Source organism: Eucyclogobius newberryi, unplaced genomic scaffold (genome assembly GCF_026437365.1).
Source record: "Eucyclogobius newberryi isolate DKJ021-1_F unplaced genomic scaffold, fEucNew1.0.hap1 SCAF_12, whole genome shotgun sequence".
NCBI lineage: Eukaryota > Metazoa > Chordata > Actinopteri > Gobiiformes > Gobiidae > Eucyclogobius > Eucyclogobius newberryi.
In genome coordinates, this window is record NW_027315746.1 from 23968713 (window position 1) to 24040801 (window position 72089).

The 72089-nt window shown below is 39.6% G+C and overlaps 2 protein-coding genes across 2 annotated transcripts in view; both read left to right on the forward strand.

Annotated features, from left to right (window-relative positions):
- Positions 1-14848, forward strand: part of dspa (desmoplakin a) — a 23104-nt gene extending 8256 nt beyond the window's left edge. The window contains exons 9-24 of the mRNA XM_072441582.1: positions 1033-1128; positions 1203-1328; positions 1906-2058; positions 2138-2292; positions 2370-2496; positions 3314-3500; positions 4247-4548; positions 5624-5805; positions 5879-6017; positions 6487-6680; positions 6783-6945; positions 7616-7699; positions 7775-7882; positions 7974-8072; positions 8424-10238; positions 11096-14848. Coding sequence (XP_072297683.1) covers positions 1033-1128; positions 1203-1328; positions 1906-2058; positions 2138-2292; positions 2370-2496; positions 3314-3500; positions 4247-4548; positions 5624-5805; positions 5879-6017; positions 6487-6680; positions 6783-6945; positions 7616-7699; positions 7775-7882; positions 7974-8072; positions 8424-10238; positions 11096-14311 — 7146 coding nt within the window. The 3' untranslated portion in view covers positions 14312-14848. The remainder of the gene's footprint in view (positions 1-1032; positions 1129-1202; positions 1329-1905; positions 2059-2137; positions 2293-2369; positions 2497-3313; positions 3501-4246; positions 4549-5623; positions 5806-5878; positions 6018-6486; positions 6681-6782; positions 6946-7615; positions 7700-7774; positions 7883-7973; positions 8073-8423; positions 10239-11095) is intronic.
- An 11794-nt stretch (positions 14849-26642) lies between these two features.
- LOC140356544 (tensin-3-like) lies at positions 26643-59770 on the forward strand. Its single transcript, XM_072441568.1, has 26 exons — positions 26643-26818; positions 26929-26979; positions 27885-28007; positions 28117-28181; positions 30067-30150; positions 31243-31355; positions 31771-31831; positions 32133-32208; positions 32280-32409; positions 33083-33148; positions 34398-34499; positions 40638-41753; positions 45196-45362; positions 50708-50828; positions 50899-50976; positions 53065-53173; positions 54165-54694; positions 54774-54860; positions 55367-55498; positions 57050-57145; positions 57328-57405; positions 57488-57565; positions 58017-58185; positions 58256-58324; positions 58410-58439; positions 58570-59770. The coding sequence occupies exons 1-26, from the start codon at positions 26669-26671 to the stop codon at positions 58712-58714; spliced, it is 4026 nt and encodes a 1341-aa protein (XP_072297669.1). The 5' UTR covers positions 26643-26668; the 3' UTR covers positions 58715-59770.
- Positions 59771-72089: the final 12319 nt, after the last annotated feature.

The window sequence follows — 72089 nt, forward strand, 5'->3', positions numbered from 1 at the left end:
TCAATCATAAAACGCACCTATCGCTCACCTGCAGCCGCGTCAGGCTCTTCCCCACGTTTCTGCGTGCCTAAGCGCATGGATCTATCATAATATAGTTCCCTCAGTGTACGGGGCAAAATGAAGACGGAGAAAGACAGTTCGAGCTGACGCAGAAGTGGACAGAAATCTACGGGAGACGAGAGATGCGATGTGATCCGTTGTGCTAATAAACAAACGCACGTGTGTGTTGTATCAGTCCGCACGGGGGAGTGCGCATGCGCACTTCCACCTGCGTTCTCAAATCGCCGAAAAATCGTCCATACCGCCTTTAAGGGAGTGTTACGCAGAGACCGTAAAGAATATCAACATTTTTTTGAATATTTATTAAATTTCAATGTCTCTGGATGCGGAAAGTGTTCTTTGAGCTCGATCGGACGAAAAAACCTAGTACAATTTTGAAAATTCAACATGGCAGACTTCCTGTTTATCATAGAGCGATGCTGCCAGGTGTGTACTCATCAAAGGTCAGAGGTCAAAGGTAGCTCTATCACTGTCCCAAGTCTCATGTGCCTAAGCGTTTCATGTTTTTTCTTTTTTGAACTAGTCACTGTTGCAAGGCAAGGCTAGGCAAGGCAAGTTTATTTGTAGAGCACATTTCATACACAAGGCAGTTCAAAGTGCTTCACACAGCAGGAAAAATGCATTCAAATCACGGGCGTTCTCGCAACCTCCATCGAGTTCGGGCCGATCGCGTCTATGTCCCCATGTGTGACATTCATCAATGTTCAGGGGGTCAAAAATGCCCGAGTTGTGGCAAAATGACCACGAAAGAACAATAATAATAATAAGAAACCTGGCAAGAACAAAGACTCGTTCCATTCCATGAAATGGCTCAAGCCAATTATAAAAAAAATAAAAAATAATTTGAGCATATTAATTTCAGAATAGTTGTCCCATGATTATAAGTGTGTTTTGTCCCATCTCAGTTCATCTCAATAATACACCTTTTGAAAGATCCACAAATGAATGGCTGAAGCTCTGTCTGTGCCGTAGGCCTACATGGACACGCTGCAGACTCAGTGGAGCTGGCTTTTGCAAATCACCAAGTGCATCCATGTGCATCTGAAGGAGAACGCCGCCTACAGCCAGGTAACGCTGTTGACCTTTAACCTCTGAACATGTTACACTCTTGAGATGTTCCTAAACCTGGCTCTTCTTTACAGTTCTTCAAAGAGGCCAATGAGACGTACACCAAACTGCAAAAGGAACACGAGACCATCCGGAGCAAGTTCAAGTGCGACAAAAACACCCCGATAGAGAACCTCGTCGAACTGCTGAAAAACCTGGAGGTACTGCTCAATATTTACTGGGCAAATATCCAAGAGCACCGCAGTACAAACAAATAGATCTGACACACGCGCGCTGTTGAGGTCGCACCCAAAACCTTTTGGGAATTAACTATTAATGGCAAAACTTGGTAAAATTAATGATATATTTTCTGATTTTTTTAATGAATATTTTACTACTGAAAAATATGTTTTAGTTGATATTTTTGTCACAGCAAAATTATTCTAAATTATATTGTAATATTTTTATGTATTTCTTTTTTGCAATTGGGCTTCTGATTTACTTTGAAGTAAAACGAAACTCAAATCCAAAGTTTTTCGATGCTTTGTAATAACAGAGCATGCTGGATTGCTTTTATTGTTAAATATAATCAAATTTAGCACTTTTTTGTTGTTTTGTGTTCGTGCAGCACTTTGGAAACGGTTTGGTTCATAAAATGTGCTGTGTACATCTAAAAAAGTGGATTTCAACAAAAGAAAAAGGGGGAAATTGTAATTGTAGAGTTGTAATTGAAGTGTTTTAAGTTAGAATCACCTTAAATGTTTTCTTTCCCAGTTCTAATTCCTGTTTATTCTACAGAGAGAGAAAGAGCATATAATGGAGAACAGGAGGCAGGTCCAAAGCCTGGTCAGCAAAGCCAAGCAAATCGTCCGTCTGAAACCTCGTAACCCTGAGGAAAAGAGCAGCAGTCCGGTTCTTGTCCAGGCCCTGTGCGACTTCAAGCAAGACCAGGTCACAAAATGTCCAACACCAATTCGAAGTAGAAAGTAGAATCCCGTGTTTATTTAGCAGTTTTTGTTTTGCGTTGTAGAAGGGCATTTTGAAAGGGAACGAGGGAATCCTGAAAGACAACTCGCAGCGCAGTAAGTGGCTGGTGACTGGACCTGGAGGCTTGGATATGCTGATTCCATCTGTGTGTTTGCTCATCCCGCCTCCCAATCCACTCAGCATCGGACTGGCCAACAAGTGAGGGCAATGCTGCATAGCTATACTGTTGTTTTTTAAATTATATTGGTTGTAAAATGTTTTGTTTCTTTGCTAAGGAATGAGCAGTACTACGAAGCCATCATGGGCATTTGGAACCAGCTCTTCATCAACATCAAGAGCCTGATTTCATGGCAGTATTGTGTGAAAGACATCAATTACATCAACTCCCTAACAATGAGTATGGTAAGAGCATAAAAGTACAACTGTCTGAACCGGTAACTGTGTTTTCCCCCCAGGTTAAAATACATACTACATGCATTTTTATTAAGTTTGGTTAAAGGGCCCTTTTACTGTAGATACTATTTGCACTTCTTGTATAACAGAAGTGAATATTTAGTCATTTTAAGCAGTTATAATTGAGTACACAGTCTCCATACACCCAATCTGTAAAAGATATTCACTCTAGGGCTGCAACTAATGAGGATAACTACCGGTAATTATTTTTGTCCATTAGTCGACATTTAAAGTCTATTTAGTCCAAGTAATGATAATCAAATACAACCATGGTTATTGTTTATAATTGATTCATTGTTGCATCCCTTTATCACTCAAGCTGTTTAAAGGTTTATTTTATTTTATTTATTTTATTTATTTTATTTATTTTATTTATTTTATTTATTTTATTTATTTTATTTATTTTATTTATTTTATTTTATAAATATATATTTTACAAATATTTTATACATATTTTATAAATATTTTATTTATATTCATTTTATAAATATTTTATTTATATTCATTTCATAAATATTTTATATTTTATAAATATTTTATATTTTATAAATAATTATTTTATTTATTTTATTTATTTTATTTATTTTATTTATTTTATTTATTTTATTTATTTTATTTGTTATTGTCTGTACATTTTAATTGTGTTTTTCTTGAATAGAAAAAATAAAAATGAATAAATAAATACAGTGACAAGTTAAAATATGTGATAACCCCAAGTATTGCTTCAAAAGGCCCACATTTACATGATTTCTTCTTTTCTTTGCAGTTGTCTAAGATGCGTCCCGAGGAGTACCGGAGCGTCATCAAAAGACTGGAGACCCACTACCAGGAGTTCCTGCGCTCCAGCCAGGGCTCCGAGCTCATTGGGGAGGACGACAAGAAGAACATCCAGGGTCACTTCGACAAGGCCCAGAACCACTACGACACACTCATCATTCAGCTGCCCACTTACAGTAAGCTCAGCCTGAGGGCGACGCTCACAAGAACTGTCACGCACTTCTTCTGAACGTGTACAGTTTTCTGACACCATACTTTTACTTCAGTTTTTTAAATTTAGAAACTACTAAAACATTTGCACACTTTTCCCACTGGAATCAATAGACTTTGGGATTGAATCATCACAACTCAGAGTATTATATTATGGAGATTTGAACATGCAACATACTAAACTTGGTCACTAGTGTAAATACATGAACCACTCTATATAGTCTCAGAATACTTTGAATGAACACCAAGTTGCTCTCCCAGTTATTACTCTTTTGTTTACCTTTTATGCTGTTTTTAGCTCACATAAACAGTAGCATAAAGCAACAGTAAGTTTTTGTGGTCAATTTTATTAAAATACCAAAATCTCAGATGTTTTGTCTACTCAAATCCATAAATTAAAAGCTCTAAATCATAATTAAATGTTACATGAAAACAGTAACAACACTTTTATTCACAAATGTAGTAAGTATTAAAATCACTACTTTTTACTTTCATAACATGATAAATTAAAGTGATGGTGCTCAGAAACAGAACCAAGCAGTATTGCCTTTGTCAGTGAACAAAATCCATAAACTAGGAGCTTTCTTCCACAATGATTAGTAATAATAAAAATGAACCAATGATAAAATAAAAGGCATGAATAAAAAAGGCACAAAAAATACAAAATACTCCCACCCACTTCTGCAACTTACTAAATGTTTTCTTTTTGCAGATGGAGGGATCACAAACAAAGTTGTAGAGGTTGAAGAAATTAAAGAAACTAAACAAGTTACAGAAGTGAAGCAAGAACCCCCCAAAAATACTTCAGACACAACAGAAGAAGTGAAGGTCACCACTGTCACTGTGACCAAGGCTCCTCCTCCTACGTCCAAGCTGAGTGTGGCCCTTCTCAGCAGCCTCCACGACCTGAGGTACAGGCTGCAGCAGGCCGAGACCGACCTGACCCGCCACCTGCACGTGCCCATGGGGGAGAACAGCCTCCACGAGTGCTCCCTGCACATCCAGAGGCTACAGGTGCGTTCACATGAGTACAACATGTGTGGTGGTGAGCTGAACGTAAAGACTACGGTTTAACACAACGTTTAACTGTCTTAGTCGGTCTGTTATGATTCCTCCTTTATTTTTATTTGGGTTGTTGTCGGACTAAAGACATGCCCTGTTGAGCGTTTAGTTGACTAAAGGGTGTGGGGAAAAGCTGTCAAAACAGTTAAGTAGCTCCATGTATCTAACCCAAACTGCTCTCAAAAGACTACAACTGCACAGGAGTTTATGCAAAAACTATTTACATAGAAAAGTACCAATAAACAATGTATGTATATGTTAGAGATATATAAACTGGATTAAACTCATGATTCACTCCAAAAACTTAAGCTAATTCACTTCATATCTTCTCCTTTTTGCCGTTGTCCCATAGAAATCCTTCGACTCATAAAAAATGCTGTTCGATTAAGACACTGCCAACCAATTAATCGACAAAACGACTAAATGGACATGACATAAAGGAGCTGCGGCACTCAAAATATGATTATGAGCAGATTTTTTTAATTAAAAGATAATTAAAATGATATGTAAACAACAAAATCATCTGATTTCCTTTCAATCACGATCTCTCTTATTACTCACATCAGATAGAGTGATTTGCATGTCATTTAAATAAGCTCCGGAAATCAGATAATGTGAATATAGCCACTGATATATATTTATCTCTCCCCCCCCAACCTTTATTTATAGAGCTCTTTACAACACTTAAATTGACCAAAGTGCTTAACAATGCAATCAAGGAGATACAAAACATAAAACTAAATAAGAAAACAAACTGTACAAAATAAAGTGCCCTTACATTACATAGTGTTAAAAGCCGGTCTGAATAAATATGTTTTTAGCCTAGATTTAAAAAGGTTAAAATCTGTGATGGTGCGCACGTCGGGGGGCAGTTTGTTCCAGTTGTTTTGTATGTACTATTCAAAACACAAGGCAAACTTCTGAATAATTATTGTATCTCTGCTTTCCCCAATTGCCAAAGCAATTCTCTGTAAAGTAAAGACCCATTTTGTACCTGCTCATAGTCTATATATCTCTTATTTTCCAGCTGGTGCACCAGGATCTGGACACGATGCACGATGAGTACCTGCGCCTTCGGGAGAGCATCATGAAGCAGCTGGAGGGAATCCCGCTGGACTCTGAGCAGGCCAAGTTCCTCCGGGCCGAACTGGAATTCATCAACCAACAACTGGGCGGACTGCAGGGACTCTACTCGGCCTATCTGCAAAGGTAAAGAGGAGCGGACTGAGCTGTGTTTCGGGTTGTGTTTTGGACCCACTGTCATTGATGTTTGTCCTGACAGGCTGACGGCGGTCAAGGCCCTGATGCAGAGTCTTCTTCAGGCTGAGGACGTGATCAAAGTCCACGAAGCTCGTCTGACAGAAAAGGAAACCTCCTCTTTGGATCTGAATGAGATTGAACACCATCGCAGCACTCTGAAGGTAACTTGCGTTTATTTTGACGTGATATTTTCATAATTATGTGGTAAGAAGACAATTAGTATTTTCATAACCTTTTTCCAGGGTTCCTTTAACTTCTGACTGTTGTTTTAACTGTAAATAGTCTTGGTTTTCTTTGTAACGTCTCAGATTTGTTACTATTTGTCTGTTGTCTATTAGGTTTAATGTCTCTATTTTAATGTTTAATGTTTTTACCTGCCTTAGGACAACAGATGGAATTTAGATATAGTTTTAACTATACTTAAATCAAATATTAAATCAAATGTATATAAATAAAATAAATAAAATAAATAAAATAAATAAAATAAATAAAATAAATAAAATAAATAAAATAAATAAAATAAATAAAATAAATTAGACACTCTCGATATGTGAAAAATTAAAGATGCCAATCCAGACACATATAAGTTCCATGCGTTTATTGTGAATTAATGTTTTTTGGTATCTGCAGCAAATGAAGGCCGAACTGGAGCAAAAGAGAGACCTTCTGAATTCTCTCGAGTCCAACCTGTCCACAGCCGTCCACTGGAATGGACAGATCTCAGACTCCTACCACAAGTGCGACGTTGATCTGTCCAAGTACTCCGACCTGGTCAACCAGATGATCGACCGCTGGCGCCGCATCCACACCCAGCTTGACAGCAGGTAAAATCGTTATTCTTCTGTATTTGTGACCACAGTAAGGGTCACTTATGATAAACCCCAAGAATAACCTGGAATGTTTTCCTCTTCCGTCTTCCTATTTAGAGTGTGGGACTTGGAAAAGCAGGAGAAGCAGCTGAAGCATTATCAGCAGACGAGCACTTCCCTGGACCAGTGGGTAGACAATGCCAGGAAGCGCCAGGACAACCTGCAGCTGTTCAAGCTCAACGACATCCAGACCTTGACCGACCACCTCAACCAGCAGAAGGCACGTCCGCTATGGCTTACCTCAATAAACAAAACATGGAGGAATTGTTTGAAAGATGCATAACAATACACTGATAAATGACGAGGATGAATTGCACTAGATTCTATTTTCATTGTGGCAAAAGCATATTGATAGTGAGGGAAGATTTTGTGTTAAAATGTGACTCACATTTCCATAAGTTCATTGGACAGATATATATCAGGCAGGTTTCAAATAGCATTATCACTACAGAGTGGGCCATAAGTTTCCATACATAGAATTGGCCTCCCAGATCCCCATATCTTTTCCCTCTTGATTTTATCTTTAGTGGCACTTGAAGGCCATGGTGTATCAGGTAAAGATCAGACGAGACATAAATCATCTCAAGCAATCATCATTCATTAACGCCATTACATGCATAACTTCAGCTGTGCTTATGAATGTTCATCAGAGGTGGAAAACATGTATTGTGTTTCGAAACAATGGTTATCATGTAGAGCACATTATATAAATAAATACGGTTGTAACATTTTTATTTTTCCTGTTAATGGAAATGTATGGCCAACCCTGTATAATTGGTGAAATCATGCTGGTTCAGTTTGCATACTCACTCTCATATTTCCCTGGTATTATAACTTTTCATCAGTAAATAATATATTTTAAACGTATGTTGAATTATTTCCTTCCACAGTTGTTGCACACTGAGATCAAAGGCAAGAAGGATAAAGTGGAAGATCTGCAGAAAAATGCTGACACTTGCGCTGCCTCTATTAAGGTTAGTAGACAAGAGAACACACATAGTCTCTATATATGTGGGATAAAAACTAAAACAGACTATATTATACTCTAGGACTATGAGCTGCAGCTTGCGTCCTACAGCGCTGGACTGGAAACTCTGCTTAACATTCCCATCAAGAAGACAATGATCCAGTCCCCAGCATCTACTGTGAGAACAGAGGTATGGCATTTCAGCATCTTCTGTCAATAATGTTGTGAAGTGCTTGAATTTAAGGCCTGCAACTGTTAACACGATATCTGTGCTTCATTAGGCTAATGACCTCCAGTCTCGCTACATAGAGCTACTGACCCGCTCCGGAGACTACTACAGGTTCCTGGGGGAGATGCTTAAAACCATGGAAGAGCTAAAGGTAAGTGCACTATGGAGCTCAACAGTCCAATACACTTAAAACAGTCAATTTCACCTTTATTTTCCCCATAAACTTTCCCAAAAAACTATAAACTATAATACAAACTGGTGGGTGGTCACTGTTGAGCTCAATATATATTTAACCAAAATATAAAGAGAATATACATACAGTAGTTATTATATAGACTTGAATTGTATTATGTCTCTATAATTTACTCACTGTATAAACTTATTCTATGTAATTATATAGGATAATATGTTATATAATGTACCCACACATATTTACATAAATATTTTTAACATTCCAACACAAAATTTCAAGTAGTAAAATCTTTTTTTTTTCTCTCCACAGATCAGAAACACAAAAATTGAAATGCTTGAGGAAGAACTAAGACGTTTGAAAGATGAGCTGCAAGACCGCAATGGAAAAAATACACACCTAGAGAGTGAATTGGCACGTTTAAAGTTGGAGCTCAGCGGATACAAAGATCAGCTTATTTCTGTGGAAGAAGTCAAGCGAACCACGGTGGCGCAAGTTAACGCTACAAGGGAGAGTCTCGACAGCACCCACACGCAACTTCAAGATCTAAATAACCAACTTTCCACCCTGAAATACCAGCTGGATGAAGAAAAGAGAAAGAGAAGATTGGCTGAGGAGCGCTATACCAGCCAGCAAGAGGAATATGAGGCTGCGGTACGGCGTAGACAGAAAGAGCTGGAAGAACTGAATTGGGCCAAGATTGATCTGGAAAAGACAGTGAAAGACAAGGAACGTGAACTGGAGAGGATGAAAAACCTACTTGATGAAGAAGCAGCAAGACGCAGGACAGCCGAATCGGAAACGTCAAAGGTAAGATCACAGTGCAGCCAGGAACTTAACCAACTCAAACAGACTTACGAGACACAAATCCACGTGACCAAGACGACCATCCTGAAGGAGTCCAAGCAGCTGGAGGAGAGCACCACAGACTTGAAGCTGCAATGTGACCAACTGGCTGCGGAGAAGAGAGATCTGGAGGAGGAGCTGAGGAGGTTGAGGCTGTCCATTGCCCACAGCGAAGAGCAGAAAAACAGAGCAGAGATGGAGGCCGACCAGCAGAGGGCGGCAGTGACTCAGGAGACGAGAGTCCGCAGTGAGCTGGAGGTGCAGATCAGAAGTCTGTTGCAGCAAAAGGAAGAGGAGGAATTGAAGTTAAAGGAGGCCATGAAAAGCAATCAGGATAAAAACAGACAAATTAGCCTTCTCACGTTTAACCTGGAGGAAGAGGGCAAAAAGAGAAGATCGATGGAGTTAGAATTGAATCACTTGAAACAGTCGGAAGCAGAGCTGAAAACAAAGAACGCTTCCTACACCGACACCATCAACAGGATGAAAGTTACGGAACAGGAGATTCGTATCACCAAAGTTGAGCTGGAGAAACAGAGCAGCGAGAAGGCCAAAGCTGAACAGAATTCCACCAAGCTTCAAAGTCGTATCCGGGAACTTCAGTGCTCGCTTACCAGAGTGGAAGACGAGCTGGAAAGACAGAAAAAGTCAACGCAAGAAGAATTTACGAGAAGGAAAAGAATGGAGTCTGAGCTAGAGAGAATGAATCAAGTTTGCAGAGAGCACACTACAACCATCACGTCACTCAAATCTGTTCAAATAGAGTCGACCAGTGTTGGGAAGAAGTATGAGCAGGAGTTGAAAAACGTGAAGCAGGATCTAGAGAGAAGTCTGAGGGAGTATAAAAAAACAAAGGATGAGCTGGTGGCCGCACTGGCAGAGATAAAGGCACTGAAAAGCAAGCTGCAGCAGGAGCAAGTGAAAATTCAGGAGCTAAACCAGCGCAATGAGAGCCTATACAAAACCATTGAGGAGAAGAGCCGCCAGCTGAACGAGTACACCACCGAGATTGAGAAGCTGAAAAGTATGACCCAAACTCTGACCAAGGAAAGGTTGAGGTTAGAAGAAGAATTGAGAGTGGTGAAGCAGGAGAGAGATGAGATAAAGACTAGAAAGGACGCAGTTGATGGGGAAAGTGTGGCCCAGATCTCCGCGATGCATGTCCAGCTTCAGACTAGCACCAAGAGAACTGCAGAGCTCCAGACCCTCATCAATGACCTGAACAAGGAGAGAGAAAAGCTAAAAATGGAACTAGACAAAATCCAAAAGCAGTCAATTGAGGTACTTGTAAAATGCATGGACGGCTCACCTCCATGGCTCATTTCCGCTGCTGCTTGGCATGACTGTAGAAGATCACTCTTAACTTACTTTTTAATGACACACTGTGGATGGCCAATGCATGTTTTTGCATGTGTAAACACTGAAACTAACTCACCTAAAAATCAAATTCTAAATATAGTTGATACGTTTATTTGTGTATCTGCCCATTTGGCTAAAATCAAATACAGTGGTTCATTAATTGTTACATATAATGTCATAATCATTTAGATTTGTATATACGGTATATACTTAAAGATGAATAACACATATACAAATAGGTTGCGTTCACGTTCACAACATTATAAAATCCATTTGGATTCAAATTGAGCGGGAGGACAGGTCAGAATTCTTTGGTGCAATTTGCTGTTCAACTGTCAAATGGCAGATTTGTTGACCGATGACCAGGGGCACAAAGTGTATTTTCTGTTGGCATGAATAAATAAAAGTGAAATTATTTTTTCACAATATTTCCAGAAAGTCTTCTTCAACATCAAATATGTGATTGTTGTCCGTTAAAAGTACTTAACATAACATTAATATGGCAAGTTTGTGAAGTAAATTTCCAAAATATATGATAAAGTTCAATATTTTGTGAATCATACTTTGGCTATTTCTTTAAAAAACAGTGAATCTCCCATAGAGTTATATAGATCCCAGGCCTCATCTAAGATTGTGACATGAAATTCTTGAATATGAACGCAACATATTAACATACTTCATCTTTATAGTTTTGCTTTGCACATTTGCTAGATGTAGTATGACTTTTTATTTGAATACATTTTATAATTTAACTGACTTATTCAATTGTTTTGTTGCAGACAACCATCCTGATTCATGAATCCCAAAGCCAGTACACTGAAATTCTACGGGAGAAGGACAGCCTGCTGGCAAAGATTAAACTCCTCGAACAAGAGAAAAACCGCGGCCATCGGTCCGAAGACGAACTCAACCGCATCAAGGTCACACTAGAAACAGAACTACGCAACAAGCAAAGACTCCAGGATGAAAAGAACAACATTTTCAAGGAACTAACTCAAATTAAGAGCCAGTATGAGCTAAGAGACAGTCAGATTAAGCAGCTAAACACTGACAGAGAAAGAGGAGATCGCGAGAGGCAGTCCCTGAAGACTCAGATTGAGAAGCTGATGATGGAGCTGAGGACTGTGGAGGAGAGATACAAGAGCCGGCTGGTGAGCTCTGAGAAGGAGATGTCCGAGCTGAACATTAGGAGAGAGGCCCTGGAAAGAGAAATCAAAAGGCTTCAGCAAAGACCTGACTCTTTGACCAGACAAACACAAACAGATGAGAAGACCTCAACGGTCGATCCATCCAAGTTACTATTTGACGGGGTCCGCCGCAAAGTCACAGCCCACCAGCTCCACGACTGTGGCATCATCAGCAAACACACCCTTGACTTGCTCTTAAAAGGCAAGAAGACAGTGGAGGAGGTCGCAGTGGACATTCAAGTCAATCTTAAAGGTACTGGTGTAATCGCCGGCATGACATCTGGCTCTCAAGGAAAAATGCCATTTACAGAAGCAAAAAATAAGAAACTCCTAAGTCCTGAGAGTGCACTCCTGCTTTTGGAAGCTCAAGCAGCAACAGGCTACATGCTGGACCCAACATTTAGTGACAGGATGCCAGTTGATACAGCTTGTTCTAGAGGCATTGTTGACACAGATGACAGAGACACCTTGTTAACAGCTGAAGCTGCAAGCACTGGTTTCAAAGATCCATACTCTGGAAAAATGCTTTCAGTGGGCCAGGCTTGCAAACAGGGACGGATAAACAAAGATCTCACGCTCCGCTTGCTCCAAGCTCAAGAGGCTGTTGGAGGTATCATAGACCCAGTTTTAGGTGTCTTCCTTCCAAAAGATGTAGCCTTGGATCGCAATCTGATTGACGAAGATCTATACAGGGCTTTGAACAAGAAGCCAGCCTGCTACATTGACCCTTCTTCAGGGGGGAAGATCAGCTATGTTGACCTGAGAAAGAAGTGCATTGTGGAACCAGTTTCTGGCTTGCTTCTGTTGCGTGGCCCAGACAAACCTTTGACTGTAAAAGGTTTGAGAGGTGAGGTCACTGTTGATGAGCTGATCAGATCTGAACTGCTGGATGAAACCGACTTGCAGAAGTTAAACGCGGGCAAACTCACTAGCAAAGACCTCGAAGACAAACTCAAGAACTATCTGTATGGTTCTACTTGCATTGCCGGTATTTACGATGAGGCCAACGACAGGATTATGCCGTTCTATCAGGCTATGAAAGAAGGTCTGCTCATGAGAGGAACCACCTTGGAACTCCTTGAAGCTCAAGCAGCATCTGGCTTCATAGTTGATCCAATCAACAACCTCTTCTTACCCGTGGAAGAGGCTGCAAAGAGGGGTCTGATTGGAAAAGAATTCAAAAATAAGTTATTGTCTGCAGAGAAGGCAGTAGTCGGTTACGTTGACCCACACACTGGAAAGACAGTCTCCCTTTTCGAAGCAATCGAGAAAGAACTAATTGAAAAAGGTCATGGAATCCGTTTACTGGAGGCCCAAATAGCCAGCGGTGGCATTATTGACCCCAAAGAGAGCCACAGGATTGACGTTGATGTAGCCTATAAAAGAGGATATTTTGATAAAGAGATGAATGAGATCTTGACTTATGAGGGCGATGACACAAAAGGTTTCTTCGACCCCAACACTAAAGAAAACTTGACATATCTTCAACTGAAAGATAGGTGCATCACAGATCAAAAAACTGATCTAATTTTGTTGCCACTAAAAGATAAGAACAAAGTTCAGAAAACAGAGACCAGCCGTACCAATGTACTCCGCAAAAGGCGTGTGGTGATTGTGGACCCAGACACAGGGTTGGAGATGTCAGTGAGGGAAGCTTATCACAAAGAGCTTATCGACTATGACACCTTCCTTGACCTGTCCGAGCAAGAGTGTGAATGGGAAGAAATTACCATCAAGGGGTCCGATGGCTCAAATCGCCTGGTGATAGTGGACCGGAAAACAGGAACACAGTATGACATCCAAGACTGTATGGCGCGTGGCATCATTGAAAAATCATCCTTGGAGGACTACCGCAAAGGAACGCTAACACTAACCCAGTTTGCTGATCTGATCACAAGCAAAACTAGTGGAACAGGGATGGCCATTTCTTCCAGCAATGTAGAGGACATGGTTACCTGTAGCAGTCCCACTCAACTTGCCGCTCCATCTTCCCCCACTGTACGCAAACGCTTCAACAGCATATCCATCACTGTTTCTCCACCTCCCATTTTCGATGACCAGAGCCCAGTAGCAGCTATTTTTGACACAGAGACCTTAGAGAAAATAACAATTCCAGAAGCACGTCGTCGGGGTATTGTTGATACGATTACAGCCCAGAGAATGCTCGAAGCTCAAGCATGCACTGGTGGCATCATCAACCCTTCTACTGCTGAAAGGCTTTCCTTGCAAGACGCTGTTCATCAAGGCATCATTGAGGAAAGCATGGCCCCCAAGCTAAAAGCAGCCCAGAAAGCATACATTGGATTTGAAGATGTGAAATCTAAGAGAAAGATGTCTGCGGCAGAAGCCGTTAAAGAAACGTGGCTGCCCTATGAAGCTGGTCAAAGATTCCTGGAGTTCCAGTACCTCACTGGAGGGTTAATCGAACCTGGCACTGGAAGGCGCATTTCTATTGAGGAAGCCATTCATAGAGGCTGGATAGATGGAAAAGGTGCCCAAAAGCTCCAAGATACAAAGAACCATCAAAAGAACCTGACTTGCCCCAAAACCAAGCTCAAGATCTCCTACAAAGATGCCATGGATAACTGCATGGTTGAGGAAAGCAACGGAATGAAGATGTTGCAGGCTTCATCCGTGTCAACCAAAGGGATAAGCAGCCCGTATAATGTCTCCAACCCAGGATCAAAGTCTGGTTCCAGGGCTGGTTCTCGCACTGGCTCCAGAAGTGGATCTCGCAGAGGGAGTGTGGATTACTCTTCATACAGCTATAGTTTCACTAGCACCACAAGCACTAATTCTTTATCTTAATGCACTTTTAATACAACATCAACGACAGTATCTAAGATGTCTTCGTGCTATGCCGTTTGAATTCACTTTTTGTAACAAACTTGATATGATGTAAAAACAGCTCTTTCATATCCATTGTCATTGTAATTAACACTTTAAAACTAAAATTTACATCATTTTAATGGTGAAAAGGCCTCAAAATGATGCAGGTGGAAGAAACCCATGAATACTAATGTGTAATTGTTTCTTATGTGGGTGATTTGTTGTTAAAAATTTTCAGACACCTTTTTGTAGCATTGCTGTTTAACAATATATTACTGATTTTTTGTATTGCTTAGAATGTAATTTTTTGAAAGGGGCTTGTTTTGACAGACAAAGAGCGTTCTACTAACCATTTGTGCCTTTTTGTGTTTTGTATTTTATCATATCACGGCTTTGCAATATTTGACAATATATAATGAAAATGTAAGGTCAATACTTAATGTTAAGTATGGATCAAGTTAAATGAAAAATAAATGCTGTTTTATGATTTGGAAAATAAAGCTTTGCATTCTAAAAGTGCGTGTAAATCTTTTATCTGCTTTATACAAACTGACAGAATAAGTAAGATGATATAACATTTATGAAATGTAGGTTCATGTAGGGGTAATGCATTAAGGATCAAATTAATATTTTACTTTACTTTATAGACTCATCGACTGGGAGATCTTAAATTCGATTAGACATATGCTTTTTTTCTGATACAAATGATTAAACTACAACATAAGTAGATTGCCATTTTACATTTTGTTCATTGTAATATGCACTAGGCCTATTGATCTAAAATGGCTTAGAAATTAGCTTTTATTTTTGATGAACATTAAAACCCTATGCGTATGACTTGGAAGAATGAATCTTTCAAATAATCACAATTAAAGTTGTGGGTGGGAATAGGGGGTAGGTGAAAACAGGAATTTTCTGAGCACTTGAGCCTCAAATGCAAGACAATAAAAAATATTCAAATATGCATCAAAATAGTCACAACTCCAAGTAAGCTAATGAGAACTCTAGGACTTAAAAACTTTTCAATTTTGCACAATGTCCCCTTTATTTTTTGGAGTAATTTTCCTTCTAAACTCAAACCATGTGACTTTGTATTACCATAAATGTGACTAATAAATAAATAAGACATAATTTGGTGATTTAGAAGTTAACATATTGGAAGTAGTACAAGTGCAGTTGCAGTAGTTATTAAAAGTTCATGCAACTAGGCCTATTTCTATTCAACTATAAAGATAAGATAAGATATTTACCTTTACTTGTCCCACAATGAGGAAATTCCATTGTTGCAACACAGATTAGGCACAGAACTTACAAAAAACACTCTTAATACACTTAATAAGAATAATAATAACACCCTTATTTACAGTTGTCATATGGACAGAAAATATTGCACCAGGATGATTGACATTGAGGTAACAACTCGAGCCATCACATTTTGAGAACACGTCCAGTGCTTTTGTGAACAACTGTACCACCACCACCACCACCACTACTACTTACATATTTAGTTTGAATGAAGTATAATCCAGATAATACTGCAGGTTTACAAGGGTTTACTCTGGTCTGAGGGCTCCAAAAGGTGGCGACAGCAGGAAGTCCCGTCTGCGTGATAAGGATAAAGGGTGAGAACAAATGGGGAGCGATGGAGAGAGGGGGGAGAGAGAGAGAGAGAGGGAGGGGAAAGGTCCCGGGACAGCAGCAGCAGCAAAGGGGGTAAGTCTATAACGGAAGGGGGGAGGGACCTGGGAGACAGACGGGCCCCAGCAGCAGCGGCGCAGGGGGAGGACCATATCCCATGCCAGGACCTGCGGTGGCTACGGCGGCTTGGACTGGAGGAAGTGCGCGGGCAGAGCAGTTAGTTACGCGCAGACAACACCAGCACTTCCAAACAGAACAAGGAAAAAACACACACACATTTTGGAACACAAATTTAAAAACCGTCGGACAAACGGCAACAGCAGTGACGCGTCTCATCAACATCATCATCATCATCAAGAAGAAGAAGAAGAAGTTAGAAAACACAAGGAGCATTTCTGCAGACGACTATGAACGGTTGAGGACTTTTTTGTTGTTGTTGCTTCCATCTATTCCATTCAGCTTTTGCAAAACGGACTCCAGATCATAAGGTAAGCGCAAGTTAAATCACGCAACGTTTGCGCAAGAAACGCGGGCGACAAACGCGGCGACTTTTACGCACGAACGTGAAGCATTTTGCGCGTCTGCCTCAACCACCGCGTTTAGTTTGATCTCGTTCTCTCGTTTGTTTTTTCTCCAAAAGTTGCGTAGTGTGGCATTGCTCTGAGTATTTGTCTTGGCTCGCCTCGCAGTGCTACTTAACCCAGGAGTGTGTGAGAAGTCAGGACTTTGCTTTACTGTTGTGCCAGGCTTTTTCAGCAGTTTTCCCAGGACAGAGGACACAGTCATTGAAGCAGCCCCTAGCAGTGATCTCCTGGTATTTCTAAATGCTACAAGAGTATCATTGTAAGCTTGAGTTACTTCAATCTGACCTCCTTTCTTCACTTTTTTTTTTTAAATGCCTCACTTCAGTTGTGTGTGACTATGATTTGGGGGGTTTATTCTGGAGAGACCTTTTTTATAATAATGTGAAACATATGCAGCCGCGCTTTGGAAAGTCTTCTCCTGGTTTGTGGACGTCCAACAGCAACGTTCCTTGTTTGGAGATGGATAAAATGTGGAGACAGGCAAACAGGCAAAGGGATACAGGCTGTTTTCTTTGTGGCGCAGCTGGTGTGTGGTATTTCTGGGCCCTGGGGCTGTGTTTTCTTGCTTTTTAGGCAGCCATTATAGTGGATGACATGTACAAGTGGCTTTACACCACAGTTACCTGGATAAATCTCCCTCCCATTCACTTCTAAGTAAAAGAAAAAAAGACCCACACCTGCATTTACACCCTCTTCCATCTTCTCTTTCAAGCAACTCTAGTCGTGCAGGTTGTGCTGGACATTTTGCAGAGTGGCGGCTTTCAAGATTGGCTCTAATTACAGACTTGGAAAGTTAGGAAAACAGTCCAAAACTTGCAATTAGGGCTTTGTTGGTGTAAAGAGGTCAGGATATATATCTACGCCTTAATGTGAGCTCGATGTGGAGTGTTTGTTGATTCAAAGTGCTTCTTTCCAGAGATATGGCAGTGGCAGGTGGAGCAACATATGAATGGAGGTGGTGATAACGCGGTGTGGACAGGTGGGCAGGTGTGGTGTACTGTAAGAAATGTAGTGTACGCACACATTGGGTTTGATTGTAGGACTTTTATGGCGTATTTCCTCCCACTGAACAACTTGACCCATTTTAACCTTGTGGCTTGTGTATCTTATCTAACCTTTGGAACATGTACAAGGTTATAGGGCAGCAAGATTAATCGCACTGAAATAGAAATCACACTTTTGAATGGACGCGATTAAAATGGTTAAAAAAAAGTACAAAAGATCCGGTCTAATTCTGTATAAAAACTGCCAATTATAGTTTATGTCTGTACAAACATGTTCTGAAATACATGCACGTTTTTTTCTCTCTAGTTTTTCAATTCATAGGCCTATTTAAGTCTTTTTGTATTTAAATGTGAACTTTGAACAGAATCCTATTATTAAAACACAAATCGCAATTGTCTTTTTTTTTTTTCTTTTTCAAGTTCAGACATAAAATACTGGGACATTTTAATTGTACACAGAGCAGCACTTTGACAAAGATGGGATTTTTTTTTGACAGTTGGCCTCAATTATTCGTAATGGATTCACTGCATTTTTGAATTATCGGATATTTAACGCAACGATGAATTACAGCTTTAAATGATTATGTACAGAAAATTGCTGCTTGGATCAGGAACAGTTCAGTAAGTCAATTTAGCCTTCAAATGGATTTTTGGTCTCGATCCATCCTTTGGAAACCACTGTTGTCAAGCGCAGACAGGAAGCATGTACAGTTGAACGTGTCCCTTGACTGCCACTTGGGCCAACATGTGTAAGCCATTATCCAGGGATGAACACATAGAAAGAAAGGAAGTCAAAGCAGTTAAACATACAAAAGTGAATACAACAAGTTCAAAGCAGACACTGCCCAGTCCAATATGGGACAGCAAAATGACCATATTATTCCTCACATTTTTCATAATCCTGGTCAACATATTTACTCCAGTATCTTATAAAACATGCTAGTTGTGGCTTTTCCAATGGAACTGGCCGGTTTGTTTATTCCAGCTCTTGTGCAGTGAATGGGTGTCAAAGCCACAGCGTAAACATATGGCGCCCCAGACAGGAAAGGACTAGAACAAACTGTGGCCTTGTCTCCCTGCAGGCCCTGTTAACCGGAGCCTGTTATGTCACCGTGGACATGCTATTCCAGACCAGTATGGGGCTCGCACGATTGCCAGAACCGAGCGCAATTTGGAACGGCAATTTGGGACAGCCGCCCTGATGGTATCTGGGTGATTACGAGGCCATTAGACGTGAAAGCGAAATACCAACTGGACGAGTGTTTTCCAGACGTGAAGCTATCTCTAGACTTCCTGGAGAATTTATGGCACTCGAGGCGTTTCTCAGGTTCACTGGCAAACCGTTTAAAAGGAGGTTTTGAGTTACTCGGAGGGAAATTTGTCATCTGCATTTGACCCATTCCTAAATGCCAGCGACCACCAGCGTTTTTGTAACCCTTCTCCAGATACTGAGCCGTGATTAAGAGTTTAGCTGGAAGATGGTGGTTTGGCCATTATATGCGGCGAGCTATTAAAAAGTAATAATAAACTATAGCTATAAACTTCATTGAATTACTTGTCAACACTGATTCAAAAATGTTATCCTGACTGAGTTTTTGTAGGTCAACCAAGCAAACTAGAGCATCAAAAAGAAGGTTACCCACTGAGGGGAACAATCCAGGGATCTAACTAGGGATGACAAGATCATTCGGTTAATCGATAATCGTGATTATTCAGGTCACAATATAATCATAGCGACTAACAAAGTAATAATCGTGACAATTTAAGAAGCAAAATCTTTTTAAATCCTATCTGTTGTCCGAAAATGACTAAATGACTAAATCTAAATGCAAATCACTTTTTTTATCTTAACTTTTTTAATTCAGTTTAGTTCCGTTAAGCTGGTCACAAACTTGAGGAGTTGTAATGTATTTGACGATGTTTGGTCATGATCTCGTCAATAATTGTTAGATTGTGGCGTTTTTTCTCACAATAAATGTAGACTAAAATTTGATATCATGACAAGAAAGTACAGAATTGAATGAATGTCCAAAAAGGCACACTATTATTGTGATGGTGGACATTGGCATCACGTTCAAATTTGCACACTATATGTATATTGTATAATAAATAATCATAAAGTGGAGCTGAACGGCATTTTGTACCAGATATAAAGGTTTATTTAGACATATTACAAAGGGATCTATTGTTTCTAGTTAATGAAGTATACACACACATATATATATATATATATATATATATATATATATATATATATATATATATATATATATATATATATATATTGGCATAGCTCCTTTCATTTCAAACACACATTTTAACTTTATTGGGCAGTAAAAATATCAAAGCTGTCCCAGGCTGGCGATTGTTGCCTCAGCATGTCAATCATAAACTCAAAAGTTAGAGCCTTGAAGCAATTTTGGTGCAGTTTTGCTGTGTTTTTGCAATATTAACATGGCAGGAATAGGTTTCTTGGTTTCATATGGGCTTTTTTTTAGTGTACCTAAGCAAATACAAGTGTAAGCTATAATTATGGTATGATGTCAAAATATGCTACAATAAAACAAAAACATATGTTATACTGGACATTGAGGCACATTGGTATACACTTTCTGACTGCTACTTAAACCAATTACCTAAATTCTTCTCAGGTCTTATTCCTTCTTTGAATGTTTCCAGTATGTAAAAGTAATCAGTGTGGTGAAGATGACAAAAACCCAAATTGACTTATGGAGAATACAGTCGTGAACATGTAGCAACCGTCCCATCCACACACACAAACAAACCCACACAAGGAGAGCGTTGGTTGCCGTGGCGTGTCCAAAACGTAGGGAGAACTTTATTATTTGCGAAAGACAAAGTATGCAACGTTTTGCCAACTACGTCTACCACAATGGGCTCCGAAAATGAAAACAAGCATGAGCTCACCGCTGACATGATGAGGCTGGGACTTAACCCTTTAGCGTTCTGTGATTTGCAGTCGCTTTATCTTTTTCCAGACCGTGCAACTCCGCGGTACCTCCTCCTCCTTTCATCTCCACCTGCGCGTGCATAATGGAAGATTCCACACGGCCAGGGCCAGGTGGAGGAGGGTGTGGCTCCCAAAATAGAAGCAAGGAACATCAATGGCTCAACATTTTGGTCGGGGACTCAGACTAGCCCACGTTTATGGAGAAACCATCACCAATAGCTACCAAAGAAAGTATAAATGGTCTTGGTGATCATAATTCTAGTTGACAACATTTTACAATTAGTTTTGGCTTTGCAACTCATTCAAAAAAACACAAAAATAAAAAAAACTCAAATATTTAAACAATTATTCTACTGCAATTACCACTTTGTTCTCGGCTTAATTTAAAACAAGCAATTTAGCAACATTAATGCTTTGTGTCTTGTGATATTCTTTCCCCTTTCCTTTTTCCTTGTGAGCAGACATATTTGTTTTGATACGGCGGATAATGTGTGTCCCTGATTGGCTAATCCACTTCAGTCACACCCATCTGAAAGGGAAATTAAACTAGTCCAGAGTCCAGACTGAGTCCAGACTGAGTCCAGACTGAGTCCAGACTAGGGATGTCACAATATAACATTTTAGTGTAACATTTATTGTGAGAAGAAATATCACAAATGTACGATTATTAAACTATTATTCACACCAAGACCAAACAGTAAGATACAACATTTTCTTATCAATTCCACTAGTCTGTGACCAAAAATCAAGCTTTCTGAATGATAAAGTGACATTAATATATGCATAATACACTAATAATAAAAGTTAGCATTTAAACAGACAGATATCATACTGGTTTACATTCAGATTAACCTTTTTTCAGAGCTAAGATGGAACTGAAATAGCTTATTTTTGTTTCTAAAATATTCATAATCAAAACTGATCCGTTTAAAAAAAATACAAAAAAATATAATCATGGACTTTCCAGACAAGTCCTTCACAACATTAGATACGAGAATTTCCTGTAAAATGTTAAATTAAACGTTAACAAATGGATGAATAATTATATCGTACTTTCACTATTGCGCTAACAAAAATCCCCCGAAAAGAAACCTAATGCAAAAAGTTCTTGTCTGATCTTGCCTTGGATCGCTCTGCGCTGCAATGGCTGATAAGTTCTTGTACATTAGATATGTTCTGGGTAATTGAACATCAGGGATTTGAAGTGGGTGGACAGTGGCGGGCGGCTGACTGACGGCGCCCGTCCATGAAGCCCTGTTACCTGCAGGGCTCGCAGCTGTAATCCCCCCACATCCTGACCTTAACAAACCTGCCCACACTTGTTTCCAGACTCGGCAACAACATTTTGGCCTTTTACCCGCCTCGCCAGCCCCAGCTCTCGACGTGCCATGGGTGGGCTGTCGGGATTTGGGTTGTGTGGCACTGCTTAGGACGCGTTTGTGAGCGCTGCCTCGGTCCAGGAACAAAAGCAGTCGATGCAAATTAAAGGCCAATTATCTTTTGTGCGTGCTGGGGCAAGCCGCTCGTTTGAAGAGAAGTGAGAGGTGCTCAGAAGGAGCTAGAAGGATGTTTGTTACCGCGGTGCTAAAAATAGGCTAAGCTTTTTTTTTTTAATTCACATTTTTGAATGAAATGAATGGTTCGACTTATTATAAATTCTGCAATGTGCTCTATTTTTTTCAACTAGATATTGCGTAATAGAAGGACATCTTGTGTATGCAATTGCAAATGGAGCTTATTAACAACAAAGCGCAAGTTGGTCCAAGGAAGGAAAGTCTGAATTACTTAAACTGACATTAATTTTCGGTAGTTAAACAAGCTGTTCTGTTCCTTTGGTAGATTAAATATAGTTTTTTTTTAGGTTTGATGTATTGTGGCCTTGAACAAGATAATCAGTGATAAAAGCAATTTTGTTTGCTTTACTGTAACTTTTATGGTAGTAATAGCCAAATTATTTGTAGTATATTTAACATATGAATTAACCTACATCCAGTTGGTTTTAGAAATAGATCTTCTTGTTCTTGAAAATGTATGATCTGTGCCATACTATATCAAAAATCCACAATTGTTGCCAAATAATATGATCAATATAAACACATTTTTACATGAAGTGTTGCTTGTACTCCAGTAGAAGTGTTGATTATATCATTTAAAATATTCATGAGCTGCCATTCATTTCTGACTTGATTGGAGCAAGAGAGGGCGTAATTCCCTGATTTGTAACTTTCCTCCACTTTAACTGTTGAATCGAACATATATTTTAAATTTACACTTATTCACTGGTAAACAGTTGGTTAAAACCCACAGATCATGCTCATTTCACAGATCCTCTTGAACCTCCAGCTTACTGAATTCCAGAGGTAAGAAATTGATTAACACCTCCAGGTCACTCAGGGGTCAAAAGTTAGGCGTCCTCCCGTTTAATAATGAGTTTGCACAGTACTTTGACACTTCCACAACATCAGCAAAGGTCTTTCCTCGTGCCTCAGCCTCGAGCCTGGAGATGCACGCGAGGCCAGGCCATCAAAAGCACTGACCAATCTGTTCATTCATTCCCCATTAGCCACCATGCCATTTTTCTCCTCTGTCTCTCCAGGGAAATGGACTAACCCCACCATTAGTTTGAATAAAGCCCCAGGACCAGGACCACCCCCCGTTCTGCTCCCAGAGAGGGTTTTCTGAGCTGTGGCCACATTTCACCCACTTTTATGGCTTTGGGTCTTTCTTCCTCTAAAGTGCTGGCTCCATAGCCTGCAGTTATCTTAGTCTTAATTGACACAGACATTCTTAACTGAGGAGCGTTTAATCATAACAAACATTTGGGGTCATTCCGGGAGGAGGAGGAGGATGATACTGTATCTTTGGCTGCAGTTAGAATGTGTTGGTTAAAATCATTTTTGTAACCGCGTATTATCTATGCAAAGCTATCGGTTTGTTACTGTTCCTTGGATAATATTTTATGTATTCATATAAATGAGTGGTACATGGTAAAAAAAAATAAAGTAAAATTGAGATATTTCAATGGTCAGCCAGAGATCCTTTTCAATCTAAAGGTTCTAGTCTGACGAGTACAATTATATACAAATCTTCCAGATGGCAGTCAAAATGTCTCAGATTCAAAGAATTTGTCCTTTGAATCTTTTGGATTATTGTCCAGTATTTGAAAAATACAATATCATATTTTTGCAGCACCAAACATCATGCAGTGATACTATATTTACACAGGCAACATGTTACATGGGTGAGGTGTCCAAAAAGCACAGCAACGGAATTCAGTGTCTTTGGCAGGAATGGAACCGCTTATCTTTGGCTTGGAGAGGCTAAATATGGAGCTACTACCAGCAGCTAGTAACGGGCAATTATCTGTATAATTAACATCAGAGAAAATGACTTGGACAAAAAGTGCATCATATTGTTTCTCATATTGAACAATCTTTATTTCTTCTTTTAATTGGATTTTGTCAAATTAAAAACAAATAAAATAGATTCTTGAGCTTAAAACAAGACGGAAACAAAGTCTGAACCCTGCTCCAAACAACATGCTAACATGCGACTAATGTGGCTGTGAGCTCCTCTAATAAGAAGACCCACGCATAATTAATAATGATAATAATAATGCCTTTCACTTTAAAGGCATGTCACCTCAAAGGGCTACACTGTTGTCATGGCAATCTACGCCGTCGGCCCCTTGACCCCCACCAACCATTCACACACACAACACTTTCATACTAGGCATTGTGGGTGAAGTGTCTTGCCTAAGGACACAGCGACAGAAATTGGCCTTTGACCTACTGATTGGTGGATGAGTGCTCGAACCACTGAGCTATGAAGGAATGATTTCATTTAGATCTTGATTCAATTTGATTAATTGCACAGCATTGGCATTAAGTTTTTTCCCCCCTTTACATTACTTGCAAGGCACTGCAGCTATAAACAGGCAGAATGTTTCAAGACCTGACTCATTCTGTTTGTGACTCTTTGGGCCAGTCCCAAGCCTGGTTTTATTAAGAGATCTCTCATCAATATGATTATTTCTTCATACTAGATTTGAAATTCAGATTTACTCTTCAAAAATACATTGTATATAGATGCGAGGACCGTTTTCCCATCTCTTAAAACGCATCATTACACATGGTTTCCTAAATATAACATTAGAAAACACCCATGCATTGATTTATAACCGCGAGCTGTCTGCACCCACTCTTCTCTCATAAAAGCAGCAGCAGTGAACATTTCCTTCCATCTGCCTAATCCAGAATACAAAATAGCCGAGCCCTGGCAAACTTTCACATTCTTTTCACTGACACATTACTCCGACCGAAGCAGAAACTAGAAACTTAAGATGGCATAGTTTCTTTCTGTTAAAGCGCGTCTGATTACGGCTCGTGTTGTTTTTCCGGGATGCATTAGTGGAGTGCAGAGGTCAGCCAGAGATGACTGGATAAGACTGAAGGGGTTGTGTCTGTGTGTGGGTGTGGTGCTGTGGCCTGGATACACAGACTCTCTGGGCTTCACCACGCTCAGGACTATGCCAACACTCAGGGCGGTTCAGCTACTGGTTTGATCCGGATTGTTTGTCTGTGTTGTTTATAGATTAAGCTTGTTCATGAAGTGTTTTTGTTATGTGTAAAAATATGAATTGTGTGCAGTTTTGCTTTAAAGTGCCTATGACAGGTTTTTAAGATGATCTAAATTGGATTTTGTTTAGTGTATTTATACTTGTTGTACATATAAATAATAGTTTTACACCAATCGAGTGGCTATTTGTGGAGAAAAGTAGAAAAATCTGTTGAAAATGACAGGAAGTGACATCATTCCAGTCAACGTTTATGCAGAACTTACACCTAGAAACTACTTTTCTGACCCTCAAAATATTAATTCAACAAAATAAATATGTTCTCATATATTTTTATTGGTCATATAAAATTAATTGTGACAAGAGATGAGTTTTTGCCCAGTGTTTGCTGGGTAATTTCCTACTGTGATGTCATCAATTACAAACAGGAAGTAAAACTATAAACATGTCGGTGTAATCCCTCATTCGTAATCCCTCATTTTTTCTACAATAAAACTATAAACCTAAAAAACAAGCTACTCTGGGCCAACTTTTTTTTAATCATTTTAAGCCAAATTTTAAATATTTAAATCTTAACTGCATTTTGTTATAGGCACTTTAAATCTATATATTTTTTTAGTTTAAAACACATTTAAATATTAACTTTTAAGATTGCTGTTCTTCCTTGATAATTGATTTGGCCATGTTTATTTAAGTACTCAGTTTAGCTCCTTCAGTAAAAGTACAGGTATAAGAGTAAAAGTATCACGTATCACATCGACTCGAGTAAAGGTTTTGCAGTACCCGTTTTAAAATATACTGTAAGAGGAGAAGTTAAAAGTACTTCACACAGATTTGAAAACTATGAAAGCATTAAATGTGGTGATTTTGATAAAGAATTGTGCAAAATGATGGAACAAGGCGATGCAAATCCATGTTGTAATTTTTCTAGTGAATATTATCTGCAGATTTTGTTTACTCAAAGCTGGGGCTTGAACTGATAACCTTGTGGCAGAATGTCACCTTGAATTTGTTAAAAATAACTCTTCAAACGAGTCCACAAGTATATGCAAAGTACTTTTCAGTCCAGTTCCACAATGCGTAGAAAGTACAGATACCGTCTCTCAAATGTAGTGAAGTAAAAGTAAAAATTATCCTCAAACAAACACCTAAATTCAGTACCTTTCCTTTTGTACTGTTACTTTCTATCACTGTTTATCCTACAAAGTACTCAGTTCCTTCTCAAACTGTAACCTCACATATCCATTAAGCTGCAAAGTTCTCATACTTTATATATAAAAAGAAAGCACAAGACCTTTTTTTTTGGTTATTTTACTTTTCAAAATGAATACAAATCTAAATCTATTCCGACAGTCTAACCTTGTTCATACATAGTGACAGTCGGCTTTGCAACAAGGCACTTCTGTCCTACACAGTGAGGAAACTTTGACAGTATGACGACCGCCGCGGACTTCGCCGAGCAAATATTGACTCGAACGTGTTGAAGTCGGTGTGAGAACGCGCCTGTTGAACCGCCTCTTTCTCTGCCCGCGCTTCTTTCCACAGCTCTGACCCCGACACGAGATGGAGGAGGGCTACGAACTTGACTTGACGTACATCACCGAGAGGATCATCGCCGTGTCCTTCCCCCGGGGCTGCTCCGAGGAGATCTACGCCCACAACCTTAAAGATGTCACGCGGATGCTCAAGTCCAAACACGCTGATAATTACCTGGTCAGTGTCCGGCTCGAGCTGGTTTTCAAATGTCGAAACTGAAAGTGGATCATCTTCCTGGAGGTTTACGTTTATGACATGTTTATCTTTGTGTTGTGTGTTTTGTTAAGATTATCAACCTATCGGAGAGGAGGAGCGATCTGTCCAGAATGAACCCAAAGGTACGCTCAAATTGTACAAATGCAAAGCATGTTAATATTACAGGTGGGAAATACAGTATATTAAAAAAAAAAAACTATTATATTATTATTATTAATATACTATTATTTAATGACAATATTGCAGTTGTTTGTGTTGGAGATTAGAATATTTAGTATATCTTCAATAATTACTATCAAAAATAACCTAAAACATAAATCTTTCTAGTATAATCGACAAAAAAATTGAAGGAATAATGTGATATTTTTGCACTTTTCTGGTTATTTTAATGGTCCAGTTACATTTAGTGCAACCAAGACATTCACAGATACTTTTAAGCACATTCTTGATTCTTTAAAAATACAATTTTAAAAAATGTTATGGAAATAATGCTAAAGAAATACATTAATATTTACGTTTCTGTCAATATCACCCACTCCCAAATAATATAGGTCTTTTCAACAATTAAATTCAAATATGTTTCTGATTTCTACATTATCATTCATTGATAGTGACACTCCTGGTGATTGATTATTTCTTTCCTTCTCAAATAAATTGATAATGTGACACAAAACATATATATTTTTCTTCTTTTATTTTTTATTCTGAACTAAATGCCATTCTCCTTACAACAATGGAAATATCTACCAGGTTATTTATGTATTTTAAAAAATCTGGGGTTATAAATGTATAAATAAATACAACAAAAGTTAACCATACATGTATATGATACACACATAATATATTTCAGTGATTTTTAACCCTAGCAAAGCACTACTATGAATTAAAAAATGAATTAAATACGATACAATATGAAAATGACCCCCAGATTACTTTGTACTGAAAATGTTTGCCCCTGAGTTTACATTTTTTATTTTTTTAAAGGTTAAGAATTGCTGTTATATTTTTGGATATTTCCCCCTTGTAGACACTGGACACGGGTTGGCCTGATCAACACGCTCCACCTTTGGACAAGATCTGCACCATCTGCAAGGCCATGGAGAGCTGGTTGAACGCCGACCCGCTCCATGTGGTGGTTATTCACTGTAGGGTGAGTTTTGGCCTTCAGGTTTTGCCTTGACAAAAGTCTTTTTTCCCGTGTCTTAGATACTGTAACTCTATATGAGATGAATCATATCCTTGTTTTGTGTCTTCTTTAGGGTGGAAAGGGCCGCATTGGTGTAATCATATCATCGTTTGTCCACTTCACGGATGTGTCAGCCAGGTAACCGCTTCTGTTTTTGTGACTGAAATAAGATGTTTTAGCAATGGTTTATTTTTATTTATGAGACCGCGTTTAACAATTTCATGACCAACCACAAGTAGACCGCAAAGCAAAGTCACTGTACAACCTCATCAGATTTATTTACCCCTCTTAATTTTGGGTCAAGGTGATTCAGAGGGAGTCTTTGAAATCCGGAGAAACCACAGACTATAGGCCATGAATCATCCTGTATAGAATTTCCTGAATCAACATGAAAACATGCGACTTACTGTAAGCGCTCCTGGACACAGTGTCAGTGTCATAAAATCTATTCATCTTTTGAGAAAACCCATTTGGATTTTCTAACCATTGTGCCTAAACTTAATTTAATATGGCTGCTGCGGATTTTCAAAGCCCTGAAGTCACAACAGCAAAGGTGTCCCATATTATTTTGCTATTGTATGCATTAACATAGGTTATTATTGATATTATTATTATTTATTATATTTTATTTTATTCTCATTGCCAATCCTCTCCTCAGTGTACCATAAGTTCATTTAATGTATTAGCAGTATTTTGCTTTGAAATGGGTCTTAACAATATATGGCTGTATCGAAAGTACTTTACTAAAATTAGTATTGAAACTAGATTGTCATTTGATTCTCATTGACTAAAAAAAAAAAATCTCTCATAAAATTTGACCTTTCCTTTCCAGAACAGTTTTAGAATGGTACTCTGTGTTAAAAAAAACAAAAAAGGCATTTTTATTTTAGTATAGAGGAATTGGTATTTCGTATCGAGTCTATTCCTTAGCAACAACACTAATTGTCAATAGGTTGTAATGACCTCCAAATTATGTCACCATACATCAACTAACATGTCATTTTGTTTTGTTTTTTACTATTTTATTCTCACACAGTTGTAGAAGTTGTAGTGGAAGTAATTGAAGGTGAATCAACTCTTTGATCATGTATATTAGTATGGGAAAAGCAAATGGGTAATTGTTTTGGGTCTTTTAAAGTAAGATAAGGTAAGATAAGATAAGATAATCCTTTATTGTCCACACATGGGAAAATTGCATTGTTGCAACGCAGGTAGATACAGAGGAAAAGAACAGATAACTTATAGGAAGTCTCTTAATAGAAGAACTCTTATAAACAAAACTCTTATAAACAAAAACTCCACTATAGACAAAACCTCTCATTTCCTAATAAGGAATGGAGGGGAAACGTACAGATAAAATAAAATAAAATAATAAATAAAGTAAAAAGTACTCAAGTGTAATACTATCCTATAAAGACTCGATACAAATGCTTTCTTTATCATCAATTACAACTCAAACAAAATGGCTGCTGCATCTTTTACTAATCCCTAAAGTGTAGCAAACATTTGGAGTGAAGAGCTTGTGTAATGCCCCTATGTAGATCCCCCACAGTGCCCCCCCCCCCCCCCCCCGCCCCCCCAGAGCCCTCACAAAACACAAACCAGCACAGTGGGACCGACTTCCCTCCCTCGCCGCTGGTTTCCCGCCGAGCACAACGGGGTCGGTAAGGTGAACGTGAAGGCAAGAGGTAGGGGAAAGAGATAGGAAAACAATGAGGTGGACTTTGAATGGATGGATGAAGCGACCCGACAGACCCCGCCGTGAAAAGGCCGTGTTAGTTTTAGGGTCGTCTGAATGGCCCGGGCTGTGCACACACCGCCGCCTCCATCCGTCCCCCCCGCGCTGTTTGTTTAAAACCGGCCTCCTCTCCCTCTCCGCGGGACGCCTTTTTCCCCCCCACTTACTTTCACTCTCGTATGCATGAGCGCGCGTCTGCGTCGTCGCGATTCGAGATGGGCTTAGCGCGCATACATTACATTATAATTACCCTAACAATGTCTGTCTCTCGTTCTCTCCCTAAAGTGCTGATCAGGCGCTCGACCGCTTTGCCATGAGGAAATACTACGATGATAAGGTCTCGGCGCTGATGACACCCTCGCAAAAGCGGTAGGCATCCAAAACACGCGCACGCCCCGGTTGTTTATCTAAAGCTGTTGTTTGACCATCATTCACATGTTTTTTTTCCCACCTGGTTCCATGTTGTTTACAGCGATTTAAGCGACTTTATGTTTGTAATCTTAGTAGTTTAGAGATTTCTCGGTGACAGTTGATATCTGAACCATGTTGAGTCTTTATCGCTTATAAAAATGGCTTCACTTTTCTGTTCTGTACTGTTTTAAACATATTAAACAGCTAGATAGTCAATACTTAGCCATAGGGATGCTAGATGAATTGCTATTGAATATGAATAGCAAATTAGCAAATCATAACAACTGCAGTTAAAGTAAAATCATTTCCTGCATACACACAAAAAAGTGCCTTATTCTGCATAAAAAAACTGTTAACCCTGTAGCTTAGATCTGTGAAAATATGTTAATGATATGCATAGTTTGTCAGTTCATCTTTTTTTGTCATTTAAATTGTTGACCTGGAACAGAATAGGATTATTATTAAAACACTAATTTCAAATCTAATTACAATCGCAATTCTTGTCAGAAAAATCACTATTAGATAGTTTACTTAAATCGTTCAGCTCAACTTTGGTAATAATTGCAACTTAAAATCAACTTTAAGAACTGCTAATTGGTTTAGAACGTAGTTGCGGGTAAATATTACAAAAACATGGCCTAAAGGCTTAAAGCTACTGAACTGATTTCCCACAAAACAAACAACAAAAAACATTTAATTTCCTATGGTCAAGGTCAAGTTTATTTAGAAAGCACATTCACAAACAACCATCACTGCCTTAATGTGCTGTACAAGATAAATAATGGCGAAACGAATCACAAAATATACTGTAAATACATATATAAAGAGTTCAAATAAATCAAACACTGGGCATAATCCTTCAAATGTTCATATTAGGCTTGTCTTGAGTTAAAAGTTAAAAGTGCATCTTTAATAGAGATTTGAAACTCTAAACAGAAATGGCCCTTCTAAGAGGAAACGTGAACCTTGTCGTACACCACACACATGACCAAATAAAGTCAAACTATGGCAATTCGTCGTGTAATTCCTCGCTTTTCCCCCCCTCTCCAGATACGTTTGGATCCTCAACAGCCTCCTGAGCGGTTCCATGAAGATCAACGCCTCTCCATTGTTCCTACACTGCATCGTCCTTCACGGCATTCCCAACTTCGACGCCGCCGGAGGTGAAGCGCGCAGCAGATCTTGTGTTTTTTCGCACCGCCCTTTTCGAACACGCGCGCGGCTAACGGCTCGCAGCCAAAATACCGGCACTGGCGCTGTTCGAGAAGCCAGACGTGACCACATCAGAGCCGGAGCAGTAAACAAGACGGGGACTTTGTCTTCGCTGTATCTCTCAGACTTCCAGCACACACACAGTCGCACACATTACTGCACATAAAGGCTACTGAAGCTAAACTCTTTGTGGCTTTCCATTAAAACCTATGGAAACTCCCACACATGCTGTCTGGTAAATCATTATTTTCTCAAGTCGGTTCTCAAAACAAGAGATCATTGTATTAGCTGTGTACACAATATTGCTTCTTTGGCAAATGTCCCACGTAAGAGTTTGTGAGGGTGTGCTTTTTTTTTTTTTTCCAGTTTGTCGACCGTACATCAAGGTGTACCAGGGAATGCAGGCGGTGTATTCATCTGCCATCTAGTAAGTAAATAATGGTTACGAGTCATTATGTCAAAGCAGGCTTACAGTAAACAAGTTATTCTATTCAGTTCGCTCTTTATTACAGCCGCCAGGTCCATATAAAACGATAAAACACACATAAAACAGACACGATGTTGTAAAAAGGAACGTTTGTCACTTTTAGGATGTATAAAATTGGCATATGACTGCAGAAAATGACTTCATCCAGACATTTTTCTTCAATGTGTTTTATAGTTCTCGTTCTTAATCCCGTTTTCATTTAAGTTCCGCAAATATCTAATGGTGTACTTTCTGTCCTCAGTCATATCGGGCCAAACCACAGAGACGGAGTTTGCATCCCCTTAGAACCAGCTCAACTCCTAAAAGGCGACATCATGGTAAAATAAAGTCGCACGTTCATGCTTTTATAATGTTAATATTTGCAATAGTAATGATTGTTTTGTTTCAGATTAAGTGTTACCACAAAAGCGAACTGCCCGCTGAGCGTGAGGTCATATTCCGGCTACAGTTCCACACGGGAGCGGTGCAGGGCTACAATCTGATGTTTGAGAAGGAGGACATGGAGAATGCTAATAAAGGTACTTTCATTCATACTTTATTCACCGCCATGAACCACAGATATGAAAAACGGGCGCATTTATACATGTAAAACTAGAGTGGATTAAAGTACACAGGGCTCTTTATAGTCACTGTGTGTTTGTATTATGGTTTGAAAGGCCACTTAAGTTCATTTCAATCAAGAATAGAGAAAGAACGCACACAAATCTTAATTTATGACCACATTTCTCAAGTAAAGAGATGTTTAATACTTTTAGAAAACAAATAAGCAGCATGTTTTTGAGTTGGGGCTGTGAAATCAGTCATATTTCAATCAAATTTGAGATTCAGTCATTTTAATTGGAAGCCAAACAGCAAGTCAAGGCAAGTGGTTTAGAACATATTTTGCTATTTTTTTCTATTATTAAATGTCCATATTATTTAAGTTGAGGAAATTAATATTGAAAGACATTTTTCTTTTTTTTCAAGACAAATCAAATAAAAGTAGAACTGGGTAAAAATTGATTAATCTATAGTAATCATTCTTGCTTTTTTAAGTCCAAATTGGCTGTATAAAGCCAGACTACCATCCTTACATTCATTCTCAAGTGCCCATTGAATCGAGGTTTAATTAGCATGTTTCTGAATGGAGTGATTAAAGAATATTAAGGATCTTTCCCAATAATAAATAATGCTTCATCATCCGTCTTCCAGATCCCAGATTTCCAGACTACGGTAAAGTTGAACTGGTTTTCTCCGAGGGACCAGAAAGGATCCCAGGTAGGTGTCCCTTCTTTTTTTTATCTTCCCACTTTGGGGTGATTGAAAGGGGGAAATTGGTCTGGCCTTGGCCCCTGAGTGCCTCCCCCCACTCCTCCCCCCGGTAAGAAAGGAGGTGGAATGCAGAGGGGAAATGTTGTGTGAAGTGTGCGCTGACAGAGTGGTAAAGACTCACAGCAGGGCCCGGGTCTGGCTCGACGGGAGAGAAAGTATTTGCGCGGCAACGCGTATGTGGTTCGGCTTGGAAAAGTGTCTAAACCCGAGTGCATAACAACAGGGGGATGTGCTGGTCACTTTTAGCTACTTAAAAATTGCACAGATTTGAACTGTTATAACTATTAAGCTATGAATCTACACTAGATCCATAGGTAAGATAAAACATGCATGTTTTTTAAAGATTTGATAATGTTGCCTCATGAAATTATGATTTTAAATTTCAAGTTATGTATTGTCTTTTTGCATTTTATCCTCAATCGAATATATATAGATATATTTTTTGCATTTGCCTGGATGATGCATTTTTTTATCATTGTCACTAGCGATTTTTTTAAATTTAATTTTAACTAATAGGGCTGGGCCATATTGACAAGAATTTATAAGTGCTCAAGTGATATTATGTCAGTCCAGCAGAAATGTGTTAAAACTTGTCTTTAAATGCATTAGTTTAGGTTTGATTATCAGACAAATGTGAAATGTCTGTCAAACTGATCACAAAAGTGCAGAAATATTACCTTTACAACATAAGTTTTTACATTTTTATTTTTAATCAGCTCTTTTTGAAGCATTTTTACTATAAACGATACACGCAATATTCCACTATCTTCAAAACAACATTCACAATATTATCTAAATTGCGATATATTGCCCACCTCTAAGGATTATTTCTATTGTACATTGAAATTTGTAAATAAATTATCTATAAAATAAATGTTGATAACTGAAATAAATAAAATAAATTGTTAGTATTGATGAAAATCTGACATTGTTGATTATTTTTTGACATTTTGACTTAATTAGCCTCTTCCAACTCGACCATCTTCCCCCACCTCAGCTGCAGTGCAAATACTTGCAAACTGAGATTAAATGACTCCAGAAAAAGCAGTATCGATCCTAAATATAACATGCTTAAGATGGTTGAAATTCCACTGAAACGCTCCGATGACTTTCACAACAACAATAATATCTGGCGGTGCTGATGCTCTTTCCTGTCCAGGAGCAGGAGCTACAATAATGTTGATTCTGGGTCCAGGTGCCGACAGGTGGAAGAACGGGGCGGATGTTATCGTGGACTACAACACGGCGGATCCTCTGACTCGATGGGACTCCTACCAAAACATCTGTGAGACAGAAGGTACCGTCGCCTCGCTGCACCACCATAAACGCCCCGTGCATCATCGGCGCTCTCAATGTCACCTCTGGGAACGTGACAGATTTGTTTTTTAAAGGATATATACTATGCAAAATAGACTAATAAACTTAAAACTTTGTTGTAATCGTTTTCCCTCATCACAAACTACTCAAAGTGAAAATCTGCTGCAACAAAAGTGTCTAATCTGTTCCTAAAGTTGTTTTATGATTTAATTTGATCCAATTACATTTATTGATTTATATTGGTCATTGTAACTTTAAAGGTCGTTTACTTAAAATGCGTTTTTATCCTGTTTGGATATAAAGATCACCACTTAAAGTAGCACCTACACAAACTTGTACAAGATTGTACTTGTACAAGATTTTGATGGAACGTAAGGCAGGATTTGTTGATATCCAATTCTAAGCCGGATTTAATAAAGTTTAAAAAAATGTGGACATTTTAAGCCAATTTTCAGTCGGATCTAGTTTACTCAAAAACTGAATAAGATATCCAAAATCTTCTCTCAAATTGTTTTTGTAACTAATATGTGTACAAAAATAAGAAATTTAGACCTGGTTCTGTTTATTTTACAGATTTAAATGTCCAATTTTGGCCATTTTTACACAAAACAGTCCTTTTTTAAATTTAAAATACAGGATATGAATAGCTTTCAAATTAAGGTGTTTTTCATTTTCCCCTGAAGTGTCTCGCCTTAAGCAGGAAGTCAAAACACTTCTATTGCTTACTACTTTATTTCTGTTTTAGATCAATATTGGTGTTTACAATGAACAAAATGTAAGATGATGTTATGTTATAGTTCATAGTACTTGAAAAAAGCATAACATATCTTCTTTAATGAGCTTAAAACCACATTATATTGCTTTTCCCCTCCATCATAAATTACTCAAAGTTGTATTTTGATAGATTCATGCATGCCTGTAACCTTTACTTAACCAGGATTCAGAGGTCAAGGCTAAAAACAGCTCTCTCAAGTAAAACAAATCATCACACTTTTTATATAGTGTTCTTGAATTTATCAAGTGACACCACAGCTTTTTGCAAGTTTGAGTGCCAAGACACTTTCTGTTTTCACCTTCCCCTTATCTCCGCCCACTGCCCTCCCTGTATTTACTTGAGATTCTTTGACAAATGCTGACTGCTTGGCAAGCATAAATGTTCAAAAATGCTGTGTAAAATAAATACACCTTGAATGAAAATGCGCTGCTGTTTAGAACGAAATGCCAATGTGAAGACTCCGGGTCAGAAGCAGAGAATCAGTGAACATGCTTTTTTCATTTTAGGTTAGTTTATTGGTTTATTATTAGTTTAGTAATTGTTTATCACAGAATACAAGAAATAAAATCTTGTTTTATTTAGTTTAGTCGATTCCTATACACACAGTACTAGGTCTATTTCGACTTCCACGTTGTCTTACGCACACAAACAGTTATAAATACTCTCCTCTCACACTGTACACACTGTAGATTTAACAACACGAAGACCTAAACATGGCAGACTAAACGTTTCACCACATCAGACCTGGCACTAAACCAGGACTAGAACAGAACCACATCAAATCCACATCAAGACTAAAATGGGTTCAATTCCAAATACTGACAAGTGTGAACTGACTTCACTTGTTAGACGCTCCGCCACATTATTTGTACAGTGTAATGATATGTAACGACAATAGAAATGTAATCTGGGATAGATTTGTTGCCATGGCAGTGGGGCCTTACTAAATACATACAGTGACTTTACAATTATTCAAGTGCAATCAAGAGCATTTGGGAAAGTTATTGCAGTTGTATTGCCTTTCTGGTTCTCCAATAACCTTCATTCTCCAATAATGAAGGTCGTCTTTGTAGTTTGAAGGCAAATTGAACTTGAAAAGAGAAGGTTTTCACACACAAACAGTGGAATTGCTGTATGTGAGGAATGCTGGAAGCAGTTGGTTCTCAGGAGATGTCTATTTTGTTGTTTCTTTAAATGAAAAGGCAAGCTTTAAACCCTCCCTTGTAGTTTCTCTCACACACACACACACACACACGCACACGCGCACACGCACATAAGCACACACACTACTCTCACCGCCCCAGAGCCACCCTGCCGGGCCCTTGTGTCCCCACTGCGGTCTCCTCTCTCCACTCAACCACACCATTCAACAGCCTCCCAGAATAGAGCTCGATCCACCCTTTCCCACTCTCCATTCACTCCTTTTTTTTTTTCTTATTTTGATGAAATTGTGCAGCAGTTTTGATGTCTTAATTATTCTCCCCCAACAACTCTCAACTTTCAAGCACCAATTTGGAGAATCAAAGAAGAATAAAAAAGAACAGGCATTTACTTTCTTTCATGCTGGATTTCAGGAGCGTTCATGTGGGATATTTACAGCTTTGTGTTCTCGCGTAAACTCCACGTCTGAGAGGCAAGAGGCTGAGGAGCTTTAGTTCAAATTCGACATCTACTTACCAAGCCCGAGTGTCCCTCTGAGCAGCTGTCAGTCAGAGAGGAGGAAGTCTTTACTACGGCGGTGCTAAAGTTGTGAAAGGAAAACTTCATTTACTCCTTTGCTTTGCTTAACTGTGTGTGCTTATCCCCACGTGTGAAGGGAAGGCAGAGATTTTCCAGACAGCTTCGGTTTATTGTCAACCCAGATCTTGGCGGTTATTTTAATTTACTTCATTTAGTTGTGGAGTGAAAATAAAATGTAGTAAAGTTTTATAGGGCTATGTTTTTGACAGTACAGAATTCCAGCAGAAAGAGGCTCGCACACTGGGGTTTTCAATTACATTTTTTATGCGTGTTCTATTTTGCATCAGTACTTCAATGGTAGTTAGCTCAAAAATAATAATAATCTTGGTACATATTTCACATAACATGGCTTTAGTACAAGTTAAACCCCTTAACAATGCATTTAAATGTTCCTTAGTATCCCAGAATATACATTTGTTTCCTCCTATTGGCAAACAACTCCTAAAATCAAATGCATAGTAAGTTTTAGTGTATCGTTTTAGCAATGTAAAAACTGTGTATCCACAAAATCCACTTCAAAAGCAGATAAATGGTTTTAACGTCCCTCCGATAGCTGTGGGAAGTTGTTGTAACACGAGGATAGTTTCTGCCAGTACTGATGGGGTGTTCTTCTGGAGGAAACGTGTAATTCATAGTTTGAAAACCTCAAATGGAGGAGCTCGCTTCATAACTGTTACTGACGGCAGCCTGGGAAATGGAGGACGATTTTTCATATTCAAAACACATCATTATAATGTTCATAGCAACAGTTAGCAAACTGCTGTTTTTGTTCAAAGATTGTATTCTATTTTTTTTCATTAAAGAACCAAAACATGATTAAAATACGTTAAAGATGAAAGTTTGCACTCATTTTCCAAGCATTTATGTTATACGACATCCTAAAAATAAGTGCTGCTTCTTATTTATTTTATTGTCTAAATTTGTTGCAAAATACCACCCTTTTAACTTATTCCAAACTATAAAAAAGGAAGAATATTTATGTTGTGTAGGCTGCAGTAAGGAGAGGATAGGTTGGATAATTACTTAGGTCACACATTTTGATGGAATTGACTAACAAATACAATTACAAATACCCTGGATATACCAACACCACAATAATGATAAAAGTAATTTTCAACAAAAATAAATATTACTTATGTGGTCTTAGACAAGTTCTTATAGAAAGACCCTTCTAAAACAATTCAGGAAAGGTAATACTTTGTCCTGTTATGTGACTTTTCTCAGTTTCTATACTTCTACTGAAACTAGATACTCATTTGAGTATGTTTTGGGATATTTGATGAAAAAGAACAGCATGTGGCTTTAGTAGTTATTGTAACAGGTTAAATAGCCGTCCTTATCCCGACCTCCTGCGATGGGAGAGCAGTTTGCACATTCTCCACTTTCACATCTTTCTGCACTGTAATTGGCCGATCATTCCGGACCGTAGCCGAACCGCTGCAGTATAAAAGCATCGACTCAATCTCCCAAGTTCACTATTAGGAACATTCCCGGTTAACCATTCACAGCGTTCGTTAATGTGTGTAGATATTTCCCCCCCCCAAAGAACGATTGAAAAACAGCGTTGGGCACATCTGTTTTTGTTGCTGATATTGCCAGTCACGAGGCGCGAGGGGGAGAGAGAGACGTGTAATTTCATGACACGCAAGTTTGGGCGAAAACTCACCTTTGCCTTTCGCCAAGAGCTTCAAGTACTAGGCAAATATTGGTCTAATTAAAACCTTTCTTTTTATGGACTTAAAAAAAGCTCCGAGCTGCAGGAATGTTGTTTTCATCCCTGTTTCTTTCTACTTTTTACCCCCCTTCCTCCTCTGCCAAGAGGGGTAGTCCCTCGAATCGGGGCAAGAGGTCGGGTTACTCTGTTCCCCTTGTCCCGCCCCTGCCCCCAAGCCCCGCCCCACTTGTTTACATTCCTCTGTCCATATTTGGCAGTCTCAAGCCCCCCCCCTTTTTGCTGCAAACGCTCTCACCTTCTCAGCGGAGCGGCGAAAGAAGCAGATGCCAAACTCCTTTCGAACAGTTGACCCTCGCCGCTATCCACTCTGTCTAAACCATGTACGCTTCAGCTAAATGGATGGAATTGCTCTTGTATTCGTACCTGGAGGTTTCAGCGAAGGTAGGAGAACTGTTTTTTATGTATTATGTTCAAATGAGTGGCCGCTGTTGGACAAGAAGTTGCAAGCAGTGACACAGGTTGACAAGGAAAGATGGGATAGCCACACGACTACCAAAACGAAACATTCGTCTTCCAGCTCGAGACACAGAATGCAAGGATTTTTTTGGGCAATACTCTTGTTGGATCTGACCTGCTTGGAGGCCACGGGAATACTGACTAATGAATACTTTTTACAATAATCCGTGCTGCAAAAGTTGGATTCTATACTTCGTAGCCCTAAATCCAGCTGGTCGATCCCATTGTTAGACGTCTATTGTGATTCCTGTTGTCATGAGGGATATTCAACTATGAGTAACCTCCATGACTCTCCCGTTACCTTTGAGGATTAAGGAGATTGTTTGGACATATGCCGGAGGTCAAGGGGCAAGGAGAGATGGAGTAGGGGAGGCTGAATCGCGGCAGGGTGAGGAATGCAGGGGCTGTGAAGGAGAGTAGTAGCAGAATACGGAAATCTCAGCATCTTTTTTTTGTGTGTCATCTGATACGGGAGAGGAGGACATGCTCACGGAGGCTGGTGAGTTCATGATAAGTTGGGAATGAGTAAGTGAGGAGGCTAACACTGGATTGTCAGTATAAGTGTATAAGACAAGACAATAAGTTGTAATTGTGCTGATAATGGAAGTGCCTGATTCATTCATACACTGTCTTTTTTTTAGGAAACTGTATTGTCGAAATGATAGTATTCATTTTGTGTTAGTCCAGGTTTAGTTTTGGGTTAGTTCTGACTTTAGACCTGGTTTACTGTTTTTTTTTTAAGTCTAGGCATGTAGCAAATGTCGTCCAGTCAATGCATTTAAATCTCCACAAACATTAAAAAGGCAAGCGCTTGCCCTGTCTGTGATCCTTAAGGACATTTGCAATGACAAATGAGGAAATGCCTTCAGATTCTTTGTGATATTTACCGTGGGTCGTCTTAATAATATAATATTGGACACTCCAAAAGGCTTCACAAAACAATAATAAAACAGTAAATTAAGGAAAATTAATTGAACAAACAATACAAATATAAAATAAACACAGCAACTCGTATGAAGAAAATGTATTTAAAGATTAAAAGCAATTCTAAACAGATTTTACAGTAGAGTTCAGTACAGTCCTGCAGTTTTAACATATTGCTTCTTCTTTTTTTCAAACCCAGATAACTTTGTGCAATATGTAACGGTGTTAAATGAATCTACTGTATGCAACTATGTTCAAACACAACTATTAATATTTTAAATTGTTACATACTGTATTTTGTACTGTGTTATGTGTTTGTCTCTGTCTTTTTGTTTGAAAGAATGTCATTTTGTTTGTTTGCCCATAGATAGTTTGTGAATGGTGGTGGGTTGTCTCAGGTTTTGTCTTGTATGTCGTCTCTGTGTGAAATATATGTTCCCATTCGAGCCCAGTGCATGTATGAAGCGCTGCATCTTCTTCTTTTCCAGCCCCACCTCGCATTCTGGCTCTAAACCAGGACAAGACCGCCAACAAGAGGCGAGACCCCAGCGGAGGAGAGCCATCACTGGGTCGCGGGGCGCGCACCACCTCCGCCACCTCCAGCCCGGACCACAGCGACCACGCTCTGTCCGTCAGCAGCGACTCGGGCCTGTCCAGCACCTCTCTGTGGGCCGACAAACCCACCACCATCTCCTCCGGGACCATCCGACCAAACCAGGGGCCCAGCCAGCAGGAGAAGGTCCAGCTAAAGCGTCTCCTCAGCGGCTTCGGGCTGGAGGAGCCTTCCCTGGATCCGATGGACGATCCGGGCAGCGTGGTGCAGCAGGTAGTTCCGGCGCAGGTTCACATCAACGGAGACGCTCGTCCCAGAGAGAGGGAGACGGACATTTTAGACGACGAGGTGATTACGGGTCACGATCTACATAGCGTGGACAGCTTGGGGACGTTGTCATCCTCTTGTCACAAAAGCAGCCAGAATTCTTTGCTATCCGACGGCTTTGGAAGTCCTGGCACGGAGGAACCGGTTAGTCAACCCCAAAATCACATCCAGAGCGTTGCCGTCGAGGAGTACGACAGGGGTTACAGTGACAGTCGAAGGGCTTGCATGGCGTCCAGAAGCAACTCGGTCGCCTCCTCGAACCCGAGCACCGCCACGCTCAAACAGCTCGTGTACAGGCAGGGAAGCTACTCCACGCAGTCCTGGGTGCGACAACAGCAAATGGTCGCCGCTCAGAAAATCGCGTACATGCCCGACGACGACAGGTTTTCCAGCAGCAAACAGCAAGTCTCCGTCTGCGAGCCGCTGTCCAGAGACGCGAGCGATTCCGTGAGGATTCCCCAGAAAGAACAGGCGACGGTCAACAATAACAACAACAAGAAGCGCGACGAGGAGTTCAAAACGCTCACGATGGACATTGATAACTCGATCGATCAGCTAAACCAGCTCATCATGGACTTGGACCCAACGTTTGTGCCGGTGAAGAGCCAGAACAGCACGCTAAAGAGAAGCGAGAGCCCGCACGTGAACGGATCCGGCAAATACACCAACGGCAACCGATTTGGTGATAGCAATGAGTCTACGCTCAAAAGCACGCAGCAGACAGGTAAGCTCGCACCAATAGGCTGGAATCTATAAGTCACAATTTCCTCTAACAATGTCTATTAAACCTGTTAACTGTAATTAAACAACAGGACGCGCATACTTTCACAATGGAGTAGTTCCGTTGCTGTTATTTAGCTTTTTCTTTGTCTCCCTTCCCGTAACCAAGCGCACTTTTTCTACCTGCAGACCGAGCGTTTTTGAGTGGCAGAAATAGCAGTGTTGTTGCCAGCTTTTGGAGATGTTTGCTGTACGTTTGGGAGCGAGAGGGGCCGTCCAGACTTGTCGCTGGAGCTATGTGGTTAAGAAGAAACAAAAACGGAACAAGAGCAGTTGTCATCAGCGTTTAGAATTCGGTACAAGTTTTGGGCTGGAAAGTGCAGCGATAAGGACACAGTTATAAATGAATGAGTCTATTAGGTAGGCGTTTTTTGTCGTTTTACGTATATATTTAGTTGTGCTAGTTTTAAATAAGCAAAACATTTTAATTTGGGAGCTGTATCCCACACAAAGTACAGTAGTGATTGTGGTTTCAGGGGCCACGATACAGGGAGGCCTTGAGGAATTTCCAAGAGAGATACAAGCGAGCCCAGAGGGAAAGATTTTTTCCTTTTGATTCTGAAGGCCTGTCTGTGCAAATCAGCCACTCCGAGTCATTCCAAGAGACAAACGCTGAGAGCTACGGCTCCGCTCATTAGTAAAGAGGCGGGAGGAAGTTAAAGTAGGACAATTGTTGAGGTTTAAGAGGAGATAGTAAAGTTTGTATGGCTCTAAAGATAATGGCTCAGTGACATTAAGTGATATAAAACAAGGCTAAGGTCGTGAGAGTAAACTTGTTTTCCAACTTGTTTGTGGGAAATATTTTGTCAGTCGTCATTTACTTCCGTAGAAAAGTAGCTCAGAAACAGATACACAAATATTCTTGTTTACTAAGGTTGTACTTGACTAAAGAATTTCTAAAGATTGCATTGATTAACTGATTAAAGGGGTCGAGGTAAAAGCTCTCAATATTTTGAGCATAATATTGATACAATATTTTGATATCTTGAGCAAAAAAACTGTACAAACTAAGTAAAGGAAGTCAATTGTATTTGTATAGCTCCTTTCACAGACAGAAGTCACAAAGTACTTCACAAAAACAATGAAAACACAGAATAAAAGAATGAGCAATGAGAAATGCACATAAAACTATATACAGTGAGGTCGGTCCCTAAAACAACTGTGATTAAAAGGCCTGACTGAATAAAAAGGTTTAAACTGACCCTTGAAAGCGACAACAGATCATTTCAGAGTCTGGGAGCAAAACGATGTGCAGCCCTATCATACAGCCCTATATATAATTATAATTTTATGACATTTTTTAACTGAATCAAACATTGATCTTACCTCTACTATGTTTTTTGTGTAAATACTTTTGCATATACTTTCCTTATATTAGTATATGTTTGGTGTTCTGCCTGTCACAATAAAGCATTTTCAACTGCGACATACTTTTACAGAAAATACCGATAACATTGAAACTGACGCACTAAAGCAGGACATTCTGCAGAAGGCATGAACTAAGACAAATAAATGGCAGAATAAAACTCTTTTGTTGTTAGTTGGTGTCAATAATAAGTCATAAAAGTTACTTACTTCGCTCTCAAAAAACATCCAAAAGTGCATAGAGAATGTACACGTGATAAAGATTCAGCCCCGACTAGTGTTTTTTTCAAGTCAATAAAGTCATTATTGTGAAAGACTTATTTGGAGTGCGTGGGAAACTTAATTGCCTTTTTTCTCCTTTAATTAACTCTCACCACTCAAACTTTGAACAACCCATCATTTCGTTTCAGCCGTTTTCATGACAAACGGCGCCATCATTTGCGCGATTCCAAAACGTTCTTTCGCTTTATTAGATGAATTGCTTCCTCGCCACAGCCGCTCGGCCCTTAAGGACTAACTGTAGTACACGAGGAGCTCTGGAGCGTGCGGCGTGGATCCTGCATGACCCGGTCCGCTGTGTGTCATCTGCGCCGGCCCCAGACAATATGCGTAATGATCCTGGGGCATTAGCACTTTTGCACCATTGGCATTCTTCAGGGCTGAGTGACACCCTGGTGCTGAGTGGCCCATACTCTTCACAGCAGTCACAACATTGGAAAAAACTCACCCCTCACTTCACCTCGCCCGCCCCATCTCCCCCGCAGGCCCACCACCTAACGGACCTCCCAGCATTCCTCAGCTGTGCTCTCCAAACATGACTCCGGGCTGCATCTGTACGGAGGAGCTCGCAAAACTGTTGACCCAGCCTCGAAACGGTGTCAAAGGTGGCCCGATGCTACAATGTGATATGAGTCAAGAATGTAGCCTTTTAAACGTCATATTTTTGAACTTTTTGTCATGTGATTTTAACCCGTTTTTGAGTATTTCTTTGAACTGATCATGAAATAAATCCCTTCTGGTCCCAAAACTACTCAGGTCATTCTAAGCAAGGCTGGATAGTCCATTTTTCACTCACAATGCTCTAAAATATTTGGTATAATTATTGTCAAAAGAGCTAGTGCCACCAGATAAAATGGCCACAAATATGTCACAGCGTCGTATTTTAGTGTTACGATTATTATGAGAAGAAATATCACAATATAAAAGATTATTCACCATTATTGACATAACAAAATCAAAGTTAAATCCTTCCTTTTCTTTCATTCTAATACGTTACGGTTCCAATAATGTGTGACCAGCTTTATGAAATCATTTTTTCTGAATGCAAAAGTGAAGTTATTGTGATGTAATCAGCCACATAAAAATACACTTAATATACAAATTTTGCTTCTAAAATAGTTATTAGTTTAGTTTTCTTAATCCTGACAGCATAATCTTGAAATATTTCTTTCTTGTTTACTTTTTGGCTAAAACTAAAAAGGTTACAAGTTAAGTTACAGTTACAGCAAAATTATAAAAATCTAAATAAATAGGCATTTGTGTGGCCAAAATTGTCAACTGAAACGCACTCTCTATTTTGAATTTGTCATCTTGTGGGAATTGTCCCATTTAGGCAATCACAATAATATAGAAACTACTTTACAACACAATACACAATAACCTTAAAACAGAACTATCCCAGTAAATACTTTTCTAAATGTACAATATAATATAAAAAAAAACATGAACTGCAATAAATTAACACCTCAAATCGAATCGCCCAAAAAACAATAATTTCCCCACTGTTGCAAAGAAAACGTGCACACAGTAGTTATTAGAGGCCTAAAATATGTTGAAATAGTCATTATCGTGGCAAGCTTAATCCCACTGCTATTATTGTCACACATCAAGCATTTCCCAGTGATTTTTATGAATTTTGTTACTAATCTTGGTCGTCATAAAATACAACTTATTTCAACATCCCGTTTCATGACTTTCCGATCTCATGAGACTCACATCTATCTTCCCGTGTGTGTGCCCAGCTGTCCCGTCCAGTGAGAGCCGATTGGGAGTGTCTCTGGGCCTGAGTCGCCAGGACAACGGTGTCACGGATCACCCAGGGTTCTGCAGCTCAGGGTGGGCCGGGGGCGAGGACTATAGGAGCCAGAGGACCTACTCTCCGTGTGTCCCACAGTCTCAGGTGCGTTCAGTACGAGACACGAATTGAACAAACATTTGGACAAATATAATGTACGTGTGCTTCTGTTAAAATTGTTTCCCGTGAGAATAAAATGTAGAATTTAGCCCAGAAAAATAAGTTTATCCATCATCAAGCACAAAGTTAGGAGAATGGTTCTTGTGTTGCTAAAACTGTAGATGTTGGTTTGATCAGTGCAGTAGACTATATTTATTTGGCTGAATGTTCCACAATATGACATTAAACTTAAAGAATATTGCTTTAATTGCAACTATTATGAAGTGTTATTAATGCAGAAAGGTCTATCTGAATGATAACACAATCTGCAAAAGGCAATGGCTGGTATTTCAGTATATTTTGTCTTCTGCAAACAAATTGTCTCCATTGGGGTAAATAATGCTAACACTAAGCGCTGTAGATATAACCAAAATATCTATATAGTATCACAATATTGTCACAATTTATCAAATGATTAGCTGCTTTGTATAAATGCATTGTTTTGTTGGAGCTACAGCAAAAAACGACATAGATCATGTTCCGTTTATTGTATTTCAATGCAGACAACTTGAATACATAATGAATGAATAGATATTTCTCTTATATTTCTCTTAATTCTTTTTGATTACGACAATAATTAATCACACCAAAGGCTTGTCGAGTCATTTTAAAAGGAAAAAGCACCATTTCTGCACAATATTATAATAAATATTGTAAGTAATGTAAGATTTTCACATCCTTGCAGGTCTGCTAACCTTGTCCTTTAGACTTCTACCAACAGATGCTGAAATGCAATGTAATTAGGCCCGAGCCCCAGCAGGGCGGAGGGCCTATTGCTCCCGCAACGCTGCCGAAGGCAGCGTTGCAACTGTCTGACGGTGCCCCGTCGCCCCTGGCAAGTACAGTGAACTAGCCCATGCCGAAGGCATGGATCATGCATACTTACTCCTGCTATGACAGAAATAGTCAACTTGTCAACTTGAAATAGTCAAATTGTTGACAACAGCAGCGCGAAGCGCTGCATTCCTCCAAAAACCCTCCTGGCATCGTCCCGTACGCGAGAATCCATGCCGCAGGCATGGGCCATGCTTGTTTCTGCTCAAATCAATGGAAGTCTATGGGGAGTGGGCGGGGCATCCCGACGAAATAGGGAGTGACGAGCGCGTAAGCGCTCGTAATGGTGATTCCACCCCATGGCGGCATGGGGAAGGCTTAGAGCTTTCAAACGATGTATAATTTGTTGTTATAGAAAAAACGGCTATATTGTTTTTGCTAAAAATATTATTATTATTAGGCCCGAGCGCCACAAGCTGGCGAGAGGCCTATTAATCTCGTAAGGCCGTGCGAAGCACGGCTGCGAAAGTGCGCACGTAGTGTGCACGAAATCGAGCGCGAAGCGCTCGCCCACTTCCAAACACTCACTAACGCACTCCTTCACTCATGCACGCCCCGTGCATACTAATTAGTAGTAGGAAAATGGAACATTACCGTTGTAAACGGGCGAAGCCCGTGCAAAAGTGCGCACTAAACGAGCACTTTACATTGAAAGCACTCATTTGCGCTGAGTAGCTCACGAATACGTTCCCCATCTCTTGCATGTTCCGTGCATATAAGCATGTAATGCAAAAATTCAACATTATTACTGTATAGAGGGCCAAAAACACAAAGTGGGCGGAGCCCACTCAAAATTAACGAAAGTACCCGTCAGTGACCAGGGACCCACACCATGAGGTAGGAAAGCGCGAGCGCTTTCCGAAAATGTATAGTTTATGATATTTGAAAAATGGGAAACATTGTTTTCGCATCGGAATATTCTTCTTCTTCTTCTTCTTCTTCTTCTTCTTCTTCTTCTTCTTCTTCTTCTTCTTCTTCTTCTTCTTCTTCTTCTTCTTCTTCTTCTTCTTCTTCTTCTTCTTCTTCTTCTTCTTCTTCTTCTTCTTCTTCTTCTTCTTCTTCTTCTTCTTCTTCTTCTTCTTCTTCTTCTTCTTCTTCTTCTTCTTCTTCTTCTTCTTCTTCTTCTTCTTCTTCTTCTTCTTCTTCTTCTTCTTCTTCTTCTTCTTCTTCTTCTTCTTCTTCTTCTTCTTCTTCTTCTTCTTCTTCTTCTTCTTCTTCTTCTTCTTCTTCTTCTTCTTCTTCTTCTTCTTCTTCTTCTTCTTCTTCTTCTTCTTCTTCTTCTTCTTCTTCTTCTTCTTCTTCTTCTTCTTCTTCTCGGGACCAACCCCCCTATTTTTCACCCAGTGAACATTGACGAAAAGTCACAAAAATGTTCACACCTCTAAAAATCGTGCCTCTCTACATTCTGGCTATTTCCCTTTTCTAAAATAAAAAAAATTGGCGCGTCAGCGCCCCCAAATGTACCAAAAATGCATTGAGAGATGGGAAATGACCCAAAAAAAATCTGATCGTAGAATCATGAAATTTGGCGCAGAGGTAGATGGTGACAAGAGAAGTAAAAAATATTATTACGGCAACGCCGTCCGCCCAACCAAATGTCGGCCATATTGCTTCAAAAATGGCTAAACATGACTTCGGAGTTTTTCCAAACGTCGTACTTTTACGAACTCCTCCCAGGGCGTTGGCCCTAAAAAGCTGAAATTTGGTGAAAATGCTACTGAGGAGTGGGACATCAAAAGTTATCCAAATTACATTGATACCTCTCACGGTCTCTGTGCGGCGAAGCCGCAAACTGTAGCTAGAATTTCAGAAATCTCCCATATTTAAAATTTCTGCCGTTTGCGCAGATAAAGTCCGAATTGCGTCAAATTAGAATCAGTTGTTAAACTCTTTGCCCTAAACCTACTTGAAGTGAAATCAATTAATTTGGAGCCACAGCGACCCCTACAGATTTTATATGGAGGTTAAATGTTTAGTTTTGCGAAATTATATGAAATTTGACACACAACTCAATTTTAGCATCCCCATCAAAAAAGTCAATGAGACCCATGTCATAATTGTTATGGCGTTGCCGTAACGATGACCGAAACCTTTCATGTTATTCCAATGGGGAAATCGCCAGAACATGTTTACACTTTAGACTTTCACAAACTCCTCCCAGGGCGTCAGCCCTATTAACCTGAAATTTGGTGAGACTCATCTTCAGGGGTGGACCATCAAAAGTTATCCACATTTTCATTCAAAGAGTCACGGTGTCTGTGCGGCAAAGCCGCACATTTTGCCAAGAATTCAAAATAAAATTGCTTTTTGATGGTAAAACAAAGGGGAGAAGATGTGACAGCGTCACAGATTCAGCAGTAGGCGTAATAAAAGGACAATTGGGGCGCGTTAGCGCCCCCTCCTCTTGCGGCGTGGCGGCGGTGTGGCGGCGGCGTGGCGAGGGCCGATCATTGCCGCTTGCGGCTATATTTTTTATTATTTTTCTTGTTCTTCTTCAGCGCTTTGATCTCTAATTTGACCCCCTGAACATGCTCAAAAACTCACCAAACTTTGCCCAAAATTCAGAATCGGCGAAAAATTTTGTTTTTTCTGGGCCATTTTTTTTTGCGTTAAAAAATGGCGCGACAGCGCCACCGACAAAAGTCAAAATACATTGCGCCTATGGAAGACGCCCCGAGGTCAACTTTGTCGTAGAGCTACGAAATTCGGGACACGCATTCCTCTCGTGAGGATAAACAAAAAAAATCATTGTGGCCACGCCCCCAAACTTACCCTATGGCCGCCATCTTCCTTTGAAAATGAAAACAAGCTGAGTTAGCCATTTTGTTTACGTCAAACTTTGACGAACTCCTCCTAGGGCGTTTTGCCCACCGACTTCAAAATCGGCGTACGTCCTCTGGACAAGTGGGGCATCTAAAGTTATTCAATTTTTTGAGATACCTTTTACGGTCTGTGTGCGGCGCAGCCGCAAAGTTGGACAACTTATTTTGGAATATTGCAGGTCTAAAAATTGCTCCCATTTGATCAAAACCAGTCCGATTAGGACCAAATTTGAATCAGTTGTTAAACTTTCTAGTTTGGACCAGTTTAGGCTGACAAAATTGAAATGGCAGTGATAGCGCCCCCTACAGAGTGACCTTTAAATTAACATTGAAGGTCAAAAATTAGTTTTACCAAAATTGTCTAAACTTTACCCAAAATTCTATTTTGCCGTCCCGATCACAAAAGCCAATCACAAAAATGCCTAATTTTTTACGCCGTAGTCGTAGCGATGACAGAAACCTCCCATGTTATCCCTATGGGAAAACCACAAAATCTCTCAAATTACCACATTTTTATGTTTTACACTTTAACGAAGTCCTCCTAGTGCGTTTTGCCCACCAACCTCAAAATCGGTGTACGTCCTCTAGACAAGTGGTGTATCTAAAGTTATCCAAATTTTAAGGATAACTTTTACGGTCTTTGTGCGACGGAGCCGCAAACGTTTCCCAGAATTCTGACTATTTGGCCTTCAGAGTGGCCTATAAACAATAGAGTTTTTCCAAATGACATGATATTTTGAACAAAATTCTAATTTGCCATCCTGATCATAAAAGTATGAGAGCCAAAGTCATATTTTGTACGGCGTAACCGTAGCGTTGACAGAAACATCCCATGTTATCCTTATGGGAAAATCGTAGAATCGCTCAAATCACCACATTTTTACGCTTCACACTTTAACAAACTCCTCCTAGGGCGATTGTCCGATCAAGTTCATATTTGGAGAATATCATCTACACAAGCGGGGCATCAAAACTTACCCATATTTTGATTCTAAGTGCTACGGTCTCTGTGTGGCGGACCCGCAAATATATGTCAGAAATGGGAAAACAGCGAAATCTCTAAAATCACCACATTTTTACGCTTCACACTTTAACGAACTCCTCCTAGGCCGATTGCCCGATCAAGCTCATATTTGGGGAAAATCATCTACACAAACGGGGCATCAAAAGTTATCCATATTTTGATTTTAAGTGGTACGGTCTCTGTGCCGTGGAGCTGCAAATATACTGTCACAAATGGGAAAAACGCCAAATCCTTGAAATGTTCACATTTACGCTTCACACTTTAACAAACTCCTCCGTGGGCAATAGCTCGATCAAGCTTTACTTTGGGAAAAATCATCTACACAAGCGCGGCATCAAAAGTTATCCATATTTTTATTCCAAGTGCTACGGTCTCTGTGCGGCGGCGCAGCAAATTTGACTGACACTTGTGTTCATTTGCACTGGATTGGCCATGTCCAATGTGTCGCCGTCTGTCAAGTTCTTTTTTTATTCAACACACAATAAGGGCGCCATCTTTATCAAGTCGAAAGCGCAGAGTCGGAAGGCCGGCGGCCCGCGAGGGCCGTTGGATGCCGCTTGCGGCTTTAATTCATATTTGTTCCACCCTTTTAGTGAGCATGTTTCATCGTGTCGTTGCAGGCCGTGTCGTACAGTGCAGACTACAGGTCGCAGGCTCCAGACGTAGACAGTGGGGTCGAAGCAGGAAGTGACATGACTCCTCCTACGCCGGCGTTCCCCATCTCCCCCCCAACACCTTATGGTACCTGAGCCTTTGTGTGTCATCTTTGGACTGCGGCTGGGAAATCCCTGACGTTTAACTTTGTTTGCAGTGAAAAACATGTCCGAGCTGAATCTAAGACAAACACCAGCTTTCATCATGCGTTCCTTTGACTTCAAAAGTGAACATGGTGAGTTATTATATTTCATGTGCCTAAGTTATATTGCAATGTTTCACTCATTTTACCAGTATGAATGCGCCTGATTGTGAGTTGGTGTTATAGTTAATCTCTCTTCAGTTTTAATTTGAGTTAAACTTAAATTTTTGAGTTAGTTTTGGTAGTTAACACAATTACATTTAAGAATTGGCTAAAAATCTTTCTAGTTTGACAGCTTTGGTAAAGTTTATACTTTTACTTCCTGTCTGGAAGTGCATCTAATTTACAAACTTGTTATTATTTGACAATTAAAAACGATGAGAACACCTTTATGCTGTTACAGTACAATGATTTAATTTTTGTAAATTGTCCCTTCATATTGGATGGAAATGTTTGTCTTTTGTCATTTTTTTTTTTTTACTTCAAACCTTTAATTTTTTATTCACAAACTGTCCCTTGACTGATGTAAAACTTTGATAAATATTTGCCACAGATATAATCCTACTAAATTAAGTAGTTATTATGAAAACATGTCGTATGCATTTTAAACCAAATTTAATACATTCTATAAGCATTTTTAATTAGAATTATCAAAAGTTAGTAACATACCATTTTAAGTGCTACAGTAAGGCAAATAGTATTTTTTACTTGACATACAAAACAATCAGTCAAATTCAGAGTCTGTTGAGATTGAGGGGAAAAAAACATTCATGTTTGCCCTTTGACCTGTTTAGTGGATCCTCGCTCATTAGAACTGCTAAACTAAATGTTTCTTGACCTTCCCTATTCCCTAATAATAACATTGTTTGAGGAATTTGAGTCGTTTTTGTGCAAATGGGAGAAAACAAAGCCACAGGGAGATTCCCAACCAGTCTTTGCCCTCAATTCTGGCCTCAAGAAGGATTTTAGTGTCCACATTTCTACCATATACATACATTTAGACTTTTTGTGGCCTTTAAGATGGCCCACGCCCTGGTTTTAACATTGTTGGTTTGCCCTATTGTCAGCTTTGCTCAAAAATGCTTTCATGGTTTCTCAGTTTATCCAAATCCAGCATGCATCATATACAGTTGTAATTATAGAATTTGTTGTGAGCAAACTCCACACGAGATGCACCATTCCCACCATAAACACGGCTTTGACTTTGACTTTGCTACCAGACTTAACTCTGAAGTTGCCATAGCGATGCGTCGTACATGTAACTGTCCCCCGCTGTGCCTCTCACTACCTTCAGTCTTGTGGTATTGCCATAGCGACTGCGGTGTCTGTCCCACAAAAGCAGAGACGGGGAAGACATTCTTTGGACTTTTTCCAACATGGTGGTTGTGTTCAGGATTAGTGTGGGCATGATACTAAATTATACTAAATGATACAAAAAGATACGATAATTTAAAAATGCAGAGGTTTTTTTAGGTTAAGGTTTTAGACAAGACATTTTTAATACAGAATAATTGCACTTTCTTTTTTAAACCCTGCGGTCTTATACTAGTTCTGAGAAAGATCAAGAGCGTTGTAAATCAAATTTGTCTTATTAATATGATCTTTTGTTAGTTTTTTATATCGATTAGTACCTGATTTGCAGTGGGTTTGACAATTCTAATAACAATTAACACTTTTAGCAGCATTTGAATAACTTAATGCGTGTTACGAATGATGTTTTGTCTAAAAGTGTAATATTTATTCACGTGTGTAAAGGATTTTTAATTAATGGCTCACAAAAGATGGTTCGTGATCAGATGTGCTTAAGATTCTTTCACAATGATGTCTTTTTCAGATGAAACGGTTGCTCAATCACAAAATCCGATATTAATCAATGCGAAAAGTAGTATTGAAGCGAGATAATCATTAATTGAAGCAAGTATCAATATTATAAAAAAAAACTAAATATCAAACCTATACCTTAATATTAAAATTGAGTTCAAAATGTTAGTATCTTTCTTGACAATACTCTAAGAAAGGCAATAATCATGAGAAAAGACGTTTTCATGCTATGTAAAGATGACTGTAGAATAAGTAAAATCATCAAGACTAGGTCCCATGGTGAAAAGTGTGTTTACAACTCCTAGTACTTCCTTTTTCTCACTCCAAAACACTTTCCTCTCAACATGTCTTTGTTCCCAGAGCCCCGGGGGTACTCTGATGTTGACGCTCTGGCAGACCCCTCCATCAGCTGTCACAGGGCGCTCACACATTCCACATCTGTCGTCGGGACGCTCCAGCGAACAGACAGGTACAAAGACATGGCCCAAACCTACAATGTTTCACTGTTTAGAGCAGCGGGAGCTCAGACAGTCACTATTGCAAATCTACTATCTACATACTGACAATACTGCAAACTGCCATTGTGTTTTTGGGCAAGACGCTACTCCTGCTTTGGCTCCGTTCTTTGCACCTCAAGACATGCCGTTTGCATCAGTTATTTGACTGAAAAGGAGTGAGTGCGAGAAGAACTCTCAAAACATTTAAGTATTTTCATAATCTGACCTAAAATACACACACAAAAACAGAAAAGTACCAAAAACTCTGCATTTGTATGTTAAAAAGCAGAATAAATGGATACGTCACAACTCTATGTCTTCTCATTTGTCTTGTTGTGCATTACCGTATTTTCCGGACTATAAGTTGCACCTTTTTTCATAGTTTTATACTTATACTTGAACTCCGGAGCGACTTATATGTGATATTATTTGTTATTTTCACACTTGCAACCGCATTTCACACTCCAGTGCAACTATATATGTTCTTTTCTTATCTATTATGCATTTTTTGGCTGGTGCGACTTATAATCCGGTGCAATTTGTAGTCCGGAAAATATGGTAAATCTTTATAATCCCAATAAAATAATAATAATTAGACTCATTGTGAAGTCGTATTGTGAAGTTTTGAGACTGTCGGATGCTTAGAGAATATGACATGGCATGACATGACAGAAATCATAAATGGCCCACCATTATCATATGTTTTAGGACTGTCCTATTGTTCGTAAATATTGGACTGAGATGAACTAAGCACCAAATACACGGAATGCCAATACTGTGTTCAGTATTGGCATTCCATTTGACTTCAGAACTATGTATTTGGGCCTAATAACTCCTGCCGTGGACAGGATAAACGGATACTTTTGGAGCATACTTTGGGCAGCAGGAAATAAAGAAATGGATGACATACGGGTACATAAATATATATAAAACCACAATTAATACTTTCTCTGTTCCTGTCAGCTCTTCCGTAAGCCCGCCGTGGCCCGAGCACCCCGCCCTGACCCGACACGCCTCTCTGAACAGCTACGCCTCCTCCCGAGACCCCGCGCTCCCCCATCACGCCGTTTCACTGGACTACAACCATCACTCGCCCCCGCTCCACCACCCGCACGTCCACCCGGCTCCCAACGGCCACAGCTCGCCCCGCAGCAGCCAGCGCAGTCGCATGGCCCACTTCGCCCTCGCTCACTGTCCCGCCCGGAGCTTCGACGAGCAGGACGAATCCGGACTGGGCTACGGTACGGACTCCTCGCTGCTGGTGAACGCGGGCAGAGACAGGAACCTTCTAACGGTGGTGGAGGGGCATCACCAGCCTCCGCTTCTGCCCGAAAAGAAGCGGGCGTCGGACGGGGAGCATTCTCTGGGAACGGCCTCCCCGGCTCTGAGCGGGTTCTCCAGTCCTCACAGCGGGAGTTCTCTTAGTATTCCTTTTCCCAATGTTCTGCCCGACCTCTCCCTGCAGATGTCTGGAACTGCGTCGCCGCTGCCAGGTAACGGTCAGAGCGAAATCATGGATGGACTGGTTCTTGCACAACTAGAACGGGCTCACTAACGTGTTTCTTTTTCTAGATGTATTGGCCAGCAAACAGCTTACGGTCAAATTTGTCCAGGACACGTCCAAATTCTGGTACAAGCCTGACATATCAAGGGATCAAGGTAATGTATACTTATTTATCAATATTATAGTAGTATACAGTTACGCTACACTTTGGTTTGGTGTCAAAATAATATGCACCGTTTAAGATACTTCAACTCAGAAAATGAATCTTGATTTGAGTCGTTTTGGCATCATTTCAGTCTATTTACTAAATCTTTGTACCTTTATACATTTGTGCTGGACCTGCACAAACAAAAAATACATTTAGTCTGCAAAATATAGTTAATTTGAAACTCGTAAACGCTAAGAATTGACCCAAATTCAATACGGGGAGTGAGCTGGCACAAGGGGAGTGAGTAGTGAGCGGGGGGCTGGCACAAGGGGAGTGAGCGGGGGACTTGGTACAGCCCATTCACCAGAAAAGTTACAGAGAGCACCTTTAAAGACTAAATGTATACCTAAAATAGCTTGCATCACGAACAATACTATTTCATTTATTTAGATTTATTTTCTTTTTTTTTTGCGGTGAAACGAAACATGACATTTTCCATTCATTTGTTTTCAGCCATTTCGGTCCTAAAGGATAAGGATCCGGGTTCGTTTATCGTGCGGGACAGTCACTCGTTCAAAGGAGCTTACGGACTGGCAATGAAAGTGGCAACACCTCCGCCCTCCGTCCTGCAGCAGACCAAAAAAGGCAAGACACACTCCACTACTCAAGTGGAGTCCAAATAGTGGGTTTTAATTGCCCCTCCTTTCATGCTAAATGTCAATAGACCGGCAGCAGGATGTCCCGAACATCACATGACGCCAAAAGTCCTCTACGGTTTCAGTCCTGTGCGTGTAGAACCTGAGAGTCTGGCCCAGTGTTTGTGTGTGGGAGCGTTTCTCCTGGGCATCGCGGCCATAGAGCCTCGCAGACCCCTATTGCCTGATAGTCTTAGATGTTCAGCTAATGTTTCAGCCCATAACAAAAGATGTGCTGGCCCATAAGCCGGCTCTGATCCAGGCACTTTCTCCTGGGAAACTTCTGCCCCACATAAACTCAATCAGGTGTTATTGAGGGACTGTGTCAGAAGAGGTTTGGTGTTTAGTTCAGGCAGTGGAAATTTTCAAGAATATCCAGATTTCAGAAAAAGCTCTCTAATGATAGAAGTACACCGCGCTTTATTATGTTTGTATGAGAAGGTCTAGTTAAAAATAAAGACAGAAAAAATGTGCAAACACAATTATGTTAAAGATTACGTCTAGAACTAGATGTTGACAATACATAAAAAAAATACTTGGATAATATTGTCAATGTTGCTTTGAAGATATGCAAAGTTTGAATATAGAGAGTATCGTTTATAGTAAAACAAAATAAAAAATAGAAGTGATCTTTTAAACACTTACATTTAGAGACACACTTCTGTTGACATAATATCGATATCAGGATACTCCAAAAAATATACATATTTTTTGTCAATATCCCCCACTACTAGACCACACATCAAACTAATTGTCTTGTCCTTAAACTAAATGACAATTAAAGCTAGACTATAATTTCAATAATGCTGACCTAATGAAAAAACACACTATTACAGACTACAACAATATGACACAATCCAAATTAAACATTACAGGCGTGTTGAACGTTGCAATGCCATTATCTTATCAGAGATGTAGCAACTAGACAACTGCTCATGCATCATAACACAATTACCCAATATTCAGTGCGTTTTCTTCTTACAGCTGTTACTTGGAAACATTCATGCGGAGCTGACTCCCCCCCCCTAAAAAAAAAGTCCAAAAGTCATCTTAACTGACCACATTGATTCCATCATCGCTGCTTTAAAGACCCACAGTTTATTGTCACCACAAGTGAGCAAACACTTCAAGTTTTTAATGTCCTCCCCTGTCCGAGCCCACCCTGGAGTTCTCCCACCTGGCCTTTTGTGTTGGCCCCTCTCCGGCCCATGTCTAGCACCTGTAGTGACATCATGACACGCTCCTTCACGCGCTTTCATCCCGGGGCAGTGCCTATCCCAGTGCGTGTGAAACCCAAGCCACCTTAAGGAGAGGGCCTTTGTGTCAAGACATTCCTAACTCAAACCCCGTCGGCCCCCCACTGCAGCTTCTGTGCATTCGTAATCCCATTAGGCTCTTCTAGCGCAAAACCAATGGAATATGTTCCTCGTTTTCCTTTTTTAATTCTTGGATTGTTTCGGTTATGCATAGATTGGACTAAACTGTATATTCTTTTCTACAGGGGGCGATCTGTCAAACGAGTTGGTGCGCCACTTCCTGATAGAGTGTACGCCAAAGGGAGTGCGATTAAAGGGTTGTCCCAATGAGCCATATTTTGGTGAGTGCCCAGTCGTGTCCAGTAGTGTCTGCGCTTCTGGTTCGCAGCAGTGTCCTCTTGTGGCAGTTTGGCATATCCACATGTACTATTTACTGTTTATCACTTGCTCTGTTTGAACTGATAAACAGATGATTAGATGTTCAAATACAAATGATAAAAATGAATCGTCTCTGTTTTCATAGGAAGCTTAACTGCATTGGTGTGCCAGCATTCAATCACTCCTTTGGCTCTGCCCTGCAGACTCATCATACCAGACGGAGGTAAATATTTCAGTGTTATTTATCCACCGTGTGCTCATTGTGTGCTTTTTGACAATTAATCACACAATTTTCTCTGTTTTAGATCCATTAGAAGATGTTGTTGAGAACACCTCTCCATCAGTGTCCAACTCTGCTGCTGAACTGTTAAAACAGGGCGCAGGTATTGATCATCAATGTGATGTTAGCAAGATTAAAGGGGACACATTTTCCTCATTAGTTTACCCAAAGTTGTATTTTCATTCATTCCTGCAATAATCCTGTATTGTCCTTCAACTGAGTTTTTTTTTTTATTTTTTGTTGTTGCCGTTTTCACCTACCCCCTATCCCCGCCCACATCCCTGCTCTTAGTAATGCATTTTTTATACATTTACAGTCAGTTTCTAAAATGGCAGTGAGCAACTTTTCAATTATAAAAACATGTAAACTATGAAGAGTCAATGGACCGGTTTTAATTACTAAGCCATTTTAGCTCAATATTGCAGTTAATAATGAACAAAATGTCAAATGATTATCTACTTATGTTGCAGCTCAATGCCCCTTTAGCGATGGCATTTGCAGCATGCACCTCAGCCTGTAGTACCTGAATGAACTCTGTTGCCGTGTCGTTGCAGCGTGTAACGTGTTGTACCTGGGCTCAGCGGAAATGGAGTCGCTGACTGGCACGCAGGCCGTGCAGAAGGCGACCACCATGACGCTGCACGCTAACCCCCCCGTCACCTCCACCGTGGTGCATTTCAAAGTGTCCTCCCAGGGCATCACCCTCACAGACAACCAGCGGAAGTAAGACGTCACATAGAAACGTGTTACGCAGTTTTCAACACTAAATAACATATATTTCTCTCTGTTTTAGACTGTTCTTCCGTAGACACTACAATGTAAATACAGTCATATTCTGTGCATTGGATCCCCAAGACAGGAAGTGAGTATCGCTTCTTTTTTAAGTCCTTAACTTCAAATATTTGTACAGCCAAATTACATCATTGGCCTATTTTCAACTCTTCCAGGTGGAAAGTAGCTGGTTACCCCTCAGCAAAGTAAGTAAATGACTATTTTCTTCTGTGTTGTTCGTCTATAATTTAACATTTAACAGCTATTTTTAAAAGGACATAGCCAATTTCACATAGATGACAGTGCTGTTGTTAACCTCAGTGCTTTACTTTGCAGAATCTTTGGCTTTGTGGCCAGGAAAACGGGCACTTCTATGGACAATATCTGTCATCTGTTTGCAGAGCATGACCCTGAGCAGCCCGCCAGCGCTATTGTTAACTTTGTTTCCAAGGTGATGATTGGGTCGCACAAGAGTAAGTAGAGTAGAGAACTGGACTTGACTCACAAAAAAGACTTGCGGACCAAAATCCAGCGCTGAAAATTAAAAAAAACAAAAAACATTGTTACATTGTTCAAAATATACAAGATTTAAAGCTATTTCTGTAATTTTGTGATGAAAATCGCTGGTTTGTATATTTTGTTACTACATTCTAATGTTAGACCCTAGAATCATTTATTGTTGCATGTTTATTACTATTATTATTTTGTATATATTTAAACACAAACATTTTAACTTTTAACGGTTCATATAATACAATCAGTAGGTTTGTTATAATCAGCATCATTGGCCTGTGTGCCATTTTTAATCCACAGAAAGTGTTACAGATGAACTAAAAAGAAAGTGGATTCTAACTATGCAATGTAAAGGTTATTTCTGAATAATTTTAACAATCATGGCCTGATTCATACATTTTTATTGTATTTTTTATTCCATTCATCTCAGTCATTATCAATGTGTAAATATGACCACTTTTCAGCTGCCAGTAATGTGTTCGAATGAATGTTCCTCATAGAAAAGAAAGAAAATTAAATATTTAAACCCTAATATATACTGATTCACACACAAGAACAAATGAGTACTTTTGGATAAGAACACATGTGATAAGTCTTTTTTCATATGAATATTATTATTATTAGCACTACAGTGTATCAGTATTGGCTGCTTTATTAAGAGATATACACTGTTTCATCGGATTTAGTTTTTTGAATATGTTTTTTTTTATATATAAGAAAGGTCAAATTACTTCTACAGTACGCCAGCGCGGGGTCAAGACTACAATTACCATCATTTCCCGTGATTTTTGCTGCTTTGATTGTACGTGTTGATGGCCGTATGTATTCTTTTGTATTGGGCAGCCATAGGGACAAGCAAACCACCATAATAAAGCTCAGCGGTTGTTCTTATAATAATCCATGGTTCCTCACTCTTACTGTCTCCTACAATGTTGTGCTTTTGTTAATAACTTGTGATAACGTGTGTATATTGGCCGAGCGTTGTTTGATCCTATATAATGTAAATAAACGGGAAACAACATGTTATTTTGTTGTCTTTTTTTCATATATAGTAGGAGTGGTCAGACAGCAGCTTGTTCTGGCTTGTTGAGAGGCAACACACATATAATAGTGCTATCTTTATATGTAAAAGTGTTATTATGCTTGTTAAAAAAAGAAATAAATTGATGAAAAATTTTTACTAAGTCGACTCTTTTAGTCAGTTATATATTAAAGCAAGTGGTGGGTTTAAACCTTACTTAATGCATTAAAGAAACCGATACAAAAGTGGTTAATACGGTCAAATTTCAGTTTTATTTATATGAAAAAACAAACAGGCTTAAAGGAGACGTGTTGTACTTTTTTACAGGAACATAGTATTGAATTATATTTGACAGTTTCTTCATTGTAGACTGAAATATTGATCAAAACGCTTCAGAGAAATGGTTTCATTGACTGCTGTTCAAAAGTGCAGAACTGATAAGGCTGATCCTCCTTTTAACGTAACAAGCAGTAAATTGAATTGCCATGTAGGCGTTTTTTATGTGTCCTTTAGAAACCTACATGTACGAGTCTTGATCTATGTATTTATTAATTTGTAATTGCAGGACAGTATTTCTCAAACACAAATTAATCCATCAAAATACAACTGTGAGGAAACAAATGAGGAAACACTGTTAAAAGTAACGATGAATAAAGTTCATTTTGCATATGTATGTCCCCTTTAATACATGTCACGGTCACTTTAAAGAGGGTGTCACACTGGCTAAGCACTCACAGCAGAGAAGGTCGTAGGTTCGACTCCCGACTCAACTGGAACTGAAGGATGGGTCAAATGCACAGGACAATAAAGTGTAACTGCTTGAGAATGAAAAACAGCTGAACAGTTTACACATGACCAGCAGAGGGCGCTACCACTGCACATGTAAGTGGAACTATATTCTTACTGACATTGTTTTGTCCATATCTTAAGACTTATAGAAGCTTTTGCATCTTAGCCCAATTCTCTTCACACTTTGAGGCATTGTAAAGACCTTTAACTACCTGTCTTGGCGCACAAGCCCGAACAGGCCGCAGTGACTGGAGTAGTAGGGGCCCGTGTGCTGCTGCAGGGGCCAGGAGCTGCTGCAGGGGCCCGGAGCTGCTGCAGGGGCCCGGAGCCACAGGTGGTGAAAGAGAAGAATTCCCGGGGAGGAAGCTGACCCAGGTGTGGTGCTGCGGCCTCTCCTCTCTCGGTCACGGTCATGGTTACGGTGCACTGCAGATAAATAAGGTGGGTAAAGTCCAGGACGCCAGGGGCCCGTGTTTCACTAATAACAGTGGTTGTGGGAGGACTGTGGCCTGTTGCTAGAATGCGGTCGAACTTACTCAGAATTTTGGAGTAACTTCAGAGTTGAGAGAGCCAAACCAATGCAAAGTGTGTAACTTTAGGCTCTCGTGTTTGAAGCTGGATGTAAACAAACCCAGAGCCACTGATGACGCTGCAGCTCAGCCAATAGGAGGCAGGCTAGAGGGAAGGGGGCGGGACATCTAAGAGCACAGTTGCAGTTGATTTAAAGAAGGCCGTAAAGAAAGAAAAAAAGAAAGAAAAAAGCTGTTGTTATTGTTTTTTTTCTTTTCTTTGTTTTTTTTCATTAGTAAGTTTACACTAACACATTAATTCAAAACCAAATTGAATTACCAGAAACATCCGATTTTGCCCCAGTTTAGAGGTGAAAAAAAAACAAAAAAACATCTCAATTATTTAATTTTTGATATTGAAGATAATATAATAATGAATAGGATTCTAATGTATGAAATACGTGCTCATGTAGTGTTTGTATCAAAACATTTTACTAACATCAGTAATAAATTCATTCTTTGAAATAAGTGAGGTCCTGATCCAATGGTTTTGAGTCATGGATGTATTATATTATCGGTTTGAGTTAGAGTGTGTCACATGTCAGTGAGCTCACAGCTGATTGGTCCATGTTGTTTTTTCTAACTCTAAACTAGATCTGAGCCTGATGAGCAGTATATGTGGTGATTTACTCTGAACTAAACCAAACTTTAGTGAGCTTTGCCCAAACTCAAACTAAACCGGCTTCTAGCAGCGGGCCCTGGGCTACATCCAGAGGTGGGGACAGTAGAATTTGTATTCAAGAAAGTGTAAAGTTACTTCAGAATTATTTTACACATGTAGAACAAAGTAGTTGTACAAGGGGGGGGGAGTATTTTGGGAACACTCAAGGAAGCCTTAGTGTAATTGAATGCAATAGGAAAATCTGATTAATAAATGTATTTGTAAGGCTGCTCAAAATCTGATATTTTCAAAGGATAGACACACAAATGAGAAAAATGAAATAATATCTGAACAAGCAGTGAAAAAAACATAAACGTTCAAATAATTTAATATTGTCAACATAAAGCTTTAGTCACTTATAGATTTATTCACAGGAAAGGGAATAGATTATTATTCAAGTAAAAATATCTATGTCTGAAAACTAGTATTTATTACAATTGTATTTATCCAGTAATGTAACTCTGTCTAAATATTAAAAATGTAAATGAATTTGAAAGATTCTGAAAGATTGAAAGATTCTGTTAAATGATAATACTTACAAAATAGGTCAAAATACATTCTTGTTATCTCAAACCAGCATCAAATATAAACAAAATACATTTCCAAATTTCAGATTGATCTTGAGCATCGAAAATTCATCTTATTTCTTCATTTGAATGTCACAAATTTTAACATTGTTCTCTAGTTCAGACACCAATATCAATAATAATAATAATAATAATAATAACTTTTATTTATATAGCGCTTTTCAGTGACCCAAAGACGCTGAAGCAATACATTTGCTCAAAATATTTGACAAAACCATGGCAGACGCTCAAAATTAGCATTATTTCCTTACTGCGGAACAGCTTCGTATGAATAAAAGTTCAAACTTTGGAGGACAATCTGTGCTAACATTGTCCTGTACATCAGTAATAATAATAATCCAATACCAGTACGTGCATCACTGTTGAACGCAGAGCATCTACAACACCACAAACCAGCCTTTCCACATCGCTCTGCCACATAGTCACTCACAACCTGCCTTACATCCAAACACCACCGAGGTGAAAGACCTTTGATTCTGTTATTGACCACAGAATTCCCCACGGCCCAACATTTTACACTGCGCTCTTGATTAGAGGGCGGCCTTTGCTCTCGTCTCCCACAACAACAAAAGATTACTGAAAATAGCAAATGCATTCACAGATGACCACAGTGAGGCCCTGGATGCTTACACTGGGCACAGAATCAGGATCGCTTCAGGTCGGGCCAGATTATGTAACAGAATTGTCCATTGTGCAGAGCTGCTGTATCGGAAGTGTTTCTCAGGCACTGCGCTGACCTCTGGGGAATGAGAGGTGACCCAATGGGTGGCAGTAGCTCAGTGGTAGAGTAGTGCTCGTCTTCTGATCCAAAGGTCGGCGGTTCGACTCCCCGCTTGGTCAGAGCGGTCAGATCCACTGGCCTGCAGGTTGGCGGTATGATTGCAGCTGCCTCATGTGAATACTGCCATTGTGTCCTTGGGCAAGACACTTAACCCAACTCGCCCCCCCAGTGTCTGCGTATATCTGGCATGTGAATGTGTGTGTGAATGGGTGACTGGTTCCTTGATGTAAAGCGCTTTGAGTACCTTGACGGTAGTAAAAGCGCTATATAAATGTGACCATTTAACCAATAATAAAGTTAATGATGCCGCTGTTTACAACTCTGTTTGGGTTCAGCCTCCAAATTAGAAGTTTGTTTGAATACCGTTTTCTAGGCCAACATAACTGTGCAGGTTCTAATACGATTATAGGCAATATGAATGCCATATTACACAGCAATAACTCAATTAAACCAGTTGGAGGAAGAAGGTGTATTATTACATACAAATATATTATATATGTTGAAGGTATGGTCAGAAGTATTGGACTGAAATCAACAAAGCGCTACAGACTACATTCCATTTGATTTCAGAACTAAGTATCTGAACCTCAAGGCTCCTGCTATGGAAACAATCATTGGATACTTTTGAAGTATACTCCTGGCTCCAGAGAAGACCATTACAAAAAGTTGGATAGCTCAAACTGCTCGGACAGCCAAGGACTGGGCCAACATTATAATTAACATGCGGAATATGAAGAAAATTACATTTGGAACTAACTTGAAATTGGACAAATTTGACCGACTTTTTGGACTTTTGTTGGAGTTTGTGTGCCGTTGTTTGGTTTTGATGTCTTGTGTTTTTCTATCTTCTTTCTCTCTCTGGTTCTGTTTTGTGTTCTTTTATTTGTTAAGTGTTTTAAAAGTTTGTGCAAAAAAGAAAAGAAATCAGAGTGGAGCTCAGTAAAAAAAAAAAAAAAAGGCAATCCAAAGGCAAGACCAAAAAATGGACTAAGCACTGGGCCAACATCAGAACTGACACACGGACAACGGAAAAAAATCACACACAAACTTAACGTGGAAATGGACCAATTTGAAAAAAACTCGGCTTTGTGTAACTAATAATAATAATTTTCTTTTCTCAGGATGCGTTATTTTTCCTTAAAACTTATTTTCAGATACATCTATTTTAATTGTTTTTTTCTCTTGTTCTGCCCCGTCTGTTTTTGTTTCATCTTTTAGTTTTTTTGCTTGTTTGATTATTGAAATCATTGTCAACTAATTTAGTAATCGAATATTTGTTTTCTGTACAATACATGTGCTGAAAAAAAGAGGTTTTATGACAGAGACACAGCCGCAATGAACCAAAAATGACACTAGAATCGTGTAAAATGTTTGTTTTGCAAATATACTCATAAAGATGTTCTCACTTTTTGACAATCATGATCAAAAATCTCTCATTCACAGGTTTTTCACCAGCCAAACAACAAATCAATTCATCGAAAGAAATAATAAACAGATTGATCAATTGCTAAAAGAATCATCAGTTGCAGCTCTAAGGTCACGAGTTGCAAAAGGACCATCTGGAAAACGAATGTAATATTCTTCCACAATTACAAAAATATTACACACAAATTATTCACGTTTTACATATTGATGATTATTCAGTCAGAAAGCACATCGAGCTCTTCACTCCTCACTTACAAAACTTTACAAAACTTTAAATGTCTCGCTGCCAAAAAATGGTCCCTGCAGAAAAAACTACTTTCCCGATCATAATATCATCCCCGCATTCATCCTCCGAGCTCGTGTCCAAACTGGTGTGGCTGTACGCACTTTGCCTTTGTGTCGCCAAGTTACACAAAGTGGATATCGATATTTTCACCATTAAAACGCTCTTGTTCCGTCTCTTTATGCAGAACGAAAAGCTGCCAACTCATGTGGGAGTTTGTGCTCCTGCCTTGAGATTGATGCCAGAACCTGAGTCTGTCTGTGAGGTAAGTGCACCGTGTTCTCTGTTTTATGTATGGTCAACAAAAAGGACAATAAAACATGGTACGCCTAACCGCGACTTGCACTTGTAGACAACCCTCACTTAAAACAAATTGCAGAGTTCACATGAAGGGATAATGCCTCCCCCGCAACTTTTGATGAGGTTTTGAGTCCAACTGACATTGACGTAACTTTATAAAGAGAAAATTGCATAAAGCGTTGTCTTCCCTTTCATTCAGTTTGATGAAGTTATGTGGGATGGAAATGTGCAAATCTGGCTGTAGAAGGAGGAATGGAGGCGGCAGATGCAAGTGCAAATGGACAAGTGTAAGTCCGAGTGTAAGTCCGAGTGTAAGTCCGAGTGTAAGTCCGAGTGTAAGTGTAAGTGTAAGTCCGAGTGTAAGTCCGAGTGTAAGTCCGAGTGTAAGTCCGAGTGTAAGTCTGAGTGTAAGTCCGAGTGTAAGTGTAAGTCCAAGTGTAAGTCCGAGTGTAAGTCCGAGTGTAAGTCCGAGTGTAAGTCCGAGTGTAAGTCCGAGTGTAAGTGTAAGTCCAAGTGTAAGTCCAAGTGTAAGTCCAAGTGTAAGTCCGAGTGTAAGTCCAAGTGTAAGTCCGAGTGTAAGTCCGAGTGTAAGTCCGAGTGTAAGTCCGAGTGTAAGTCCGAGTGTAAGTCCGAGTGTAAGTCTGAGTGTAAGTGTAAGTCCGAGTGTAAGTCCGAGTGTAAGTCCAAGTGTAAGTCCGAGTGTAAGTGTAAGTCCGAGTGTAAGTGTAAGTCTGAGTGTAAGTCCGAGTGTAAGTCCGAGTGTAAGTCCGAGTGTAAGTCCGAGTGTAAGTCCGAGTGTGAGTCCAAGTGTAAGTGTAAGTGTAAGTCCGAGTGTAAGTCCGAGTGTAAGTCCAAGTGTAAGTGTAAGTCCGAGTGTGAGTCCAAGTGTAAGTGTAAGTGTAAGTCCGAGTGTAAGTCCGAGTGTAAGTCCGAGTGTAAGTCCGAGTGTAAGTGTAAGTGTAAGTCCAAGTGTAAGTGTAAGTCCAAGTGTAAGTCCAAGTGTAAGTGTAAGTCCGAGTGTAAGTGTAAGTGTCAGTGTAAGTCCGAGTGTAAGTCCGAGTGTAAGTCCGAGTGTGAGTCCAAGTGTAAGTGTAAGTGTAAGTCCGAGTGTAAGTCCGAGTGTGAGTCCAAGTGTAAGTGTAAGTGTAAGTGTAAGTCCAAGTGTAAGTGTAAGTCCAAGTGTAAGTGTAAGTGTAAGTGTAAGTCCAAGTGTAAGTGTAAGTGTAAGTGTAAGTGTAAGTCCAAGTGTAAGTGTAAGTGTAAGTGTAAGTGTAAGTCCAAGTGTAAGTGTAAGTGTAAGTGTAAGTGTAAGTCCGAGTGTAAGTCCGAGTGTAAGTCCGAGTGTAAGTCCGAGTGTAAGTCCGAGTGTAAGTCCGAGTGTAAGTCCGAGTGTAAGTCCAAGTGTAAGTCCAAGTGTAAGTGTAAGTGTAAGTCCAAGTGTAAGAAGTGGGGGGGAAATGAATGTTTTGTCTAAATAATTGCAAAAGTAAAACATGTGTGATTGATTTGAGTAACTGTTTGTGTGAAAAAAAAGAATAATCAGCCAAAACCTATAATATTGTGCAAATTCAAATAGATTGGAAAAGTAATACAAACTTTAAAATCTACTCAAAAGTCAGCTTAGGCATGTGTGTACTGAAAGAAAAAAAAAGTTAAAGTACTACTGGAAAAAAGACACCAAAAAGTGTTTATGCCTGGTGGTGTAGGGCTGCAACTAACAATTATTTTGCTGTTCGATTACGATTATTCTTTTAATTAATTGATTAGTTGTTTGCACCCGTGAATAGAATTTTTTTCAACAAACGTGACCCCGTAGTACTACTTGAGGACACTGAGGATTATAGGTTTTCAACAAAAACATTAAGGGTTGTATTTTTCCCCCGATCTTGGTGCAATGGAAGCCTTGGCATTAGCATTAGCATCCAAGCAGCCAAGTACGCTGGAGGCTGGAGTGGGATGGTGCCAGTCCATATATGGTGATACCGTCTGAACCAATGACTGATAACTGTGGCATTCAAAATGGCCACCTGTGGGTGATGTTTGCAGACAGTCCCTCCTCCCTATGAGCTATTTAGGGCACACGGGCTGCGCCACACCACGCCCTCAATTTGCTTTACTCCACTTCATATTTTGGCCTGATCACACCTCTTGTTTCGGGTTCGACGGCACACGCTCTCGGTGGATGTCAGTAAATTAACCGCTGCGCTAAGATCGGGGGCAACGTACGGTCCTAAATGTGTTTTCTGTGTCCATTTGTTTTTTATTCCTGCTTTATCTGAATTATAAAAAAAAAAAAAAACTCTTTTTATAGCATTTGCTTTGACGTATGTTAATAATCCAGATAGCAAATATTCAATAACTAAATTATTTGACTAGTTGCAATTAATGGATTAACTTGTTTCAGCCCTTCAGTGTTGAAGAAATTGTGTTCCATTATTTTTCTTATTTGTTATTCTAGATAATGATTCATAAAAAAAAAAAAATTAATTTAACAGATAATGTCAAAATAACGTAACTAACTAAACTAACTTGTGGTGCAATTACAGTATATGCAAATTCAAGAATCTGCAGGTGGCATTTGTTATACATAATATACAATAATGCACTATTGAATATTAAAGTGCCAGTCTGAATAATAATGTTCTCACACTGAATGCTGTGATAACAAACCTTGTATCATAAACCTTGTTCATGATGTATCTGGAGGACTCTATAAAAGTAATAATACAGTGTCAGTGTCAGATACACCTCTGTACTACGAAGTGCCTTAATGCGCAATAGAATTTGTTGTTGTTTTGTATTATGTGTTTTTATTGTTTCATATGGATCACTTTGAGTCCAAAATAACATGTGAAAGTTTGAACTGAAAAAGGTTCTGCTCCTATTTTGTTTAACGATATCCAGCCCTGTGTGTCCTCCTCAGGTCCTGCTCTGATTACAGCTGCAGCACCCCAGGGCGATGTCCACAGCTCTCCAGAACATGAGGAGTTTAATCGGCCCACACTTGACCTAAATGAAAGGTAAAGTGTAGTTTCCAGGGCTCTGCATTAAGCCCACTGATTGTGCCCACTCCTATCATTTTGAAAGTCCCAGACAACATACAGTACAGACCACAGTATGAGGAACATGTACCAATAAAGTCAAGTTGTTTAGTTATAGTTATACTGTAGTAAAACAAGGCTGTGGATGTCTGAAAATCTGTGCTATACAACGTTCATATTTCAAATTATATGAAAAATATCAACCCTAGATATTGGCATAGCTTATCAGCCATCTCCTGCTCTGCGTTCTGAAATATTGTTATTGGCTTTGACCATGAAAAACAAATATCCATCACTACTTGATAGTGTTGACTGGGTCACCTCTACAAGAGCAACTGGCTCTGCATTTTTGGTGAATACCTTTTTTTTGTTTTGTTCCTTTGGCCAGACAAAAATGAAGATTTGAACCACTTTGCTGGTATCCCGCTACAGCTGTGTTCATTATACTATGTGAGCTTTGGCCTGCCCTGTAGATTCTTGAGCTTCTCCCTGTCACTGCTGTAACACCCGCATCTCTTTATGCACTGGCCCCTGGAATCTCACTCAAGGCCAGTCCGGGGGCGGCAGACGGAGGAAGTCTAAATACTGGAAGAAATGTGTGAGTAGAGGTAGACTTACTTACTTTACCTGTACGAAAAATGATCCTATAAACTTATTTTTATTCAAGAGAAAAATGTGTTATTGCAGAATCCTATTTTAAAAGTTTCCTAACTGTAAGATATCAGAGCTTGTGCCCCATGCAAATCAGACGTGTAAGAATAATAGATGTGTGTACTCTGGTGAGATTAGTCGGGCTGCAACAATTACTGAAATAATCAATTCAGTTTATTTTTGTAACGGCCAAAATCATAACAGCGGTTGCCTCGGTGGCCGTTCAAGAATTGTTGATTTAACCAACAGAAGGTTAGAGAATCAAATAATGAATCAATCAAACACTGATTAAACAATGTTCACAGGAATTTAGCAAATGGATAACTGTCTCAGAGCATCCCCCATCTTTAGATTCTCCTTCTTGGCAAGGAAACTACAACTATCCCTGTGGGAAACTTCAGGGAGACCACAGTGAAGGAGAGAGCTTATTCCCACGGACGGACAGGTGCAGATTGTCCAGAACTGATGTGCTTCAGATGGACTGTGGAGCCAGAACTACTCAGGAGGAGAGACGGTGGTTCATCTAGTGTGTGTGTGTGTATATATATATATATATATATAAGGCTTCTCCAAAGTAAAACCTTGCAGTGAAAAGTCAATCAAGCTGTATGGTTGATTAATTTTTTTTTTAAGCAATCTGTGAGGTCACACTTTCTAGTGTGGATTGTAAATTTAGCTAAATTAATTTCAATTCCATATTATTATGGAATTACTGTCGTTTGAAGGTAGAGTTTGGCCATTCCGTGTTTTTATAGTCCTGTTGTAGACCTGGTTTAGTCCTGTTGTAGACCTGGTTTAGTCCTGTTGTAGACCTGGTTTAGTCCTGTTGTAGACCTGGTTTAGTCCTGTTGTAGACCTGGTTTAGTCCTGTTGTAGACCTGGTTTAGTCCTGTTGTAGACCTGGTTTAGTCCTGTTGTAGACCTGGTTTAGTCCTGTTGTAGACCTGGTTTAGTCCTGTTGTAGACCTGGTTTAGTCCTGTTGTAGACTTGCTTTAGTCCTGTTGTAGACCTGGTTTAGTCCTGTTGTAGACTTGCTTTAGTCCTGTTGTAGACCTGGTTTAGTCCTGTTGTAGACTTGCTTTAGTCCTGTTGTAGACCTGGTTTAGTCCTGTTGTAGACCTGGTTTAGTCCTGTTGTAGACCTGGTTTAGTCCTGTTGTAGACCTGGTTTAGTCCTGTTGTAGACCTGGTTTAGTCCTGTTGTAGACCTGGTTTAGTCCTGTTGTAGACCTGGTTTAGTCCTGTTGTAGACTTGCTTTAGTCCTGTTGTAGACCTGGTTTAGTCCTGTTGTAGACTTGCTTTAGTCCTGTTGTAGACCTGGTTTAGTCCTGTTGTAGACCTGGTTTAGTCCTGTTGTAGACCTGGTTTAGTCCTGTTGTAGACCTGGTTTAGTCCTGTTGTAGACCTGGTTTAGTCCTGTTTGCTTTAGTCCTGTTGTAGACCTGGTTTAGTCCTGTTGTAGACCTGGTTTAGTCCTGTTGTAGACCTGGTTTAATTGTGGTAGCACACGTGAAACCAAATTCTAGTGCTCTATTCAAATTCTAGCAAATTATTTTTTTTCTTTTAAAATTGCACTGTGCACTAGGTTTATCAAAAGTATCAACAAATCTGATATTATTTTATACTAAAACTAGTATCAAGACAAAATATGTGTTTGAACAAGTATGGATACAAAGAAATCACAATAACAAAAAATGTGACCTTTCCCAACAGTTTTAAATGATACTGAGCTTTATTAGAAATAGAATAAGAAATGATTAATAATGAAAGTACTATTATTTGTGTTGAAAATGCCAGTCTATTGTTTAAAAGCTTGAACATAAGAGCATTTTTTATTATCTTTTTGCTGTCAAAACCAGTATCGTGAATCGAGTCTATTGCTTAGCATCAAAAGTTTAACACCATGCACATATATTAAGATTATATAATATTATTTTAGTTCCAAACCTGAGTAGACACTATCACCACCACCATCTCTTGCCCTAATTCTCTCTCTAAAGAAGCACACGGAATGGCCAAACTCTACCTTCAAACGACAGTAATTACCCAGCCAGACAGAGGCCTATAGGTATGCAGCGGTCCCACATATGCATTCATGCGCTCCGTCAGAGGCTGGTTTATATTTAGCTGAAGGAGACGTAGACGCTCGAGGCCGTACAGCAACTGGAACCAATGCCCGCTGCGCCGCCTCTGATTGGTTCAAACGGGCCTGAAACTGTGGAAAATTTGAGGTTTAACTTTGGACAAGTCGCCGGCAGGTTATGTTAAATTAGAATAATATCCAGCACACATTTTTCACCTCACACTTGCTCCATTCTGCCATGGTGGGATAACATTCTTCCAGTTCCTTTCTGCTATGGGGAATATGCACAGGTGGGGAGGGAAATCGACCCGTTTTTTTTTTTTTTTCTTTTCCCTTTCCCCCAACATATGAGACAAATGTTTGGAATTCCAGTGCAGTGCTATAGAGTTGTCTGTTAACAGGCGGCACTTGGCCAGGGCTTGTTGGCAGCTGATTGGACATGGCCTTCCAGGAAATGTTAAAAGCAAGAGTACACCTCACCTCCCATCCCGCTGGACGTCCTTTGAGCTATTTCAGACCTCGTCCACATCTGTAAGCAGTTAATAGTTTTGCTACAAATGTGGCACGAGCAGTTATTCAGGAATTTTCACACTTGTACATGTGCGTGGCCTGTTTGGCTTTGTAGTGCGGAGCAGAGTGGACCCATGTTTGATGTATGAAGAGGGGCGCGGGTATGTCAGAGATTCTTTGCGCGTCTTAGAAATTCCAAGTGCAATTAAAACTGGCCCGAAAACACACACAACTGAGAATGTTATCCAGCCTGTGACAGCAGAGCATCTGGTTTGAAAATAATCATTTATGTTGCCGTAAGTGCTATTTTGAACCTTTGCTGCTTTGTAAACATTACACTCTGAGGGATCAGAGAAAAGTATAAGCCTGAATATGGCCATTCATTTGTAATGAAAGCTCCAAACAGGAACTTCTCTCAGCACCAGGTCGCAACAAATGATACAATAACAGCATTGTATCTACTCTGGCATTTGACTCAATAGAACTCACATGTTTTATTAAGATAAGGTCACATACTGGAAAGATTGAACTGTTTTTCTGTGTCATGTTTTTTATTCAATGGCAACACTTTGCAAAGATCAAAAGCATTATGTGCAAACTCTAATTTTGCTTAACCATTTCTATGCTTAAAGTATAATATC

What these genes read in the sequence shown, in the direction of transcription:
- LOC140356544 (XM_072441568.1), top strand. Translation starts at nt 26,669, where the DNA reads ATGGAGGAGGGCTACGAACTTGACTTGACGTACATCACCGAGAGGATC. An exon ending in GTGTATTCATCTGCCATCTA is followed by an intron (nt 31,832 to 32,132) that starts GTAAGTAAATAA and finishes TTCTGTCCTCAG; the next exon opens with TCATATCGGGCCAAACCACA. An exon ending in AAACATCTGTGAGACAGAAG is followed by an intron (nt 34,500 to 40,637) that starts GTACCGTCGCCT and finishes CTTCTTTTCCAG; the next exon opens with CCCCACCTCGCATTCTGGCT.